We start from the raw sequence: 72,089 nt of genomic DNA on the forward strand, positions 1-72,089 counted from the left end.
GTTCCCACTTCCAGCTTTGTCCAGTTCTTATTATTTTTGTTGTTCTTGTTGATCTCACTCCTCCTTTTTTTTTCCCCCCTGCTCTCCTGCACAAATGTTCCAATTCCAAAAGCTTCTAATTCCTCTGCAGAGGCTTGTTATTCAAGAACAAAACATTACGTCAAGTCCCTTTCATTCTTCAATAGATAAGTCTATTGTCTCCTTTAATGCGTAGACCTCTGTAGACAAAATAGTGTTCCATTTCTGCAGTTTCCCAGGAGATAGAAAGTTCTGGTCAAATTCCACGCCAACAATACTTGTAATGTCCCTCGGCTCCTCTAGGTGGTTTGCAATAACTAAATTCCCTTCCAGATCACGTCCACCAGTCAAAATAACTTGTTATTCCTTGTTTGTAACAATTTGTATCCAATTTGTAATAAATGTAACCGGCAAAGTCCTCGTAACAAAGTTCTCTTTTATTTTTCCGCTTTGACAGCTCTTTGACAGCTGTCAAAACCTCTATTTCTCTTCTCCCGGCGCTCTCACAAATCGCTCCCAGGGTTCCGGGGGGGGGGGTTGCTTTTTAATTCAATTCAATTCCACCTTTCTCCTCCAGCTCAGTCTTATGATTTTCCCTCGCGAAGTTAATAACTTTAGAAGAAGTCAGCGCTCTCCGTCGAATGGCATGCGGCTTCGCTCGGCAGGGGAAGCGAAGGACTCAAAGCACCCCCCCCGTCACCCGCTCCGCAGCCTTTAAAAAGGCTCCTTCGCGGGTCGGGGGGGCGCAAAAGGTGCCAGCCGAGCCACCATGTCCATGGGTTTCAGCGCCCATGGTTTTTGAGGGTCCCCGCGTCGCCGGCGCGGTAGGACCCAGCCCCTGCCGAGCAGGCTCCCTCCAGAGCTCGGAGGGAGTCCGCCATTCGGCGATGGCGCCAACCCAGAAGTCCCGCCCTAGGCTCTGTGGTTTAACCCACAGCGCCACCCGCATCCCAGGACCAGGGGATATGGAGGTTCAAAGCCCAATCTATCCATAATACTCTCTGGATAATGTACCAATCTTGGCCCAGCTTTTCTCCCTATGAGCCTAGCCTACCTCACAGGGTTGTTGTGGAGGCTAAAGGGGGGGTGGCGGTGGCAGAAAGGATTGTGCTGCCTTGGTCAGACTGCATCTGGAGTACTGTATCTAGTTCTGGGCACCACTATTATTAATTAAATTAGTATACTGCCCTATACCCACAGGTCTCACGGCAGTTATGACATAAAATCACAATATAAAAACACACCATACATAAAATTTTTAAAAAATGTTTTAATCCCAATAATTTAGCAGTTTGACACTGGAACGGACTCCTTCGGGAGGTTGTGGAGGTTTTAAAGCAGAGGTTGAATGGCCACCTGCCATGTAGGATGTAGCTGAGATTCCTGCTGTTATGTACTGAGTTGAATAGGATCCAAAAAGCAGCAGTCTGATTGGTCCTAGAACAATAGGATCCAGAATGCAGCAGTCTGATTGGTCCGCAGGTGGAAGTGAATCTGCAACCTGATTGGCCTACAGGACAATCCCGGAATTAGCCAATCACGTGGGGCCCATTGTGTAAATAATGTATATAAAGCAGACAGTTTGAGGGAACTTCCATTCCTCGCTACTATGAGCTGAATAAACAGCATGAAATCCACACTCGACTCCCGAGTATATTTCACAAGCATGGGGGGGTTGGACTAGATGACCCCGGGACCCCCTCCAACTCTCCACTTCTATGATTCTATGGAATCGTGAGCAAAGGCAGAACACAAAGCAATAAACAAATACTGCCCGCTGCTGCCGAGCAGGTGACTCAAAGCACAAATTCTTCGGAACACTGTGGCCCAGAAAACTCATGGCACGTGGGCAGCCCCCGCGAGCACCGCGATCTCCTGCACGAGGCGCCGCGCGCTACGCTCCACTTCGCCGCCCCTGCTCTCCGCCTGGCGTTAAGCTTCCCTTTGTTTCATTATTTTATCCCCAGGCGGCCACCGTAAGCGAGGAAGGCGGGGGCCTAGATTCGAGCGAACTGGCGGAAGTGAAAGAGCCGAGGCTGACGACCTAAAAGAGGAGCTCTTGCGCATGCTCGGTGACGTTTCCACGGGGCGGTGGCGGCGCTTGAGTCGCCTATCGTGGGCGGGAGCGCGGCAGCGGAGCGCGCGCTTTTTATTTTTATTCTTTTGCAATCCGGTTCTTTCTCTGCGGATCGTGGCCATGAGTCTCTGGGTGGACAAGTACCGGCCGAACTCCCTCGGCAAAGTGGACTATCACCGGGATCAGGCAGCGCAGCTTCGCAACCTGGTGAGAGAGATAGGGAGAGAGGGAGACAGGCGGCTGGCGCTCTGCACATGCTCGGGTGCCCTTCTCTTTCTTATCTCTTCACCTCTTCGGCGGCTTTTGGACACGCTGGTCCTCGGGTATTGGCGAGTGTTTTTGCTCTCCGCAATAGCTTCAAACACCCCACCCCCCTTTCTTTCCTGTTTTATTGGGTTATAGCAAGAGCCGGTGCTAGGCAGAGCTACCTATTTGCACCACCCTTCTTCTTATTATTATTTCTTCAATTTTCAAAAACAGATGTAGGAAAAAAATGAAAAGCACAAAACTTCAACTGCTAAATTTAATTTAAATTGCAAGACTAGGCAATGCGACAATATTTGGTTATCTTTCTCAAATGCTAAAGAAAGTGTTTCAGTACACAAATCCAGTGAATCTGTATGAAACTGTGCCCCTCAAAGGTCAGTACTGCGCCCCTGTGAAGTCTGTGCCCTAGGCAGCTGCCTAGTTGACCGAATGATAGCGCCAGCCTTGGCTCCAGCCAAAGAGCAGTCCTGGAATTGATTTCAGTCCTGCAGTACATGAAGTACCAATAAGAAAAAGAAAAGCATCTGAGCATGTGTAGTGAGCATATGTGCATGCCTGCTAACTGAGAATACTCTTTATGTGGCTGATGCGTGAGCTCAAGTTAAGTCAGGCTCTTGGATACATTTGGAGGGGGTAAGCTGCGATGACAAAAATGCATTGTGTATGTCCTCAGGTGCATTTATATCCAGGTACTGAACCCTGGTTTGGAAAAGCACCGTAGCTTCTCTTCCTCATGATGGTGCTCAACAGCAGGTACAAAGCAAAAATTAGGGTATTTGGGAGTACCAAATACCATACCATACAAGATTGGTTGGGACATGAGCTTTCATAGACCTGAACTGCTTCCATCTTAAGCACAAAATATGTCAGTTGGCAAGAATATTTACACATGCAGGCATACATATTTAAAGAAAAAACTCCAGTGTAAAATAGTAGGGCAGAAAATCCATGAAATTTCAGAGATGCATCCTGTGACCTTTTAATGCAAAGCCTGAATGGTAATCAAGTTTAGCGTTTGGCAGTAGGGCTAGAAAGACTTGTCTGCAGCCCTGGAGAGTTGCTGGCTCTCAGTATAGACCAGCCTTCCCCAGCTGGTGACTTCCAGTCCAGATGTTTTGGACCGCAACTCCTAGTCAGCATGACCCTGGTGGCTGGGGCTATTGGAAGTTGTACAGTGGTGCCTCGCAAGACGAAATTAATCCGTTCCATGAGGCTCTTCGTATAGCGGTTTTTTCGTCTTGCGAAGCAAGCCCATTGACAGCTTAGCGGATTAGCGCTATTAGCGGTTTAGCGGCTTTTAGCGATCAGCTGTTAAGCGGCTTATCAGCGGATTAGCTGATAAGCGGCTTAGGAAAAGGGGAAAAAACCCGGAAATTCATTTTGCGAAGCGCCTCCAAAACGGAAAATCCTTTCGTCTAGCGGGTTTTCCGTCTTACGAGGCGTTCGTCTTGCAGGGCACCACTGTAATCCAAAACATATGGAGTGGGGAGGCTGTTGTACACAGGATTGGATAGGCCAGTCGTATATCTCAGTATAAGGCAGCTTAAACTGTCTGTCTCTGTATAAGGCAGTGACTGCAGCACCATTAATTTGTGATAGTATCACACTTCCAAGACAGAGAACATGGTTACTAAGTAAATTGAACCCAGGGCAACATAAAATTCACTGCAAATTTAAGAATGCTCCAATTCCAGTGGACTTTAAGCAATAGTATGTCTTTGATTGCACAAATAATAATTTTTGGGTTGCGGTGTGTGTGGGGGGGGATTCCACTACTTGTGTGGCTCTGCATTCAAAAATTTCACAAAGCGAACATCACAATGCCACTGTGTCTTGGTTTTGGAGTTTTGGCTCTTGTGGTTTGATTTGAGCAAAAGGTTTGATTTGAGCAAAAGGCTCAATCCTCGAACATGTAATTTTAAAAAAAGGAATGGGGGGGGGCGTCTTTGTGTGTAGTTATGTTTTCCCTTCAACATTCACCATCCATTAGGGATTTGGGAATAGGGCTTCTAGGTTAAAGAATACATATTAGACAGGCTCAGGTACCAAAGCATTAACCATTGGTGATCTCCTCCCAGGACTTTCTCTAATTCTAGCTGCTGCTGTTCACGTTGGTGGCTTGTTTATGGAAAGATGATTTACCCCAGGGTAATTGTCTATGTATAAACTTAACTTGGTGCCACTGTAATACGTTGTTTGTCAGATCTGAAATGAAGTAGGAACACTTTGTGTACTCTTGACCACAAAATATGCAATTGCTCTGTTGCAAAAAGCGATTGTTTTGGGGTTAAAATAGTTCATCTGACACAGATTTCAAGGGTTGGCTCCTGTGATACAAGACAGGCCTGGTTCTGGAATGCAGTCAACCACAGATTAAATGGAGCTAGGCGCAGTGGCTAAAATATGAAAGATGTCTGTAAACCTGGCAGAATGAACCAGTGAATCCCAAAATAATTCTTTTTTGGCATCCTATGAGACTGGCAGTCTTGTATGATAGAGAGAACTCAGTTGAGTAGCTTGGGGCACTCAGGTCGTTCACATTCTAACCCTGATCCATTAGGAAACTAGAAAACTACCCTGTATGGAATCAGATGGTTGTTTCATCTAGCCCATTATTTTCTACAATGGCTGGTGGCAGCAACAGCTCCAGGACTACCTGGCTAGAGATGTCAGAGAACTGAAACCTTTACTCTGCAGACCATTTTGTGCAAAAAACAAAAGGGAAAAAAGTGCTCCGCAACTCAATTCCAGTCCTTTAGTTTGCTTCAAAAGGTGGTGTGCTTTCTTTCATTTTCCACCTGAGGCTAGATTTTGACCTATTGGAGATGCTGTGATTGTGGATTTCCTTTAACAGCAGAAGGTTGAACCAGATTACCTTTGAGGTCCTTCCAACTCTTTGATCCTAGGGCTCAATGCCCAAATAAGCCAGGGGGGGCAGCTGCTCCCCCATCAAGTAAAACAATAGAAATACTTAACTAACTGACCAATCATGTCGGTTCTGTCCCACCCTAACAAAAGTCCTGCCCCCCCCAACAAAAATCCTGGCTACACCCCTGGATAAGGGTGTCTATGGCTTGCAACAAAATTCTGCATTAGTTTATTAAAAATTGGCTTCTCAAAGTTATTTTCAAGTTTACTGTATGCACTTTCTGACTATTTTTATTTTTATTCCATTTATATCCCACCTTTCCTCCAATGATCTCAAGGGGGCACACCTCTTCTTCTCTATATTATCTTCACAACAACCTTGTGAGGTAGTTTAGGCTGAGAGTTGAAGACCCGCCCAAGATTCATGATTGAGTGGGGATTTGAACTCTGGTCTTCCAGGTCCTAGTTTGTTTCGGGATGTGTTCTCAAGCCACCTGACTCCTAGAAAACCTGATGCACCAAGGGCTTTTATCAGACTCACGCCATGCACGGTCACAGTTTCATGTCCTCTTGAACTCTCTATTTTGTGCTCATGTCTAAATCGATGGCCTTCCAAAGGAAAAGACAACATTGTGAAGGGCTGTAAAACTAGTGTGGGGAACGGTATACTAAAATATGTATCATTCTCTGTGTTTATGATGCTGACTAAGCATGATGCTGACTGAGACATTACTGTAATTCAGTTTTACTGTATTCCATTTGACAGGTTCAGTGTGGCGACTTTCCTCATCTGTTAGTGTATGGGCCTTCAGGAGCTGGAAAAAAGACCAGAATAATGTGCCTGCTGAGAGAACTGTATGGCTCCGGAGTGGAGAAGCTGAGGATTGAACATCAGAGCATAACAGTAAGAATCTGCCCTAATTTCTTATTTACAAAACGAGATAAAGATGTTGACTGTCAACATAATGCAGGAAAAGCCAGCACATTTCAACACATGCTAGTTTTTAATCTCCAGAAGTTGTCCAACCTGGATACATGAGGGCAAAAGTGCATAGACTATATTTGTCCCCTAGGCCTGAGGTTCCTCACCCCCTGACGTCCAAAGGGGTACACAGATCAGGGCAATCCAATATCTCCAGTTCTGCCCCTTTCACTCCCAACCGCTGAGTGTTTCACATGTAAGCTTGTTTACCTGAATGTATTTCCCAGCTTCCTTGCAATTGTGCACCCTGGTAATATGGGGGCTTGTTCAGGAAAACACACTTACAGGCCCCTTCAGACCTCCACCCTAACTCTGCAAAGTTTGGAAGTGGAGAAGGCATGTCTGTGGCTGTCTACACACTTGTGTCCGGGCTGGAAAAGGACCTACAGGCAATTTAAGCACCATTTCCACAGTTGGTTAAATAACCAGTGGCTGTTTCCTCCTATTATGAATTAGCACTAGATTAGGCTGTAAACATTCTGTGCTGGAGGAATTCTCCCTGGCAAATCACTGCCAAGGATTTACCGGTACTATTATCTCCCTTCAGTTGTGTGATATTTGAAATGATTTAGTCGGGCACTTAGCTTACATTTCCTGCTGTCTCAGGCTGAAGCCTGCAGTTAGTGTCAAGAAACCAGTTCGTCTTTATTGTGGGCTTCACTGACTAATTATTATTGCTTGCTCACATGCCACCAACAACTTGATGAGAAGTATTTGCAAAGTGATGTTTTCAACAAACATAATGAACTTTTTGCATAGTTAGCTGCTTGGGGAGTGAAAACAGTCCCTGGAAAATCTATTACTACAGATTTTCTTTCTATCAATTCAAAAATCTTTTTTGGGGGGAAAAGCTTGCATTTTAATCAGCAAATTGCAAAGAGAGTGGTTAGTAATCAGCAGAGTTCTTGGAGAAGACAGATATTTCCAAAGCATTGTGCAAACGGTCTCTCTTGCCATTTTTATTTCTTTTTAAATTAAATTTTCCTGCTTACCGGTAAGTTAATAAGACATTATGGGAACATGTTGTGCCTGCAAACGTCTTAATGCTGGGGAGTTTTAAGTGGAACAGTTTTAAGTAGATAGTCTTTCAAAATATCAGCTTCCCTTCCTGTCAGATGCTTTCCTATCTGAGGGCCCTTTGGCATCTAGCTATGGGCGGAACTTGACAAATGTCTTTTTCATCATCTTCAAAATGCCTGCATATAAAGTAGTGGCATGTTATTAATATAAGCACAGAAAGAGATGTGAAGGTTAGCACTTTTAAACTAAAATAGGGCAGAGCAAAATGATGCTGCAGTGTCTGTATAGCTTCATTTTGTAGTTTGATCTGAACTAGATAAGGTCTATTTAATCACTGTGGGTAAAAGGTATACTTGAAAGCCTTACTGTACACGTGAAGAATGTTTTGAGAGAAGTAGAATGAAGTTCTTATCAATATTATTAGTTCCTAAAATCGGAAGCGACGCAAGTGGTGATTCACTTCAAGAAATTGGGAAGTTGTAATCTTCTTACAGAGAAGCTGGAAGTATAATGTAAAATCTCTATAAATACCCCAAATGACTTTGCCCAAGGACAGTTGGTCATGGAACTGACCAGAAGGGCAATGACCCTGGACTTAACATATTTTCCCATGTTATTGGACGAGGTTTTTTGACTCAAAAATCACGTCAAAACACTGGGGTCGTCTAATACACGGATAGTGGCATGGGGGTGGAGAAGTGGTGCGCCGCCAGCCAGCTCGTTGGCAGGAGCGCATCTTCCCATGATGCCGCAGCGAGTGGGGAGTGATCTGGGGGGTGTTTCCTGCCCGCAGCTACTTGGGGGGGGGGGGGAAGAAGCTGCGCATTGCCAGCCAGCTCGTTGGCGGGAGTGCAAATTCCCCCGATGCTGCATTCGGCAGGCGCTCCCTGGATTGTTTCCAACCCGGCAGCACTAGAGGAGGTTGTGCTCCCAGGAGCACAACTTCCCCCGATGCCGCTGCGCACGGGAAACGATCTAGAGCAGCGGTTCTCAACCTGTGGGTCCCCAGGTGTTGTTGGACTACAACTCCCATCATCCCTGAGCTCTGGCCATGCTAGCTAGGGGTGATGGGAGTTGCAATTCAACAACATCTGGGGACCCACAGGTTGAGAAAGGCTGATCTAGAGAGTGTTTCCTGCCCACAGCTGTGTGGGGGGAGAGGCTCAACAACTTTGGGCCATCTCCCCTCATTTTCCTAAAATTGAGTCCCCCAAAATATGTAGGGTCTTATACAAGGGGGTGTCCTACAGACGGAAAAATACGGTAAGTCCTGCCCAGGATCCGGTGTGCGAAGTGTTGGTGAAACCGTTTGGAACAGTAATCATAGTGCTATTAATATATGTGTAAATGAAGAGTTGCGTAGAGAACCCAACATGGTCACATTTGACTTCAAAAGAGTGATCTTCCTCCAAATAAGGGGGTTGGTAAGAAAGAAAGCTGAAAGACAAGGACAAAAGTGTCAAATATCCCCAAAATGCTTGTGAATTGCTTAAAACCACAATACAGTGGTGCCTCGCAAGACGAAAAGAATTCGTTCCGCGAGTCTCTTCGTCTAGCGGTTTTTTCGTCTTGCGAAGCAGGCCCATTAGCGGCTTAGCGGATTAGCGCTATTAGCGGCTTAGCGGCTTTTAGCTGCTTTTAGCGGATAAGCGGCTTAGCGGCTTAGAAAAAGGGGGGGAAGGGAAAAAAAGTCGGGAAAACTCGCAAGACATTTTCGTCTTGCGAAGCAAGCCCATAGGGAAATTTGTCTTGCGAAGCACCTCCAAAACGGAAAACCCTTTCGTCTAGCGGGTTTTTCGTCTTGCGAGGCATTCATCTTGCGGGGCACCACTGTATTAGAAGCTGAACTGGGATACTGAAGATCATGAACTGGTGGTGACTGATCAGGAACAAGTCCTTGGGGTCATAGTGTCTAACTTGATTGAGATGTCACCCAGTATACAGCAGCTGTGAAAAGAGCTGGAACGCCATGCTAGGGATCATTAGGAAAGGAAGGGAAAACAAACAATATCATAAGGCTGCTATACAAATCTGTACAGTTCTGGTCACCTCAACTCCAAAAGGATATTGTAGAGTGGTAACAGGTTTTAGAAAAGGGCGATGAAAATGATTCAGAGGATGCAGCAACTTCCTTAAGAGGAGATTTGGGGTGCTTTTCAGTTTAGAGAAAAGGCAAGCCAGAGGCAACCTGATAGAAGTGCATAAGATTATTCATGAACCCAGCTTTGGACAACATGACAAGTCAGTTTCATGGCAGAGAAGGAGAAGGAACTTCTGAATAGTGTGCTTGACCATGCTGCTCATTTGCATGAAACCTTAGTTTTAAACTATGATTTAAAGCGACATGCGAACTGGGGCACATCCCATCCTTTCCAAGAGGTTAGCATTCTGCTTGAATTTGAGAGCTTTGAACCCAGGGTGTTACCCTTTTCCTTGCATGCCATTCCACCTGCCGCCATTTTCACGCTGAGTCTCTTTATTTCGTAGTTTCCCTGGTGCATTGCAGCCTGGGTGCCGTTAAGCCCTTCTAGTCCTGCAACTCAGCTCATGCTAAGCAGTTAGCAGTGGGTGGTTTTTGAAGCCTGTATTCATAACCCACTGATTTCAGCTAAGTCTTTCCGTCACTGATCTCTTTAAAATGCATTTTTTGTTTAATAATCTTTCTTTTCAGGCACCTTCTAAAAAGAAGATTGAAATTAGCACTATTGCCAGCAACTATCACCTTGAAGTTAACCCAAGGTATGTTTGCAGTAAGCTCACAAGATCCAGTAAGAGGCTGTGGGAATTTTGCAATTCTTATAATTTGCAGAGGAGTAAATTTTATAGCCCATTGCAGCAAAAACTACCGAGGTGCTAGAAGACCCTTGTTTTATTGTTGCAATTTTAAAGCTAGCTCCAGCTTTACTGTTAAAGAAACCAAAGTACAGTTGTAACTTGGATCCTGAATGCATTGTGAGTTGAACGTTTTGGCTCCTGAACGCCGCAAACCCGGAAGTGAGTGTTCTGGTTTGTGAATGTTCTTTGGAAGCTGAATGTCTGACGCAGCTTCTGATTGGCTGCACGAGCTTCCTGCAGCCAATCAGAAGCCACGCCTTGGTTTCCGAACCAACAGACTTCCGGAATGGATTCCATTCGACTTCCGAGGTATGGCTGTATATCTTTAAGGAATTGTTCACATATGCTGCCCTCCAGTCCTCTCTGTCTGGCCCTTGGGACCCTCCCCAGCCATGCACTGCACCCTCCTTGAGTATCATATTTTAATCTGAACTTATTTTCAGTGATGCAGGAAACAGTGACCGGGTGGTAATTCAGGAATTACTGAAGACATTAGCTCAGTCACAGCAACTTGAGACAAGCACCCAGCGAGATTTTAAAGGTCTGTAAATGAGCAATAAGCTTGAAGAAAATTATCTTGCAATACTTTGCACAAGATCAGCCATGTGCTTCGAATATTGTAAATTCTTTATATTCTCCAGCTTTTTTTGTCTTCTGTCACTTTTAGAGATACAAAATTTCCAGAAATATTGTAGTTCCCCAACAGAAATGCATGTATTTCAGAAATGAGGGGGGAAATTGAAATATGTGCAATACTTGTGTTCCAGATAATAGTATATATAGCTCCAATTTATTTCTGTAATTGTAATAATTGTCCAAAAGATCCATAGCTGTTGATGTTTGAATTTTTGCTCTGAGCTTCATGGTATTCAGAAAGTGGGAGGTTTGCATGTTGTTAGAAGGCGTCTAGACTCTTCTCACCTCTTGATTCTTCTGTGACTTTGTATTCTCAAAATACTCTATGGTTCCCTTCGCTTAGGAACTTAGGAAGCAGCCTTATACTTAGTGAGATCCTTGGTCCATCTAGCTCCATATTGTCTGCACTGGTTAGCAGGGGCTCTCCAGGGTTTCAGACATGCAATCTTTTGCAGCCCTACTTGCAAATGTCTCGAAGGGGACCTTCTGCATGCAGAGTAGAATGGTTTATTGCTGAGCCTGATCTGGCAGATGGAATCAGAGGCAGATAATCTGTTTGCATGTGGGTAATATTGCAGTAGCAATATGCTTGTCAGACTTCCAGGCTACATGAGAGACTTTTGGTTTTGCAACATTTGAAACTCCCCACGCCCTTGTAGAGCAGGCATCGGCAAACTCCGGCCCTCCAGATGTTTGGAGTACAGTTCCCATCATCCCTGACCACTGGTCCTGTTAGCTAGGGATGATGGGAATTGTAGTCCCAAAACATCTGGAGGGCCGGAGTTTGCCTGTGCCTGCTGTAGAGCATCCACTCTTAAGCTTATTGCGGCCAAATGCAATCTGCAGTTTACAGTGTTGATTTTTTTAATAGCAATGGTATCATCATTACTACCTGTAAAGGTTGGCTCTCTGGACTCTGAATCCAGTGATCTGAATTGCGCTTGACATAGCTTCTTCTTTTTTCTGCCTCCCTCCCAAGTCCCTTTCCTTGTGTGTCCTGTCGTTTAGATTGTAAGCCTGAGGGCAAGGACTCTTTATTTCTGATCTTTGTAAGCTGCTCTGGGAGCCTTTTCAGCTGAAGAGCTGGGTAAAAAATGCTTTAAACAAATACCTTTTGAACCTTGGATATAAAAGATTTGCAGCAGTGTGCATTGGCTCTGTAACAATATTCATTCATCGGCTTCAGCTGATCATCAGTTTTCTTTGGCTGAACTAAGCTGGCTTTTTTGTCATTATTCTTGGTGGGAAGTGGCAATGTAGTGTTATTTTTTTTGTTGTTTTTTTGGCAAAAGTAGCACCAGCTCAAGCCAGTTCCTGACTTGTCACACTTACTCATACAGAACAATAAGGAAGACATTTCATTGTACTGCGATGTCATGCATATGTAAATACTTTCTAATCACATGGACGAGGTTGAATGCAAAGTCTCTGTCTCTCTCTGCCCCTGCCCCCCCACCGCTGCTATGTAGTACCTTCCTTCCTGGTAAAGTGCTTCTCTCATGAGAAAGACCCATGTGAACATAGGAAGCTGCCATATAAGCAAGTCATACATATTGTTGGAATACAACTCCCATCAGTCCCAGCCAGCATGGCTAAGTGGTCACAGATGATGGGCGTGTTGTCCAACAACACTTGAGAATACTAGGATGGATTCCACCTAAACATTAGGAAGAACTTCCTGACAGTAAGAGCTGTTCGACAGTGGAATTTGCTGCCAAGGAGTGTGGTGGAGTCTCCTTCTTTGGAGGTCTTTAAGCAGAGGCTTGACAACCATATGTCAGGAGTGCTCTGATGGTGTTTCCTGCTTGGCAGGGGGTTGGACTCAATGGCCCTTGTGGTCTCTTCCAACTCTATGACTCTATAGTCCACACCCACTTGCAGTCGTTCTCCAGAGTTTTAAACAGGATCCTTTCTTAGCCTTACCTGGAGATGCTGGAAATAGTAAGCAGAAGATCCCGGGTTCAAAGCAAGGTCCGAGGCATCCCAGTTGCAAGAACCCCTCTTGCGTGCTGTCATGGCTAAGCCAGCCATTCCCTGGCTGTTTCAGGTGATGTGCCTTTCTCAGACTTATGGTTAGAATATTTACACAAACTGCCACCAGCGCAGGATTGCACCGTGGGGAAGTACCTCCCGGGAACTTCAGTAGAAAAGGCACAAATGGGAAGGTTTTATCTAATCCTGCCCCATTGTATCAGCAGAAGCGAAAAGCCAAGTTAAGATAGACTGTGAGAGCATGATAAAGGGTGGCTTTTGTTTTGTTTTTCAGTGGTGCTGTTGACTGAAGTGGACAAGCTTACAAAAGATGCTCAGCATGCGTTGCGCCGAACCATGGAGAAGTATATGGCTACCTGCAGATTAATTCTGTGTTGCAATTCTACATCGAAAGTCATTGCACCTATCCGGAGCAGGTGCCTTGCAGTGCGAGTGCCTGCGCCCAGCATTGAAGATGTAGGTTCAAGGCAGGGGCAGACAGACAGCCCTTCAGTGCACTTGCATTTTACTCTGTGTAATGTTGGCTGCAACAAGTTTAAATACCTGATTTGGGATTCCTTGTTCTTTATTTTCCCCTGACTCTGTCTGCCTAGTTAATCCTGTGTCTGTGTGCATGGAAGACTTCCGAATTAGGTTCCCCTTTACAGTACTTTGCATGACTGCGGTTTTCTTAAAAAATGCGGGTTGTAATTTTTATTTGTTTAGCAAGGATTGGAATGGGGCAGAAGTGTCTGTGGACTAAGAAATAGCTGGACACCTAATGGTAGGTAATAAGTCATGGGAGGGAGATGAAGTGTTGGGGGTCTTTGAAACACCATCACTTTGTCACCAATGCTTAGTTCCAAGCGTTCTCTAGTCCACACTTCTCCAAGCATTTCTCTGAAACTAGAAAATACCACTTAGAATTTGTTAAGTAGTTGCCAAAGGCACTTCTATCAACATATCTGTCTATTTCTTACAACCCTGTGAGGTCGGCTAGTAGTACTTCTGTCTCACTGCTACTGTAAAGAATACAGGGAGCAACTGCTGATGTGGTTTGTCCCTGGCTCAAGGAGGAACAGCAGGAAGGAATTTATTGCTTCGTGGAGGAATGCGCTTGGGAAGACATCACATTGCTCTTACCCAGTACCCAGGAGGGCTGGCAAATGGGGCTTGTGGCAAGGAAGAGGTGACTCAGAAGGTGGGCACAGGTCACCTGCAAGCATTATTTGCAAAACTGGCTCCTTTGTGCCTTCACGTATCCTCTTATAATATAGGGACTTCCCCTGTAGCTGGCTGCTGCAGCAATTTTGACTAGAGCGGAGATACTTGGAATTTTTGGAAAGTGAGGTACCATGCAAAACTGTTAATTGCCCTGTTGAATCTCTAGATCTGCAACGTATTGTCCGTTGTGTGTAAGAAGGAGGGTCTGGTTCTTCCTAGAGAACTTGCTCAGAGGATTGCAGAGAAGTCCGGCCGAAATCTCCGAAAGGCCCTTCTGATGTGTGAGGCGTGCAGGGTGCAACAGTAAGTCCAGAAGAATGGGTGAATACAGGAGGGAGTTTTGGTTACAAAAGGGCTGTTTGTTTGTTTGTTTGTTTGTTTGTTTTGTATTTAAGCAAGTCGTCGCTGTTGGTTGCACAGGTATCCTTTCACTCCAGACCAAGACATTTCTGAGACGGACTGGGAGGTATATCTGAGAGAGACGGCAAACGCCATTGTTGGTCAGCAGACCCCGCAGAGGTAGGTCAGTGTGGTGGGGGACAATGCCTAGCTGTAAAATGGATGGTGCTTGTAAGTTGTCTGATATTAAAATGCAGTCTAGCAGTTTAATACTATGTGTGCTAGAATGTCTAGACAGAGTGCATTTCCAGGAACTTGATAAAAACCCGGTAGGAGTTGATTGAAGTAAATTTCTTTTTTTAAAAAATAATATTTATTAAGAGTTTAAAGATTACAAAAAGAAAGAAAAAGAATTAAACAAATCAATATAATACAATACAAAAACAAAAACAAAAACACTACATGAAACATTGAATTAACAAAACAAAACAAGAACAATTAAAAACACTTCCAATATTTTCAAGCTTATCTTTCATTCACTTGTTTCATTGACTTCCTCACGCCTCCCTTTTTGTATTCCACTTCAATTAACTGTTTCAGCAATTCCTTTCCATCTTCCTCTGTTTTCTGTCCTGTAATTAATCTTAACATATTCTAACCTTGTTTTTTCCCTTTAATACATTAACAATCTATCTGTACCTAATTCTTTATAATATTTATGCCAAAGCCATATAACTTCATTCCACCATTTTTCTAAAGCTCATTAATTTTACAATATTTCTGTAAATAATCTTTAAATTTTTTCCAATCTTCTTCCACCGACTCTTCTCCCTGGTCTCGGATTCTGCCAGTCATTTCCGCCAATTCCATATAGTCCATCAACTTCATCTGCCATTCTTCCCGGGTGGGTAAATCTTGTGTCTTCCAATACTTCGCGATGAGTATTCTTGCTGCTGTTGTTGCATACATAAAGAAAGTTCTGTCCTTCTTTGGCAGCAATTGGTCGACCATGCCCAAGAGAAAGGCCTCTGGTTTCTTCAGAAAGGTATATTTAAATACCTTTTTCATTTCATTATAAATCATCTCCCAGAATGTCTTAATCCTTGGGCATGTCCACCAAAGGTGAAAGAATGTACCTTCAGTCTCATTACATTTCCAACATTTATTTTCGGGCAAATGGTAAATTTTTGCAAGCTTGACTGGTATCATGTACCACCTGTAAATCATTTTCATTAAATTCTCTCTTAGGGCATTACATGCCGTAAATTTCATACCTGTGGTCCATAACTGTTCCCAGTCAGCCATCATTATGTTATGTCCAACATCTTGTGCCCATTTAATCATAGCAGATTTCACCGTTTCATCCTGAGTGTTCCATTTTAACAGCAAGTTATACATTCTTGACAAATTCTTAATTTTGGGATCTAACAATTCTGTTTCCAATTTTGATTTTTCCACCTGGAAGCCAACTTTTTAATCCAAATTATATGCCTCCATTATTTGGTAATAATGGAGCCAATCTTGCACTTTGTTTTTTAATTTTTCAAAGCTCTGCAGTTTTACTCTGTCTCCATCTTGTTCCAAAATTTCCCAATATTTCGGCCATTTGGCCTCCATATTAAGTTTTTTCTGTGCCTTCGCTTCCATTGGTGACAACCATCTTGGGGTTTTATTTTCTATGATTGAAGTAAATTTCAGGCTGATGAGGTTAGCCTTGGTCATTAAGGTATTAAACATGCTTTTATATCAATGTGTAAATGTTTGGAGAAAAAGATTTCTGAAAGCGGATAGTTAACTGCATGCAGGAATCCTGAAACTGCTGCACAGCCTCGCAGCCAAAAGCATGTGCATGGTATGAAGAAGATCCCAGGTTCACTTCCAGTTAAAAGAAGCAGGTAGCTGGCGATGGAAAACACTGTTCTCTTCCTGAGACCCTGGAGAACCACGGCCAATCATAATACACAAAACTGGGCTTAGATGGGCAAGTGGTCTCACCTGGTCTAAAGTGGCAACCTGTGTTCCTAAACAAATAAATCTGTTGCAGGCAGTAACATACAGTATTCTGCCTCCTGGGCACCTCAAGCTATGAGACAATTATATATTAAAATCCCAGTTTCTGATGCAGTTCCTTCACAGAAATTCCTGTTGTTTGGGAGCAGATCACAGTAGCTACTAGCCACGATGGTTATGGTTTCAGTGTTTGAAATTAGCCAGGTGCATTTTGCACTCGCAACCAAGCGAAGATGCCTGGGCGACAGGATGGTGCCTGGCAGCTCTGCCATACGGAGGTGCTTGCTTGTAGAATTCTGTCAGTTAAATTTTATCTTCACAATCAGCCTGAATTTCAGGAACCCAATTGCTTTTTCTGTGCAGCCTGAGCAGGGGCGGGGAGCAACGTTACAGTTCATGGTCATAGCTTTTCTTTACCTTACCCCACCCCACTGCCCTGCTCACAGTATATTCCTACGTTATGAATGGTCCGTGTCGCCATTAAGAAAAAGGGGTCCGAATAGGCCAACACATACTTCTTTAAGTTCTCAGAGCTCTTAACCCATCATAAGGCTGTCATCTGAATTAGCCAGATGTTCACCACAGAGAAACTTCAACTGTGTATTACAGTGGTGCCTCGCAAGATGAAAAGAATCTCTTCGTCTAGCGGTTTTTTCGTCTTGCGAAGCAAGCCCATTGACGGCTTAGCGGATTAGCGCTATTAGCGGTTTAACGGCTTTTAGAGGCTTAGCGGCTTATTGGATAAGTGGATAAGCGGCTTAACGGCTTAGAAAAAGGGGGGGGGGAAGGAAAAAAAACCCCGCAGGAACTCGCAAGACATTTTCACCTTGCGAAGCAAGCCCATAGGAAATTCGTTTTGCGAAGCACCTCCAAAACGGAAAACTCTTTCGTCTAGCGAGTTTTCCGTCTTGCAAGGCATTCGTCTTGCGGGACACCACTGTATTTCCAATTTCATTGTGAGGTAAGAGTAGCAGTCATTTACTCAGATAGCTGGGCTTGGTGGAGTCTCGGGTTATTTTCCAACAAGGACGTTCCTATAGTATGTAGTGCGCAAAATGACTCACTGAGATGTCATGTTCCCATTAGCAGCCATCTTTGATATTCTAAAAACAGCTGCAATGAACTAGGCTGCTGTAAAACAAACTTGCTTGCTCAGTGCAATGAAGCATTTCCAGCTGGATCGGATGAGAGCATCTTTGTTTGTTTGTGCTGTAAAACTTTTTCTTATCAGCCAATGAAGTGCTCTGGTGTTGGCACTCGTTCGCCGCTGCCCTCTTTACAGCTGCCAGCCATTTGTCTAGCTTTAGATATATTGCATTGGCAGAAACAAAATGACATCCTGTCATGGTGAATTTGGAGCACTGAATCCTTCCTTGCTGTGAACAGATGATACCATTAGTCATGTGTTCTGCTCCTGATCTCATTAAAACTCTGAAGAGATACGGCTCTGTGTGAAGTGGGCCACATTTGCACCATACATTTCAAGCCACTATTTATATGGCTTCTTGGGAACTGTAGTTCATTAAGGAGGCTGACAGTTAGGAGACCTCTGTTCCCCTCACAGAGCTACAGTTTCTTGTAAACCCCTGGAAAGAGGAATTGATTGTTAAACTGCTCTGCTGAACTCCCAGGATTCTTTGGGAAAAGCCATGACCTTTCAAGGGCATAATAGTTCTTTAAATGTGTGGTGCAGATATATGAATGCTTTCAACACAGATTCCCCTCTGTGTGGTCCTTTTTGATGTGAGCTATTTTTTACTTGTTGCTTTAGGCGTAGAAAAAGAGGTGGCTGCCTACAATTCCATGATTGCTCTTCACAATTTTTTTTATTAAACCTGTGTGCCCTCTTATCTACCATCTTACAGCAAGCAGCCTAATTTTAGAACACATCCTGCATCTTTGGACAATAGCAGCTCTGTGGTTGTGAAATAAGTGTTTGTGCTTCATAGTGGTGGACTCCCTATTAGCTCGGTCCCAGGCTAGCATTTGCTGAAATGGAGGAGCAGGGCCTTTGAAGCTGCCTATAAGAGACTTAGGGACGCGGGTGGCACTGTGGTCTAAACCACTGAGCCTTGGGCTTGCCGATCGGAAGGTCAGCGGTTCGAATCCCCGCAGAGGGGTGAGCTCCCGTTGCTTGGTCCCAGCTCCTGCCAACCTAGCAGTTCGAAAGCACGCCAAAAAGTGCAAGTAGATTAATAAGCACCATTCCGACGGGAAGGTTAACAGCGTTTTCGTGCGTTGCTCTGGTTTCGCCAGAAGCGGCTTAGTCATGTTGGCCACATGACCCGGAAAAATTGTCTGCAGACAAATGTCGGCTCCCTTGGCCCGTAAAGCGAGATGAGCGCCGCAGTCCCAGAGTCATTCACGACTGGACTTAACTGTCAGTGATCCTTTACCTTTACCTTTTTTATAAGAGACAATTGGGGTTGAATGACGCAGGTGCCAGTGAAATCCAGGGCCAGGGGAAAGTTGTTTTTAATTCCAAGGTACCTGCCTCATCATTTCTTTTCAACACTCAGGATTTTAAAAGGTGCATATAAATAAAACGGCTCCCCACTGCCAGCAAGAGACAGTGACAACTGTCACGTTAACTACAGAGCTGCTGCCAACTGTTGTGGCTTGTAGATGGTTTCCTGTCATTTCAAGCATCCCAACAAGCATTTTGAGACTTCCTTGTGTTGGACCATGACATGCTAGAGAAGTTCCTCGTTGTTGTAAGCCTTGTTTAGAAATTGCGGAGCACTGACTATGCTGCTGTTAACAAGCTGTTCCACTTGGAAAACGCGGCTCAGGAGAATAGTGTTGCAGGTTTGCTTGCTAGCTTTGGCAGTTGGCCAGGTTTAGGCTTTCAGATTCAGGCGATTATTCAGGGTGATCAAAACAATTATATCAGGTATCTCAAAATTAGGTACGCTGGCGTCCTCAAAATTTCTCTTATAGTGTCTTCTTATAATTTCTCTTATAGTGTCTTATAAGAGGAAAAACTTGTTTTGCTACTGGAAATGTTGGCATACTTAATTAAATCACTTGGCGTTCCAGTGAATTGGCATAGGAAGCATAATACAAATAATATATTTCTTTCAAATATATTAAATATATTTCAAATATCTTTTTCTACAAGGCTGCCTTTCACCAGGCAACCTAAAATTGCCTTTGTGTCTCCACAAGAACACTTCAAGGTAGTGTAGAACCTGGCATGTTAGACATGGGGTTATATTAACAAACGCCACCACATTAGTGCTTTTTAATTTTTAACTTTTAGCTTTTAACAAAGTTAAAAGTTGAGTAAAAAGATGAAGGCAGTTCTTAGGGGAAAAAATAAGCACAAGGGAAGTTAACATGCACAGAAAAGTATTCCACCCAATGGAGCAAAAAGTATATGTTAAATATAGCCCAGCTCTCCCTGCCTAGACATAGTCCCTTAACACTATCGACTGATGTCCAGTTTCCCAAATTTTAAAAGCTCCAGTTCCTTTGTCTGCTGCCTTTATCTGCTCATGCATTCTTCTGAGTCTCTAAATATACCCTCTGGCTACATAACTCTTTTGCTTCCCGAACCACAAAAACTCAAGGAGCACAAAGGTCTTCTCTTCATTCCCAACTACAGAGATGCAGGCTTAACAGTTTAACCCCACAATGCTACATGCAATATTCGTATATATTTTTTACAAATAAACGGCATTTCCATGTGCTCTGGCACTCATCACTGGTGCAGGGAAAAGGAGCCTTGGAACCCAGCAGAGCCAGACAGCCAGAACACTCTTCTTCATGGCCTACGACTGGTAGATCTGTGCCCACAGAGCTTTAAGTGGGCATAGTCTGAGGTCCCTCACCAACAAAGTTTTTCTTTGCCTGTAGAGATGCATCCCTGATCCATCTCTAACCCCGTCCAGCCTGAAGTTCTTGGGGCTATGTGCATCCATGATTTTAAAAGCAAAAACAAATTTAGCTTGAATGTTTTGAGAACTGAATTTTCTGACTTGGCAATTTGACTGAGATTGTCATAGCTGATATGAATGAGAATGAATGAAAGAAAAAGACTTAAAAGCCGGTTAGTAAACCTTAAAACTTTGCATTACAGTGAGTTAAAACCAAGCATTAGCTTTCCAATGATTTTATTCCAACAGGCTCCTGGAAGTTCGTGGGCGACTCTATGAACTCTTAACCCATTGCATTCCTCCAGAGATTATAATAAAGGTAACTGATGTTGTGATTATTAACTGGTTTAGTAACAGAGACTAGGATTAAATGGAAGCTTGGGGTGCATGTGTTAATCATTTTTATTTTTCACCGTTCATAGTGTAGCCTGGATAGCTCAGTTGGTTAGGAGTGTGGTGCTGATAACACCAAGGTTGCAAGTTTGATCCCTGCGGCTGCATATTCCTGCATTGCAAGGGGTTGGACTAGATGATAATCAGGGTCTTTTCCAACTCTACAATTCTCTGATTCAATGATAGTGCTCTGCATCTTGTAATTCCATTCCTAATTGCTGGGGCATCTGGGACCAGGTATATATTGTATATCTCTGTAAATATGATATTAATAGTTCTGTTATTTGTATGACAATGTCCCCCCTCCTACCAAATTGGAGATTATCATTTGAATGGCTTGATTCTCACAGGGTAACTTTCTGGATTGTTGAGTGCCCATGGTACCCATATAGCATTCTAGGGAGTAGAGCCTTCAATTCTCTTACTGTTGGCTATTGCTCATTTTAGGGCCTTCTGACTGAACTTCTGAACAACTGTGATGGACAACTGAAAGGAGAGGTTGCACAGATGGCAGCTTTCTATGAGCACCGGCTGCAGCTGGGCAGCAAGGCCATTTATCACCTGGAAGCATTTGTGGCTAAGTTTATGGCCATCTATAAGAAGTTTATGGAAGACGGACTAGAAGCCATGATGTTCTGATATGTTGCTTTGAGAGCCCTCATGTTTTTTGGGATGCCGACACGTTCTGTCGAGAAAGCTGTACAAACCACAGGTCACCGGTACATTTCTGTGTTGGACAATAAAATACTAAGTGCTGAATTTGAGGTGTTCTGAAATGGTTCCATGTGGCCTTTTATGTCCAAACTGTTTTAGGAAACAAGAAGTCACATACTTGACAGCAGGGAAGTGCCAGGATCCCGGAATGCTTTTGCCTCAAGAGATAGTCCTAATTACAGTGGTACCTCGGGTTACATACGCTTCAGGTTACAGACTCCGCTAACCCAGAAATAGTACCTCAGGTTAAGAACTCTGCTTCAGGATGAGAACAGAAATCATGCTCCGGCGGCGCAGTGGCAGCGAGAGGCCCCATTAGCTAAAGTGGTACCTCAGGTTAAGAACAGTTTCAGGTTAAGAATGGACCTCCGGAATGAATTAAGTACTTAACCTGAGGTACCACTGTACTTTGGGTCTGGAACATGATTGTGAGCCTTAATCTTGGGAATTTTCAAATGTGCCATCTTGAATAGGTTTCATGATGGTGGGAGATGGAGAAATCTGTTGCAGCTTTAAGGCTCCGTCTGCACTATGCATTTGAAGCTGTATCATACCACTTTAAACAGCCATGGCTTCCCCCAAAGAATCATGGGAAGTGTTGCTTGTTAAGGGTGCTGAGAGGAGTGTGAGGAGACACCAGTTCTCCTCACAGCTACAATTCTCAGAGTGGGCTAACAATCAACTCCTTTTCCTAGGGAACCCTGGAAACTAGCTTTGAGGGGAACAGGCATCTCCTCTAACAACTCAACACCCTTAACAAACTACATTTTAAACGATTCTTTGGCAGAAGTTATGACTGTTGAAAGTGGTACAATACTGCTTTAAGTGCATAGTGCAGATGGGGGCTTGCAGCCGTAGCTTAAGCATATTTACCTAGAAGTAATGAACTGAGTTCAGTGGCACTGAGTTCAGTTGGCCAGGCATGATGGGAGTTGTAGTCAGACAACATCTAGTAGGCCACATGTTCCCCATCTAGTAACAATCTATAAGTGATCGTTAATATTTCCGAGTTGTTTAAATATTTGTCCAAGCAATATTCTAGTACTTGATATTGGCTTAAGGATCAAGAATTAAATATTGTATTCTAGTTTGGATCCTCTCTGATCCCTGGAATGGAGAGGGGGAAAGCCACTGTAATAATAATTATTATTATTATTACTATTAATATTAATATATGTATATATTCACTGAAGGCAAGGTAAACTGCTTCTAAGGAGAAGAAAAAGGAGATTGCAGTTTGTCCACTTGGTATGTATTATGCAGCCTGCTTCTAAGCATGTTTACTCAGACATAAGTACCACGGAGTTCAATGGGATTTGCTCTCAGGTGCATTGAACTGCAGCCTTAATTTCATAAAGTAATTCAAAATGTACAATTGATAGAAGATGGGTAGGAAGAAAATACAATACTGAGGCAATAGGACTTACAATGCCCTCCGAGAAAGATTTTCTTTTAACTTCTTCTTGTTAAATAGTTTCATTTCTCCAAGGATAAATAGAATAGACCTTGATAACTATCATTTTATCAGTATTGTCAAGTCTGAAATACATTAATTCACCAGAGTAGGTGCAGCGAAAATGAATGTTTAAATGGTTTCCTTCTTTAGCGAGATACAGAGTAGGAATGAAAACAATTTAAGATAATTAAAATGGGTGCTAACTGCCTCACTTTTCAGTGGTAAATCAGTTTAACAGCGCAGTCTGGAAAAAGCAACCGTGTGCACCTAACATTAGCACTGGGAAGCATTAGGATAGGTGTACAGTGTTCCAAACGAAGTCTTCTGCAGTTGAAAACTGAGCTTTTCCAGCTCGAATCTCACCTTTCTAGCCAGGTTTTGTTCATAGTGGGAAGCTTCACTGCATATGGGCCTTGATCATCTGCTACAGGGGATCCCAGCAGAATGAGGTGGCAGATCCTAAGATACTATGATGGACTGTACATAATTTCAAAATACAACTGGAGAAATATATTAAGAACATAAGAAGAACCTGCCAGATCAGGATGAAGGCCCACCTAGTGGCCAACCAGATGCCTTTGGGAAGTCTTCAGGCAAGACCTGAGCATAACAACACTGCCCACCTGGGCTTCCTGCTAATTCCAAGGCATATTATCTCTGACAGTGGAGGTGGAATATAGCCATTGTGATTAGTCTCATGCATGAATTTGTCTAATCTTTTAAGAGCATTCTTTTTGAGGCTAAAGATAATTCTGCGAGTAGAAAACCCAATAGACCGCAGAAGGGGATGAGCTGGAGTCTTTCTCCCTCCAGGAACAAGCTTTCTCCTTAACATTTCTTAAGGACTCTCCTTCCCCTCTGGGCATTCTCAAAAGGCTCGGCCCATCTCTAGATTCTGTCATCTCATTCTGCTGCTACTTAGCAATGGAGGTGGTACATATGCCTGCGCAATCCTGGCCACATTGCAAGAAGAAGAGGAGTTTGGATTTGATATCCCACTTTATCATTACCCTAAGGAGTCTCAAAGTGGCTCACAATCTCCTTTCCTCCTCCACAACAAACACTCTGTGAGGTGAGTGAGGCTGAGAGACTTCAGAGAAGTGTGACTAGCCCAAGGTCACCCAGCAGCTGCATGTGGAGGAGCGGGGAAGCGAACCCGGTTCACCAGATTACGAATCTACCGCTCTTAACCACTGCACCACACTGGCTCACAGGTGATAAGTGATTAGTGCACATTGCCCTAAGAATACAGTGGTACCTCAGGTTTAGTACTTAATTCGTTCCGGAGGTCCGTACTTAACCTGAAACTGTTCTTAACCTGAGGTACCACTTTAGCTAATGGGGCCTCCTGCCGCCGCTGCGCCGCCGGAGCACAATTTCTGTTCTCATCCTGAAGCAAAGTTCTTAACCTGAAGCACTATTTCTGGGTTAGCGGAGTCTGTAACCTGAAGCGTATGTAACCCGAGGTACCACTGTAATGCCGTGGGACAGATTTCCTCTGCTTCACACACTGTTCCCAATCCAGCAAGGGCGCCCTTCGGTCGGAGTCCACTTTGCACAAGTATTTCCCCGGCTGTATTAGGGTGATGAACTATAAACAACCCAATCTTGAGAGTGTCAGTGCCTTCCATTAATCTTTTATATTTCTGCTTGAATGCCTTGTTTAACTTGCATATCCTCCGAGAGTCTATTTCTTCTTGCTATCTCATTGTGAATAAGTAGGTTTGTTTGACAATTGTTTTAAGTAGACATTTCCTCAAATGGCCACAAGCAGTGCAAAAAAGAGGCACAAAGTCAAGCCAACTCAACAAAAAAAGCCCCACTTAGTAAAGAACAGTTCTTGGAAAGCCTAACATTGTATCCTTCATTATGTGCCATGCGCGCTTTTCAAAATATCCGGAGAAGATAGTATCAGGCACACATACAATCCTGCATTCTAAAGTTTCAGCTAGTCATCATTAAAGAATTAAAATGCTAAAGTGTGTGTCCACTGAGAACGTCCACCTAAGGTGCCAAACGGCCTTTGCACTTTTGAACATGTGACTGAGCAGTCAGTGCATGATCAATTCAATATATCAAAGGCATAGGGTTTGTTTTAGGAAACTAAATTGAATAAAAAAACCCCCCAGATGAGGCCTTTGTTAATCTATAGCCTAGATCTAATGGCCTTGGCCCAGTATACCTGAAGGAGTGTCTCCACCCCCATCATTCAACCCAGACACTGAGGTCCAGCTCCGAAAACCACCTGGTGGTTCCCTCACTGTGAGAAGTGAGGTTACGGGGAACCAGGCAGAGGAGTGTCTCCACCCCCATCATTCAACCCAGACACTGAGGTCCAGCTCCGAAAACCACCTGGTGGTTCCCTCACTGTGAGAAGTGAGGTTACGGGGAACCAGGCAGAGGAGTGTCTCCACCCCCATCATTCAACCCAGACACTGAGGTCCAGCTCCGAAAACCACCTGGTGGTTCCCTCACTGTGAGAAGTGAGGTTACGGGGAACCAGGCAGAGGGCCTTCTCGGTGGTGCTTGCCCTGTGGAACGCCCTCCCATCAGATGTCAAAGAAATAAACAACTGTCTGACATTTATAAGACACCTGAAGGCAGCCCTGTTTAGGGAAGTTTTTAATGACTGATATTTTAATGTATTTCTAATATTTTGTTGGAAGCCGCCCAGAGTGGCTGGGAAAACCCAACCAGGTGGGCGGGGTATAAATAAATATTACTATTATTCAACGGCTCTTTATTTGGAGCTTTTGCATCCTGCTCTTCAGCTGAAAATCCTGACGAAGTGGCTTCAATGCAACCAATTAAACTAGCCCTGCTCCCAGGCTCACAATCTAAATAGGGCTTCCTCAACCTCGGCCCTCCAGATGTTTTGAGACTACAATTCCCATCATCCCTGACCACTGGTCCTGCTAGCAAGGGATCATTGGAGTTGTAGGCCAAAAACCTCTGGAGGTCCGAGGTTGAGGAAGCCTGATTTAAATGGACTTGAAATTGTTTTTTAAACATACACTTTTATTGTTGGTGTTTTTTATTGTCGGATCACAACGAGATGTTTTACAACAAGCAATTCATAAATGAAATAAGTGAAACAATCGTAATCGTATTATTTAACAAATCACAGTTAATAGTTAATGAAAGGTTGTGCTGATCAGGTGCCTCCATATTGTGCCCTTCAGATGTGTGATTCAGTTTCATTTCAGCATAAAATGGTGTGTGTTTTTAAAACAGCAACAACGTGAAACTGCCTTAGACCAAGTCAGTCCTGCCTATCCCCAATACAGTGGTACCTCAGGTTAAGTACTTAATCCGTTCCGGAGGTCCATTCTTAACCTGAAACTGTTCTTAACCTGAAGCACCACTTTAGCTAATGGGGCCTCCCTCTGCTGCCGCGCCGCCGGAACACGATTTCTGTTCTCATCCTGAAGCAAAGTTCTTAACCCGAGTTACTATTTCTGCGTTAGCGGAGTCTGTAACCTGAAGCGTATGTAACCTGAAGCGTATGTAACCCGAGGTACCACTGTACTATTGATGGATGTGGCAGCCAGACGCATTTGGCAGAGGTCGTTCCCTGTCTTGCCTCCTGAACTTTTCACAGGAGAGGCCAGGGATTGGACATAGGACCTTTTGCATGCAGAGAGAAAAAGGAAGAGCAGCTTAATTATGAGTAGGAAGGCATTATCATTTCCCTCGCGGAATAGGAAATTCAAGATTATTGCAGCTCATTGATACAAAGTAATGGGTATAATTCATCTTGCTGGGTAAAGTATTCCTATATATGTCCAGACAACCCTTAATACTTTGTTTTTAGACCCTGCTAGCAATTAGCGCTGCGCAAAACTATGGCCACAATTTTCAATCAGTGACCTATAAAACCAAGCACAGAGCCGCAGCTCACTAAATAAAAGCTATGCGAGATGACAATGAAATGTGCTCAGGGTTCCGCAGAGTCTGAGCATCTCACCCTTGATCTCTAAATGTTTTTAATGAGCGTTAAGGGTGGAATCATGCAAGCGCACAACAAAAGAAGTCATATGGAACATGCCAAACAGGAGAAGCCATCAGCACTCTGTATTTAAAACATTTACCCAGTCACAGATTTTAGGTTGGTCATGCATCTCTAAAAATAATCAGGACAGGCTTTTCTGTCCTGTCAGTTTAATTGGAAAGATTTTGTCTCCAAATTAGCTGGGTCACTTGGGGCCAATATACTTCTAAGCATTCTGGCTGCTTTCCATGGTAGAAGAATTACTCTGTTAGCTATCGTACTATACATAGTTTTATCAGTGGGTTTGGGATTTTGTTTTAGTTGTTGGTGGTCTGTTAATGTTGAGCTCCTAAAAAGTGTGTGGTTCCTTCCCTTCCCAGAGTTCAATGTGCAGCTATGTTTTAACGTTTGCGATAACTTTGAAGGTACATAGGTTCAGTATTTCAGTGCAACATATTATTTCCTTTTGCTGTTTTCATGCAATGTTGGGCTATACAGGATGGCAACAAGTATTCATTAATAATAATAATATTTTTATTATTTATATGACGTCCATCTGACTGGGTTGCCCCATCCGCTCTGGGTGGCTCCCAACAAAATATTAAAAACACAATAAAACATCAACCATCAAAAACTTCCCTGAACAGGATTGCCTTCAAATGTAAAATACAGTCATACCTTGGGTTACAGCCGCTTCAGGTTGCGTTTTTTGGGGTTACGGACCGTCGAAACCCGGAAGTACCGGAACAGGTTGTTAAAGTGGGTTTTGGCAGTTATGCATGTGCAGAAGTGCTAAATTGCGCTTTGCGCATGCTGTGGGTTGCGAACGTGCATCCCACACGGATCACGTTCGCAACCCGAGCCTCCACTGTAGTTGTTTATCTGTTTGACATATGATGGGAGGGCGTTCCACAGGACAGGTGCCACCACCGCGAAGGCTTTGACTAAAACCCTTCCATGAATTTTATTGCAGCTTAATTCATTCCTAGCTGGAGAAAAAAATATATGCATTTTTATGGTGTGCACAACCAGATAAGTGATAATTTGGGGTTCTATTTAATCTTCCAACCAGTTACATGTGTTGTAAACTGGTAGCATATTGTGCTTTAATCTTTTAGCAGATTATTCTGGAGTGGTTTCATAATGGGTGTCTTCAAACTGTACCACTTTGTTTTTATATTGACCAAAATTAAACTTGGGGAAAGTGTACATGTCTGAATGGTCCTGTTAGGTCATAATGTGCTTCATCCTCCAACTTTTTCTTCCACAGGACACCCCCCCCCCCGCCTTTTCATATGGTGTTCCAACTATCACTTAACATGACGTCTGCATTGGTACCAAATATGGTTGGAGCTAACTAGGTTTTTAAAAATGAATTTGCAAACCGTGATTTCAGGCAATTCTGATCAGCTGTAACCACAGCTCTATTTGCCTCAATGCAGATGTAACACAGAACTATGAGAGAATGGGGAGTCCTCATTTGACAGAGCAGTATTCTTGATCTGTAAACCATGGTTTACACTATAAACTGTGGTTTACGCTGTAAACTTTACAGACTGAGAATTTTGCAAGGTAATTGCTTCATACCTGCTACAAAGCTGCCATAATTGAAGTAAGGCATTCCAACCCCATTCCCTCAACACCATGAAACTAGAACGTGACTTGAGGAAATAGAAATTTACAATTGACATACTGTTTTGAAATCCGTGATATTAGTGCCACGCAGGCATATGTTTTCCCCAAGCATGCAGCTGCATATTTTTATGGAGTTTCGAGTTAACAGTAGCAGGAAACAACCTGGTAGCCTTTGCATTGTTGTTTGCACCATTCCCAGGAGGACTGCAGGAGTAGCAGCCATCAGGCTTTCATTTCTTTTTCACTTCGCGCTGTACTTATGTGACACTAGTGGGGATAGGAATTACATTATTTCAGGCCTGGGCGGCCTTTCACCTGCTAGAGGCTCTGGAAAGCCAGTGCAACAGTGCGAATAGCTTTCCAATTAGGTTCACTGTCTTTCTCGGAAATGAAAAGCTACTGAGTCCGTTTACCTGGCAGGAAAGAAGTCAGAGAAGCTGCCTCTTCCTTGACAGGGTTTTAGGATGCTGCTTTTAGCCATGGCTATTTTGTGCCATTGCAGCTAAGACAGATTTATTGGATCTGCCTGGCAGGAGCTTGGGAAATCATGAGTCATTTTGGAAGCAAGTCAATTTATTAATGGCAAAGCCATAGGCCATTGTGTAGAGATCTTAACTGGGCCATTCCAGTATGTGCAGAATACAACAGATGACAAATACAAAAGTTAAAAATGAATCCGAAGTGCACTTCCTATTACTCATCTCCTGCCATAGCATGGAACTCCTGACATATTTTGTTAAAACAGGCTGGATTTGGATTGAAGAGTGTGGGGTGAAGAAGCTGACCCTTGACCTCTGTGCTGATTCCCTTCCCTGGAGCAGTTTCTGGCAGCAAAGGGGGAAATTCTGTTTCCAGAGGAAGAACTGTGAGGGGAGAGAGACTTCGTGCTGGTCATCAGGCAGTAGATTTCCCCACCTGCCTTGCCGCACCGTCCAGCTATAGAAGCCTTTCCCCAGACCATGACTTTGAGAACAATTATGCCAATAAAGGTTGAATGAATGAATGACTTTGGAAACAGCAGAAGTAGATGGGAAGAGAGAAAAGGAGGTCAGGGATTTTTTTTTTTAGAAAATAATTTTATCAGTTGTGTGTTTTTGTTTCTCAATTTGATGCTCTTAGAAGGCACGTGTTTTGTGGTATTTTATGCATTGTGACTTGCCATTATTTCTACTGATTGTAGTTCTGTAATTCTTTATTATTTGATTTTATTGTTTACTATCATGTTCCAATGGATTGTTGAATATTGCTTTATTTGATATAATTTTATTTTTAAGTTATCCTTTTATTATGGTTGTTTTTGTTTTTTTTGGATTGGACCACACATTGCTGTGTGATATTTGCTGTCTTATTTGTTGTTTCTTCAGCTTGTAAACCACCTTGTGTATAGTAATATAGAAAGGCGGTGTACAAGCTGAAAGTGAAATGAAATGGGAAAAAGCTACTTTCCCAGCACCAATATTAGTCTGCACATTTGTGCCTAATAAGCATTTGAGGTGAGGGTTTGAATTGGGGAAGTGGTGCTGAGGGAAAGGACTCACACTCCTTCTCCGTTGCTGGGATTCCATCCACAGTCCTACGAAGAAACTCGGTGTGTCTCGGCTCAAAGTTGACCTGTTGGGAGATTGAGTAATAAAAGAAAACAAGAAAATGAAAGGCTAAACATAAAAGGCACCGAGTGCTGATCAGTTTGGAAGCAAATTTCAATAGGTTCTTGCAATACTGGCCATGAGTTACAGATATGGAAAGTGAAGAGTTGCAATCTGTGTAAACTAACACCAGCTGAGAGCTATCTGTAGGTGGGAGGCAGAAAGCTTACTTCTGACGATTTTCTGCCTGAAAGTGGAGGGAAGAAAATTGCAACTCAGTGGAGAAAAATAAAATGCTTTTAAGTTTTTGATGAGGGCACATTCTTGGGGCAGGCAGAATGTACTCATGAATGTTATTTACATTTCAAAGACTACTTAATTCCAAATCATATCCCAGAAATGGATTCCCCATTGCATGTTATGAATAATGCACATGGAAGAAAAGAGCGAATGACCCACAGTGTCTCTCCCATAATTTAAATTTATTGGTATTCTTAATGGTAGATGAGAAGTTTGGGAAGTAAAACCAGTACTGGCAAACATTTGAGAATGGTGGCTAATTCACTGTCAACCCACAGGCAATTTTGCAGAAACCGATTTAATGCTCCTCATGCAGTTATCAGCACTCAAGGCCATTTTCTGGAATAATTTTGATTGGTGAGTGAAAGGTGATGCAAAAAGTTTTAAACTGAAATTACCTAGCTATTACCTTGTGGGCATTTAATGAAGGGGAAGACATGGAACCTAGTTATCCTAATTATTATCTATTTGTATCTTAGCCTAAGGAGCTGAAGAATTCTATGATGCCATTTTATACAGGATAACATTTCAAAAATGTCCTGCTGGTGTTACAGTAGTTTTGGGCAAACAGTGCAAAGTTGTAATCTCTGTTATAGGCAGACTGCTGTTTACGACTGTTAGTTGGCAGTCTAGATCAATGCAAGACCCTTTGCAACAAAAGCTTAACTACTTTGCAGATACCTGGGTTTTGTTGCCAAGTGTTCATGAGCCTGAAAAGGTCTTTGACTGCAACATTTGTGATACCTTCCACTCTACAATTCCGTGATTCTGTCCCTTCAAATTCTGTGGTTCTGGGCTAACTGCAGTGCAAGATGCAAGACTCCATGTAAAAGAGGGGAGAGGGTGCTCAATCCTGAAGTTAGCCTTGTACCTTCATGCTCAGGTGATGGAGGCTTAGGAAGGCCTTTGTTCAGTTCAGATTGGCGTGCCATTTGCATACTTCCTGAGGAGGTCAGACCTGGCCATGATAAAACGTCTGAATTAAATCAAGGTCGGATTACTTCAATAAGATCTATCTGGATCAAGGTTGTTTCTGGGTGCTTGCCCATAAGACTACATTACACCAGCCTGCAATGCTTGCTCTAGCTACCGATTTGTTTCTTGGTGCAATTAAGTGATTATAAATGGCTTTGGTTCAGCATAGATAAAGGACTGCCTTCTCTTGTTCTAGTCTGCACATTGCCTCAGTTCTGAATAGACCCTACTCTGTGCATTGTCTGGCAGTGAATCGAGAGAGAGCCTTCTTAGTTGTGGCACCCAGGTTGTGGAATATCTTCTTCAAGGAGTTTCATCTGTTTCTTCCTGTTTTCTGCCAGCTAATGGAAACCTTTCTATTCCAGCATTATCTATTCCAGCACCCCCCCTTGCTGGACAGATAATGTTATGGTTTGAGGATTATTTTAAGCTAGCATGCCAGTGTTGTGGTTTTATTGTGAGATTGTAATTTTAATTGATGTTAGATACCTGGAATGACATGTAGGCATTGGAAAGATGGGATTATGCACACATTATTGGGCATATCCTTGAGACGGCTTTATTCTTCAAACGCACTTGAGGAGACATTGCCCTTGCTTTGTTCAATTAGACTTGTCCAGCCAAAGGAAGGCGACTCTTTGAACAAGGCACACAGTAATCCTGCTCTCAGAAGTGTCTTTCCAGTCTGTTTCCGAGATGCATACGGAGCCATGAAGGTAATGCTTTTGGAGTGGATATAGAACCCAAGTTACTTCAGCCTGTGGCTTTCAAAGGCTGTTTGCTCAGAAACTGGATGAGGGCAGCCGGCAGCCCACAGCATCTGTGGATATAATTCATGATTGCAGCAGAGAGTGTTTACCTGACCTCATTTTTCATCACAGAGAACTGCCAGACACCAAGTTGAAACAGAGCTCTTTCCTAACAACCTTCTATCCCCATCAATACATACAGAAAGAAATAGCCATTTTTTTAAAAGCCTTAGAACAAAAATGGTTAAAGCACTTCTTTGCAGGAAATGGAGAATGAAGTTTTCATGTTCGTGCAGGTGCCTTGGGATTGCTCTTGTCTTCCTTGGATATTACTAGAGTTTAAAAGAAACACCGGCAAAATGCTACACTGCCACATTCTTGAGTTATTGTCCATTCATGCTTGACAGGAATGGCAAACTCAGTGGAGATTTCACAAAGATACAGAAAGCCAAGGGAAAATTTAAAGTCCCCTGAAGCACATCTTAGTTGGTTTTTCGTTTTAATTGCCCCCTTTTCGTACTTTTTAGCCTCCTGTTTTCTGACTTAGTATTATTCATTTCCTGACTGCTCCCCATCCAACTAAAATATTTCCTGCATATATTATAAACGCTGAGGCATGCTACTCAGGGTTTTTCCTATTTGGCTTTTTAAATAGATTGTGGTTATTTAGATGGTAAGATCCTTGAGACAAAGAAATTGGGGGACGGAGGTAAAGTACAGCTTTGAACTTGGGGAAGGCGCAGGGTTTGTTATGTGTTTGAAAGTCACTTACATCTACAGAGCCGGTCCTGCCATTAGGTAGAATGAGGTGACCACCTCAGATGACGGATGCTGAGGGGAGCGGCAGCATCCAGGCACAGCAATGGCTGAGCAGCAGCAACATGTTGGAGGACAGAACTGTGTGCCACAGAGCCTTCCCCGTTCCCCCTAAGATAGCCTGCTGCCCTCAGGTGTGGCAAAAGATGCTGTCCCAGTGCCAGTATTGACATTGGATTCAACTGGAAAATTCAACTTCCATTCCAGTCAGATTCTTTACATGAAATTGGAGGCAAGGGATGCCATCTTGTCTGACATTTTATTTTTATATTTTGCTGGAAGCCGCCCAGAGTGGCTGAGGAAACCCAGCCAGATGGGTGGGGTATAAACAATAGAATTATTTTTATTGTTATTTGTTTGCCTCAGGCATCAAAAAGCACTGGGCCAGACCTAGACTTACATAATCTTGCTGTAGAGCAGCACATCCAAATTGGACAGGAGTCATCCTAACAAATACAGATCCCGGGTCTTTGCTATAGGTAAAAATACCTCAAAATGAAGCTTGGATTGAGGAAACATCCCTGCCTGAAGTGACTCTTATATTCTGTGCCTTAGAAAATGCAGTCTGAAAAGAAACAGCATCTGTTTATTCAGCTACCCGGCCTGCATGTTGTTGTAATGAAACAGCCATCAATTCCAGATGCACTCAGGCCCTGGAGCAGACGCTAAGAGCCTGACATTGAAACATTATGGTCATTTTAATTAGAAATTTTACCATTAGGTATTTAAAGAGGTATGGTCTGCTAATAAAACTTCCAAATGTTTAACCACACCGTTTAATATTGTTCATACATTAAATTTAAAGGGCTGCAGGTAATATACTGAAATGTCAGGACTAGAAGAAGCAGGTGGAAATGGCATATATGTTGTTGACATCTGTCTGTCTCGGGAGACAATGGAGGAGTTCACCTTGGAGGGGGTGTGAAGTCAAACTGTTGGAAGGTTATAGAGACCGATATGGGAGAGACATGTTGTGTTGCAGCTGGGGCAGATGAAGGTGTCCAGTTGTGCTGTTGCAGATGCATCATGGCATTTCTTCTCTCTGCGCTCCTCCCAGTCACTGCTATGGATGCACAATCTGATTATCTTTCTCCAGGCACTGCGGTCGTCTGTAAGGGATTCCCACATTACAGGGTTGATGTTGCTAGCCTTCACGTCATGTTTGGAACACAGAGCTGGTCTGCCAACGGGCCTGAAGCATGTCCTTGGGGATCCTGCCATTTTCTGTTCTGTGGACAAGACCAAGCCAGCGTAGACGTCACTGAGACAGGTGTGCGAACATGCTGGGAATGTGGGCATGGGAGAGCACATCTTTGTTTGAAACTGTCCTGCCATGCGATGCCCAAATATTCCTGACGCAGCATGCGTGGAAGGCTCCTGGGTTGTGCTAGGTGTGGTTTTTAAAATAATAGCATTTTTTTTTTTGAGGCAATCCAGTTTATATGACCTAGTGCACAGCCTGGGAGTCATTCTGGACTTGCAGCTGTCCATGGAAGCGCAGGTCAGTTCTGTGTCCAGGGCAGCTGTTTACCAGCTGCATCTGGTACGCAGGCTGAGACCCTACCTGCCCGCAGACTGTCTCGCCAGAGTGGTGCGTGCTCTAGTTATCTCTCGCTTAGACTACTGCAATGGGGCTACATGGGGCTACCTTTGAAGGTGACCCAGATACTACAACTAAACCAGAATGTGGCAGCTAGACTCGTGACTGGGAGTGGCTGCCGAAACCATATAACACCAGTCCTAAAGGATCTTCATTGGCTCCTAGTACGTTTCCGACCACAATTCAAGGTGTTGGTGCTGACCTTTAAAGCCTTAAACAGCCTTGGCCCAGTATACCTGAAGGACCGTCTCCACCCCCATCGTTAAGTCCAGACACTGAGATCCAGCTCAGAGAGCCTTCTGGTGGTTCCCTCACTGCGAGAAGTGAGGTTACAGGGAACTAGGCAGAGGGCCTTCTAGGTAGTGGCACCCGCCCTGTGGAACACCCTCCCATCAGATGTCAAAGAGAAAAACAACTACCAGATTTTTAGAAGACATCTGAAGGCAGCCCTGTTTAGGGAAGCTTTTAATGTTTAATAGATTATTGTATTTTAATATTCCATTGGAAGCTGCCCAGAGTGGCTGGAGAAACCCAGCCAGATGGGCGGGGTATAAATAATAATAGTAGTAGTAGTAGTAGTAGTAGTAATAGTAATAATAATAATAATAATAATAATAATAATAATTATTATTATTATTATTATTATTATTATTATTTGAAAGCAGACTGTTTCTAGAAGATGGTTTTTAAAAATACTGTTATTTTCAGGTGTAAAAAGGCTTACCCAGGAGATTAAGACAAATAATATACACATAATGTATGACGGGGTTGCTAAGTTGTAAGTCAGAAGTAGAGCATCTTCGTTGCATTCAGTTCTCAGCATCTCCCGCTAGGACTGAGCAAAACCTCTGTCTGACATTTTGGAGAGCTATTTCCAGTCAATGCAGGAGATACTGAGTTGATGACCCAGTGGTCTGGCTTGGTATGAGACAGGCTGCTATGTCCCTACTCAACTTGTCAATATATATGGTTGTACATTGAGGTATTGAGTGCTGACTTGTGTTTCTAATCCTGTAACAGTTTGAATTATCCTGCATCCCAACTAATGACACACATTCAGCAGGATTTAGCCAAAGGGGACTGGTTCTCCACATAAGTTGAACTTGGCACATCTGTGCTGTGGCAGCAGGACCTCGCCTTGCATGTTCACAGTGATAAATTAAATTAAGGCTTTATTTTCTTTTAAGATGTGAGGTTAATACTTACCCTAGTAGATCTGAGAGCAAAATGAAATTAATTTAGCCCTGTTCATCATTCATTCCCAGCGCTTTCCCTTAAAACACAATTCAAGAAGAATTTGCCACATCTGCAAACATGCATAGTGTGATTTCTGATACGAGACACAAAGAAGGAGAGGGGGGAAAGCATTTCAAATACTGTGGCTGCTCTTGGTTTCAAAAGAGTATAATTAATTGCTTCTTCTGTTAATTTAATACTCTGACTAATCCTACTAAAAGGGATTATTTAGAGTAGGCAGATAATGTATGATTCACTTTGTGTCATTCAGCCGTTTTCAAGAAGACCAAATGGGAAGGTGTCACTGGCTTTGTCCCATTTTTTAAAACAAGTTATTTGCATACCTTAGGTGAAATATTAAATTTTACATTTTGTTGTAATAAAAGAAGTCCAAAAAGTAAAATTAAAGCCATTAAAAATATATGTATGAGAAAAGATTAAACGAACCATCAAATCACTGGCTCACAAATTCTAACTTCTCCAGGTTGCTCCAAGGTAGATGCTGAATATTTGCACTGAAGTACCAAGGAAATAATTAGTATTACATTTCAAAATATCCACTAAACTTCATGTACCATTTATGATCGCTTAAAGGACGCGGGTGGCACTGTGGGTTAAACCTAGGACTTGCCGATTAGAAGGTTGGCGGTTTGAATCCCCGCGACTGGGTGAGCTCCTGTTGCTCAGTCCCTGCTCCTGCCAACCTAGCAGTTCAAAAGCACATCAAAGTGCAAGTAGATAAATAGGTACCGCTCCGGCGGGAAGGTAAACTGTGTTTCCGTGCGCTGCTCTGGTTCGCCAGAAGCAGCTTAGTCATGCTGGCCACATGACCCGGAAGCTGTATGCCAGCTCCCTCGGCCAATAAAGCAAGATGAGCACCGCAACCCCAGAGTCATCCACGACTGGACCTAATGGTCAAGGGTCCCTTTACCTTTAAAGGACAGGTGGGGGGGCTGTGCCTGTCTGAGATTGTTGGACTCTCAAACTCATCATTGCTAACCACTGGCCATACCGACTTGGGCTGATGAGAGTTAAGAGCCCTACAAGTATCTAGAAAAGCACAGGCTTCTAGATTTCTGGCTTAAACCAACACTGGGACCTGTGGCATTTAAGGAGACTTGCTCTCAGGTAAGCATGTATAGCAACCTTCCCAGGCCTGGTTTTGGTCCAAAACCAGATGTTTTGGACCAAAATTCTCATCAGCCCAACCAGGCAATAGTCAAGGATTATGTGAGGTGTAGTTGAAAACTTTTTGCACCTCCCTTCTGTGGCTTGAGATACAAAGCAGCCTGCAGAAGACCAACCCCCAGCATGGATGCTTAGAGGTATCAAAGAAAGCTACACCATGTTTGCTATTATGATTTTTTAAAATAAAAAAATTCTATGTCTTTCAGGTTTTATAGGTGTGTGTGTATGTTTTATCATCACCCTTTATTTTGAATGCACAGTTTCACATGTGATTTGTTTGCTTTTGATTCTACTATTCTTGATTCCCACCCCCCCCCAATTTTTTTTATCATAATCATATAACTGGAAGGGACCACAAGAGTCATCTAGCCCAACCCCCTGCAATATAGGAATCTTTTGCCCAATCTTTTGTGGGGCTCAAACCCACAGCCCTGAGTCTCATGCTCTACCGACTGAGCTATCCCAGAAGCTACACTTCTCTGTAAAATCCCAGGGTTACATTAAAATCCTATAGAACAATTTAAAACAAGCTGAAGAATGTAGAAAGAATATAGTTGTGTACGTATGCTCCTGAAGGCAGGGCTTGCCAGTTTGGTCCCTGTGGAAAGCAGTCTGCTTGCCATTTCTTCCTATGGTGCCCTTGAAAGCTCTCAGAAAATATCCTCTTAAAACCCCCACAATATATGAGAGATGGTTTGCTCTCCCTGTTCAGTTCTAGTTTGTGTATGCCCAGCTGCTCCTACATTGACATGCCTACATTTCAGCGGCTTTGCTTTCGAGTTCCAGGTTTTTCAATACATAATTTTCTTTGCTTCCCTCACTTCAAAACCATGCATGCATTGTTTTACAATGTAAAACGCCAGAGGAAACTACTTGTTCAGTCACCGAGTAGCAGTCGGTTTGCTTAATGGCACGAAGCAGATGGCCAAGCCTAAGTAACCAGGTAACAGATTGTTACATGCTTGTAGGAAAAATCGTCAGATAAATGCACGCTGTTATCATGGCTATCACAAGCAGAGGTAGATTTAGGGCAGTGCGAGTGCTTCATGCACACTGAGCCTAGGGGGCGCTGCAGTAAGTAAAATGCTTTGGCTGCATTTTGATATCAAGTTAAGTCATAATTTAGTGTGGTGCAGTGAACTTAGGCGAGCTTCAGCCTTATCCCACTTCTATTTCTTCTTTTCCACTTTCCATTACCCACAGTTTAGTGTGTCATCCAAACCCTACACTGAGGTTAACATTAACTATAATTTTGTTTAAACAATTCAGCTTCCCATGTCATGGTTTCGAGCTGCTTTGCTTCAAACAAATGCTAGTTCATATTAGCCACAGTTTATCCAGTTTGGGTGACAAAATAAGCTGTGTGTTTAAAGGAAATTGGGACAGAAAGTTTTCCAGACTCCTCCTTGTGGTGACAACAGAGACAGAGTGGTGAGTACATAAGCCTGAGGCTTGCGGCAGTGCGTGTTCATGCTAAACTATGGCTTTGCATGACCTCTGAACCAGCCCTTGGAACGGCTGCTTTTGACATTTGGTGCCAGTCAGAACTGATAGCACTGCAATACTTCATGTGTTGGCCTGAATATACAATGAATACCTCCTTATATTGTTAATACATGACAAGGAAGACACCTTTAGGGCTTGTGTAATTAGAGGGAAATGACTGTTGCTTTTCTGTAGGCTGCAGTGGGAACAGCTTCTGCAAGTATTTACGCATGCCCTCTTCACTTTGCCCATGTGAGCTGCAGGGTTCTCTCAGCATTTGGCTATTCACATTAGCAGGAATAACTTCATGCTTGGGAGATTTTTCAGTGTCTTGGGACTTCCGAAAGGGAAAGAAATATTTATTGCTCTTCATAACCAAACTCAGTTCTAGGAACCTAGTGAGAAATGCCTTTGGATACATCCTGGTTGAAAGAGAGAGCAAATGCTCTACTGGGAGCCATTTTAAAAAAGAAAGCTTATATTGGAGTGTAGAAAGGGGAATTGGGCTTTGGAAGAAACTGCAAACATCTTTTCAAATCTTTGGAATTGCTTTGCTTGAAAAGAAGTAATAACAACTTGTCTACTGAAAGCAGTCCTAGGCAAGGAGAGAACAAGGTTCTAAAAAATGTTCTTAAGGTGCTTCGTCTGAATTTTCTTTCTTCCTTTCTTAGGGAGATCAACGTGGGGAAAACTCATTTTCTTACTACAAATGCAATCCTGCCAGCTAACCTGAATGAAAGAGAAATATGTTTTGTAAGGCAGAGAAACAGGTGTTTTTTTTAAAGGAAAGAAACAAACAACACCGACCCTGAGAACGCACTGTTTTATATACAAGTGGAGTGGGGAGAAATATGAAAATTGTAAAAGCGTAAAAGAAAAATACCAAATACTATGTGAGAAAATAGCTTCCTGTTTTCCTACATGAGAAAAAAATACAAATTAAAGAAAAAGGAAGAAGCAATTATAACTACTTTCCAGCATTATGGAAAGTCAAGGGAGCAATTCAAAGAGGGCTTCCCTATACTTGGAGCAGGGAGAGTACCAACATTTTTGGATCTGTAATATATTTCATAGATAAGTTTATCAAAACTATAGATGGGGAAGGAAAGGGAACAAGCATTTGACTCTCTTAATCCTGCCACTTCCAGGGAACCTTCAGATCTGATAGAAATCTACAGCATTCTTTTTTTAATTGGGTAATTAATTTTTTTGGGGGAGGGGTTGATTTGAAAGCTACACAAGGAACAGGATCAAAATCCCAGCCATGGAGATGACTGAACACTAGTGCATAAACAAACCATGAGATCTAACATGCACTTTTTATTTCTCACTGATGTCATCCTCTACAGCTTCCACTCTTACATTCTGTTAGCCCTGCAGAAATACATGTTGACATCATGTTGAAAAAAATGACCTGGAAAAAAATAATCTTACATATGGTAATAATTCACAGACGGATACATTGCACTCCCCATTGCACAGATCCTACAGGCAATGCTGGCACGCTGTCCATTTGCAACCAAATGTTAGCTCACATCTCTTCAATACCATCTCCTTCAGCCTTTCCTGGAACTAGGGACAGGTTTTTTAGGTTGCAAACCAGAAACCCCTTCCACCCACACATCAGGAAATTAGGCAGCCAAGGCTTCTCCTTGTTCCTCTCTCTCCCAGCCGGGGTGCCAAGATCCGCCGGTCCCTCCCCCAGGTTGCCCAGTCCCAGCAGGAGGGCAGAGCCGGCTGGCTGCCTCAGCGTCTCGCTGGCTCGGTCTCCTCCGAACTCACGGCGCAGAGCCACCCGCAGCAGAAAAACCCGCTACAGCACTCCAACCAACGGGTGGGCTCTTCCCCGGATTCAACTCTTGGGCCCCGGACTCTCGGCCTAGCGCCCCTGAGAGCCCGGCGCCCAGGTGCCCGGCACCCCTCTAGCACCTATGGGTAAGACGGCCCTGTCTCCCAGGCATTTAGGACAATGCTCTGTGCTGGTTAGGAAGAGCTACAGGTGACAGGGAGAAGGCACAAGATGCCTTGTCTCCCAAGGCATCCAGCAATTTATAAATACAGGGTAGATTTCTGGGTTGTGATCTAGCAAATGTAATTAATGATCTTGACCAGAGGTGACAAATCTCAGGCTTTGGGGCCTTTTGGAACTCTTTATCTGACCCCCCCAGTCTCTCCCAAAGCCACTTACCTTTTCCAGTCCACACTGTCTGCTCACTCTGAATACTTATGCTGAGTGCCTAAGTGGGGAAACCAAACCCAGCTACTCTCTCTAACATGCAGTTCACATACTATTAGCTCCTGAATTTAGAGTACATTGTTCTCTTACCACCAGTACATTCCCCCCCCCCGCCGCCCCACTTCCCTATAGATTTCAACCAATTTGGGGGAGAAAAGACACTTTTATTTCAATTTGCTTTTACAAAAAAGTTTCTGGTCAAAATCACAGCTTGCTTTAAGGTTTGTTATTGAGTTTATATGTATGAGCTCAGCAGATGTCCAGAAAAAAAATCTTTACCTGGCCCATGTCCCCCCCCCCATGAAATATTTATAATTCTCAGCATTCCATCCTTCTACAATTATACTATACTCACACAGACATTTATATTGAACGAGCACAGCATTCTGCATCCTGAGAATCTCTGCATTCATTTTTATGGCGAGCTTCTAGCTTTTCACAAAAATAAGATTTAAAGTGTGTGAGAGAGACTACCATTTGAGAGTTGGGCTAGCCCTGTTAGAGGTGGAATATTTTCAGTGCAAAGGTTACCCCGAAGTGGTTATAAGGTGGCCTATGTACATTAGTTGACTATGATACAGTGAAGGCGCTTAAGTTAGGACTTAAGTTATCTGCATCTCCCGTGATCAGCTACTTTAGGCATTGAAATGAACTCCAAGGCACTTGTAGGAGTTCAGCACACATCTAGATCAGTCCTTTGGAACTTAGGTCTCAGATGCTGTTGGACTACAACTCCCATTCCACCTAAACATTAGGAAGAACTTCCTGACAGTAAGAGCTGTTTGACAGTGGAATTTGCTGCCAAGGAGTGTGGTGGAGTCTCCTTCTCTGGAGGTCTTTAAGCAGAGGCTTGACAACCATATGTCAGGAGTGCTCTGATGGTGTTTCCTGCTTGGCAGGGGGTTGGACTCGATGGCCCTTGTGGTCTCTTCCAACTCTATGATTCTATGATTCCATCATCCCTGACCACTGGCTAAGATGACTGGGGCTAATGGGGGATGTAGTCCAACACCATCTGGAAACTCAAGGTTGAGGTGTTAAAAAGAAAATCACAAACTGATATAGAAATTTGGAAAACTGAATTTATGATCGGAAAAACCCAGTCTGAGAAACCCAGATCGACACTGTTGTACATCCCTTCTTCAGTGAAGTTTTGTTTCCCATGGCTTTTACTTATTTATTAAATTTGTTCCACTGTTGTCTCTAGTCAAAAAGAAAAACCTGCCAGAGCTGAAAAGAGAAGCATACTTAGTCGTGGTCCCTCTTTAACTCATTGCAGGGGGGGGGGGCACCTTCTGTCTCAGGCCCAAGGGATCCCAATCACAGGTGAGTGTCTTTCTCACTATAAAAAATGTGTTAGAAAATTATTTCAGTGTGGGTAGAAAATAAGCCAAAATCAATGAGTTATTTTTAAAAAAATATAAAAAATAGATGCAGATATAGATTGTGGCGGGGAAGAACAACCCAACAAATGCCAGCTTGGTTCCAGGGGTCAAAAAGCAACACACAAACATTTTGAAACGCTTCTCAGAGTAGAGACCTTTATTGAAAAATCCATGTGCTCCTGGGAGAAGGAAGCTGCTTTGATTATTAAGAGCCTTTAGTTCATTTTACATGCATCAATCCATTTTATTTGACTGAGAGTTTGATGAGATGCCTAATAGAATCTTGACTCTTCTGGGCTCTTTAATGTATGACGTTCACAGACAAATGGGGGAATAGCGGTCGCCTCGGCTATAAATCACACAGTCCAATAATCACAAATAAAGTTGGAGATGTTGTAACGGTTGGTGTATAATAGCGGCACTTAGCCAAATCTTTTCTGATGTTATAAGGAGAAAGCAGCATGATTAAGGCAGCTTCAGAAATGATGGGTAAAATACTTATGCTGTCAAAGACTGTCTTGATTCTGTTTGGCCTCCTTTTTTGTTCCCATGGCTACTGCTTCTTTCCCCATCCTCTTTGGCTCCGCCACATTATTTTGTTCTTGAGCAGCTGTGGTGTCATCATGATGACATTAAAACACACAAACACATGGTTTGTGACTGCCAATGGGATTAAATGGCAGTGTGGGCAAGGAAACCAGAGGATTTTGGAGACAAAAAGGAAGCTGGGGTGGGGGGAAGAGAGAGAACTGAATAGCTTTGAAGCGACACAAATGTGTTTGGACAGGAGGGGTTTTCAAACATGAAAATGAAAACGGGATGAGGTAAGAAGTTCTTTTGCAAACAGAAAACTCACTACCTATTGAAAGTCAAATTATCCAGTCTTACAGGGGTGGTGGAAGCCTGGGGTAGTGCTGGAATCTCTGGCCCCATTTTCAATATATTTCTTGAGTGAGGGGTGAAAGGAAGTTGTTACACAGCATGTAACAGTTGTAATAAATTTACTGGACTTTTACTCTGATGTTTGAGGGCAGGGGTCATTTATAGCGCAATCTTAACCATGTCTACTCAGAAGTAAGCCCCTCTGAGGACATGTCCAAATTCAGATGTTTTTGAGGGGGCGTTGAACTAGATGACCCTCAAGGTCCCTTCCAACTCTACAATTATATAATTCTAATTGCATACCGGGAAATTTAAGATTGTGCAGTTAAAGTGGATTTAAGTGTTCTGTCTTCCTAGTGCAACAAACCCACTTCAAAAAAGAAAGGGACTTTTTTGAGGTTAGAAAAGTGAAATGCATTGAACTGTATGGAATGAACAAATGATTAATGCGAACGCATACAAACACCCCACAAGCAAATCAGGATGAATACTCCTTGTTGCATAACGTCTTCACAAACAAATCATTACAAGCGCTCCACAAAGACTAGATGCTGTCTAAGCTCTGTGTAAGCTTTGGACAAGCAAATCAGGACGAATGCTCAATAAATAGGTTGCCTGGAGGAGCCCCAAATTCAGTGGTACTTGGGAATAGGTACGTGGGGTTAGGAACGCAGCCTCACACATTGTTTCAGTTCCTTGCCCCTTTCTCATTGATTCTCAGTGAACTGCAGCACCTGCTTTAAAAATGAATAAAGACACTGAGCCAGGGGAGGGATGAACTCACAACTACAGCGTTGCTCCCTTCCATAGAGCCATAAAGCAGTTCCATCATTGGATCACCTGTCTGTGCAATTCTAGCTGCTGGCTCTCTGGCCTTCATGAGAATGGAAGGAGAATATTGCAAAAGATCTGTGGAGGACACCAGAGGTCCACCTCATCTAGCATCTTGCTTCACATTGCCATCCAAGGAAAACTTCTTGTCTCAAATTGTGTCTTGCAAAAGAAGCTGAAATGCAGTTTCACCTGCCCGTACAATTGCCCCTGAAAGACCAATGAAATACAGAGAATAGTGGGCAAGCTGTTTCTGGCTCATGCATGCACAATGAGAATAAACAAGGTTTGACAAGAAAACCTTTTGCATCTGCATGACTGACTATGCAGATTCTGGATGCTTTCATCTGACGATATCGTATCTTCAGATCATTCATGCAGACCATGGAACTCTTCTGTCCCTCTTTGAAAAAAGCCACAGATCTGGAGTCCCAACTAGCCCTAAGAGTGGAATAAATTACAGAGGAGCATTTAACTGTGAACCTTTAAGAACAGTGCTAAAGAGACATAAGTTGTTCTCGTTTTGAAAACAATGAATAGCTTTAATTCTCATGGACCATAGTGACCAGCCTTCCAGGATTTAACATTCCCATTTTTCCCCCTTTAATGATAAGCTAAGGAAAATCATTCTTGTCCAGTATAGAAGATCTGGGAGGAAAGAACAGAGACATCTCATTTTTCCTTTCGTCTCGAAGGGCACAGGTATCCCGTCTCTGACTTAGGATGTGAACAGATGCACAAAATAACAAGCCGGAATCTTTCCATTAACTAAAATAAATGCTGGTGTGTTCATGCACATGATCATGAGCATTGCTTATTTAAATTGCAATTCATGTTTTAGCATTTGCCACGCTAGACTATTGCAGCACTCTAGATGGGGCTTTGAAAAACATCTTGAAATGCCTTGGTCCACAATGCCACATTTTTGTCGGGAGTCGGTTGCACGAAGCATACAATTTCAGTACTAACAGACATACAGGGGCTATGCATTTGATTCTGGATTCAGTTCAAGTTGCAGATTCTGACATTTAGAATTCTGAACAGCTTTGGGTATGGATGCCAAAAGGATACCTTCTCCTGAATGTTCCCTCCCATGCACTCTGTTCAGCTTCTGATGTTTTACGTATGGCTAACCCACTGACTGAGGTTTGGTAGGTGAGAAGAACGCACAGGACTTTTTCAGTTGTATAATATTCTCCCCCAGGAAGCCCAGCTAGCTTCATCTTCAGTTTTTGGCTCATCAAGATCTGTCTCTTTTAAAACACATTTGAAGGAAGTTGAGATTGCTGTTAGATTTATTTAATGTTGCATTGAGAGGGACCAGTCCCCGTCCCTCCCAGTGATGCTTATTAGAGCTTTAAATTCTTGCCAAAAAAAAGCAGGATAATATTTTTAATACATATGTAAATGAATGCCAGTGTAAGACAGCCTTCCCCAACTTGCTGCCATCCAGATGTTCTGGACTACAATCCCCATAAGGCCACACTCTGTAGTTCTAAAGATCTGGATGGCACCAATTTGGGTGAGGCTGCCAAAAGGAGCTCAAAGCCACAGCAACAGCAAACTATGCATTTATCATAATCTTTACAAATGCTTTAAAAAATAAATATCCGGGAAGAAAGAACAGCAGAAAACAACTGCCTTGGCACTGCTCCATGACCAGGAGAAGGTAATTCGGAACCAGTAAATCCAGGGGGAAATTCAGGAGGAGGGAAATTTAGCCGTTTCCCTAGAATAGTTTATCTTCTCTATAGATTAAAAACTATGATTAACACAATGCATGATTAACTCATGGCATTTAGTGCCAATTAATGTTGTGAAGGTTACTGGGATAACTTTTTTAAAGGATTAGAGAAATGAATGAGGAATAGGTTTATCCACAGCTATTATTAGACTTAACAAAAGTTGTTACGAGACTCCTATTTCCCTACCAGAGCTGGTTTGATAAGGCCATTTCCCTTTCCCAGGGAAATGGAGTTGCGGGCTGGTCACTCCTTAGGCTGACCAATCAGGTCGGCCAGGGGGAAGTGGCGGGCTCCATTTAAGCAGCCCGTGGCTGGGAACTCGCCCCTTTTCTGGTTCCCGTTCACACAGTTCTCCCTCCCACCCTCCCTCCCTCTGGTTAGGCTCTTAATCCTTTGACCCTGCTATGGACTACGGTTAGTTGCCTGTTGAAGGGGCCTGGTAGGAATATTTTCCACTTGGCAAATTGGCACCAGCCACTTGGTTTTTCACCTACCTTGTGGCAAATCGCCACAACTTTGTAAGGTTTGGCAGTTAGACATTGGAGTATTTGGTTGGAGGTGAGGTGAGGTGAGGTAGCGGCCATCACCTACTCCTCCTATTTCAAGGGTATTCCGTTAAAGGAATCTGGAGGGTGTGTGTCCTCTGTCCGAAGCCCAGATGGGGGCCAGGGTCAAGGGACGACCCTTATCGGTGACCCTGGGGGAGTTTCTAGTTGATGTGCATCAACAGGGCTCCCCCTACTGGTGGTTAACCCTTCTGAGACTTCCTGCATGCGGGCAGGAGTCAGATATGGTCCTTTTGGTTCCAGTGCCTGAGCCAATACCACTCACATTCTGTAACCAATACAGTTGTGGCTATTTTTTAGCCCATTAACCTTAAATACTGGTGTCTGGTGTCTTTATTCCAACAATGGGGGAGGGTTTGCGGCCTTGCCACGCAATCAATTCCTCTCCAAAGGGAACTCTGTGAATTGTAGCTCTGTGTTCCCTTTTCCACATCCAGACACAAGCAGCACAGAATAGATCTCTTTTGCCCTGTGGGATCAAGAAAGACAAAGAAAAGCATTCCAAAATGCTAGATTCCTAAGTGGGGGAAATATAGGAAATAGAGGAAACTGTCTTCTATTTGCTCGGCACACTGGTCTCCCTAGCTTAGTATTTGTCTACATTGTTTGGTATTAGCTGACCCAGGTTTCAGATAACGGTCTCTCCGACTCCTTCCTGGAGATGCAACACCACTGAGCTATACCCTTTCGCAAAATAAGTAATCCAGTGGTAGAGCCCATGCTTTGCACACAGAAGGCCCCTGGTTCATGTTAGGAGTTCAGCCTACACTCGAGTAGGACCCTGGCAGAGACACATGCCTGACTGGCATGTTCTCTCCCTCCTGGTCAATCGTTCAGGAGCTTCTAAAGCTTTCTTCAGCCTGAACATCACAGTGACTGATGCCAACTGACACCGGCACACTTAGGGATCCACAAAGTTTGCGCATCATGCGCGTGACAGACCTCAGCAACTCAGCATTTTGGCTGATCTACTTTATTTACATATAAACACACGGAGCACTGCAACATGGCTCCCTCTCTCTCTAGCATCAGACAGCAAAGAGAAAAAGAACAAAGGACAATAGTCCCACTTCATGGAACACAGTAACACAAACATCCTGTTTCCGTCACTACCCACTCTGTGGAGTCAAAACATATACCGTCATGTGAAAGACAACAATCCCATGACTGCAATCATGGAGCAGGAATTCTAACAGTTCAATCCTTGGCATCTCTGGTTCAAAGTAGCTGACATAGCAGATGCTGATAAATTTCCACCACCTTGGAAATTTATTGCCACTCAGAACAGATTATATGGGCCGAGATGGAATAAAGGTCTTAGTATACGACAGCTTCCTAATTGGCAATGACTACATTTGGATATGCAAACCAATGGACTGTGTGGCACGGGAAATGGTCTCGAATCCCCTTTGTACCATTTTCTTGTTCCGAACCTGTTTCTGCTTCCTGGCAGGAAGTTGTTTCTAGCTGCTTTCATTCAGTTCTGCGTTTCAGAGTTGAAACAGACATCTGAATAAAGCCAAGGCGAGGAACATGTTCCTGCAGCTGTTTCTGCTTATCACCTTTAATCTTGAATGCACTTCAGAACGTGTGCTTCCTACGGAGAAGGAGGAGGGAGGTCTATTTTTTGCTTGATCTGAATATGGAAGTAATTTGTTGCCATAGTAATATCTTTCCATCCTCAGTGTTGTGAATGCAATAGTTGCTTCAGGACGGGGGCAAAATGCAGCCATCCTTACGCTACATGGGAAGCATCATGCTCCACTAACCTTTTCAGCTGACAGCTCTATTTACCAAGTTGTTATGGAGGCCATAGTTGTACTTGAGCCACTTCTGGGCTTCTGGTACATGACCCTGGGGTTCAGGCCAGCCCTGATTCTCCCTAAAACAGGCATGTGTTTTTGCCGGTCCTCTTCTAGGCATCTCCCCACCCCCACCAAACTTTACCATGGGAGCTATAGGCAGGTTTGTCTCATGCAATCTGGGTTTTCTAGAAAAAGCTCAGCAGTGTCTTTCCTAATCCCAGTCTTCTAAAAGCTTCTCCAAAACAAGCAGAATTTGCACAGAAGCAGTAGTGTATGAAGAAAGGGGGAGAAATTCGATCCAGTTTGCATTTAAAGGTGATCCAAATTTGCACTTTCTGACACAATATGTGTTGCATTTCATCCAGGACACCTTAATTATTGGGTACCTAAGAACTACTGTAAAGAAATAAATAGCTATTTGATAATTGGTTGCCTAAGGGCTGATTTGTTATTCTAAGTAGTTCAGGGCCCAGTCACAAGACTGCTTCAGCCTGTTGAAAATGCTCCTCCTCCTCCTTCTTCACCCAAAGGTCCCAATATGGGTTACAACATTAAATTGCAGTATTAAAAGAGTGACAACTCAAATGTCAAAAGCCAGGGTTAAGAGGTGTGTCTCCAGCATTTCTCAGAAGCTGTATCATGAGTTTTTGCAGTTAGGAAGGTGATGGGGAAATGCACTAAAAAGTACAGAATAAGTGATTGACAGGAAGACCTCTGCACCAGCAAATCAAGATGAATGCTCATTGATATATATAGCCTTCCCAGCAAACAAAGGATGCTCAGTAAAAAGCAGGAATCATGTAACCTCCACATAAACTTTGTGCAACCAAATCAAGATGAATGCTCATTGATATTTAACCTCCCTGCAAACAAATTTGAATGTATGCTTAGTAAAGAACGGGCAAAATATAACTTTATGCAAGCAAATCAGGATGAATGCTCAGTAAACAAGTTGTCTAGAAGAGCCCTTAGGTCAGGCTCTATGAGCTAGACCAGGACACAAACCTTGCCTTAACCCAGTTATGTATCATCATGTTTCAATAAGACAAAAAAATAAATAAATTATGGCACTGCAAGGTTACCCTCTACCACCTCCCTACTCCCTCACCCCAAACAAACAGAGCAGGAGGCTAAACTCAAAACATTAGCTGGTTATCAATATAAAAATATCAATATAAAACTCCACCTGGTATGCAGGCTGAGACCCTACCTGCCCGCGGACTGTCTCGCCAGAGTGGTGCATGCTCTAGTTATCTCCCGCTTGGACTACTGCAATGCGCTCTACGTGGGGCTACCTTTGAAGGTGACTCGGAAACTACAACTAATCCAGAATGCGGCAGCTAGACTGGTGACTGGGGGCGGCCGCTGAGATCACATAACACCGGTCTTGAAAGACCTACATTGGCTCCCAGTACGTTTCCGAGCACAATTCAAAGTGCTGGTGTTGACCTTTAAAGCCCTAAACGGCCTCGGTCCAGTATACCTGAAGGAGTGTCTCTACCCACATCGTTCTGCCCGGACGCTGAGGTCCAGCGCCGAGGGCCTTCTGGCGGTTCCTTCATTGCGAGAAGCAAAGCTACAGGGAACCAGGCAGAGGGCCTTCTCGGTAGTGGCGCCCGCCCTGTGGAACGCCCTCCCATCAGATGTCAAAGTGATAAACAACTACCTGACATTCAGAAGACATCTTAAGGCAGCCCTGTTCAGGGAAGTTTTTAATGTGTGATATTTTAGTGTATTTTTGGTTTCTATGGAAGCCGCCCAGAGTGGCTGGGGAAACCCAGGCAGATGGGCAGGGTACAAATAATAAATTATTATTATTATTATTATTATTATTATTATTATTATTATTATAAAAGCAGTCTAAGCAATAATCCTACATAGTATAATGATTGTTTCTAGAATGCGTGCTCATTTCCCCTTGTATTTTGTCTCGCTGAAATGACAACTTCGAGCAAGCAACTGCACTGTTGGTGAAAGGAAGGGGTCTTGATTAATGGTGACAATTGTCAGGAGCTGAACAACAACCACAATTGGTTTTCTTTTTTAAAGGCATCAAGATGAAGATTGACTCCCGAAATTATGTCTCAGGGGAGTGTAGCAAAGACAGCGTCTGACTGCTGAATGTGCAAGCGCATAGTCTCTAGAATGGAATTCTTGCCTCAAGGGTAGACATGGAAGTCAATGGGGTTGCACCACTTACTGTATCTGAGAAAAGACTTCAAGGCTAATAAGTCACTGTACACTTCATGCTGGGAAAAAAATGCCTGCCATGAAAGCAGCAACGTCAAAACGCAATACACCTGGGGAAAGAACAAAACCAGCATGGCCAATTTATAACTCCAGGAGGTTGATTTTTCCACCAGTGGGGAATGATTCTTTTAACTAGCTTTGGAAGGGGAAAGGGTTAACAGGTGGTGACTGAAACTGAGTGCCCTTTCTACTTCAAAAGTCCCCCCCCCCGGCTTATGATATATTTTCACATGATTATAATATATTATCAAATTGGCAGCTGGAGACTGCCCCCAACACTGGGCTATTATGAAACTGAGCACTTCACTTTACACATTAGTATAGGATTGTTCCTGCATAGCAACACACACACTGATGGATAAATAATTTTTTACATCTGAAGGAATGGTCAAGATTGGTTGCATTCAGCGCCAAATAACAGTCACTGCCACCCTCCTCAAATTGCCTGTTATTCTTAATTATCTGGGTTTATTCTCTTTGTCCATGTTGGGCTTAAATCCAAATCAAAACCAACCACCCTGGGGTGCCTCAGGGTTCCGTCCTCTCCCCCATGCTTTTTAACATCTATATGAAGCCGCTGGGAGAGATCATCAGGCGGGTTTGGACTGGGTGTCCATCAATATGCAGATGATACCCAGCTCTACCTCTCTTTCAAATCAGAACCAGTGAAGGCGGTGAACCATTCTTCAATACAAATGTAAGAGGCTCAAGAGTCATGTCTTCCTTTGCAGCTGGTTTCTTCTTCATGGATTCTAGGAAGCAGACACATCCCCATAAAATAAAATATTGCAAAAAGATACAACAACTGCATTTCAAGCCAACGAGAATGCATTTGCTTTTAAACTCACTTCTGAACAAATCCTAATTCTAGGCAGCACCTACCAATTTCGTCGCCCTGCATATGAACTAATGTTTTAAAGAGATAAGACTTGAGAATGATGTAAAATTATGTCTGAAAAACACAGCATTTGAAAAAGTAAATATTATTTTTAGCATAAAAAAGCTTACGCTAATGCATTGCTGAGACTGAAGAAATAGGCAATTTAAAATGTATAAACTCAGCCTGAATGAAGCTGCATATATTTAGTTCAGGTACGGAAAAGAAAACAGAGCCATTAAGTATTAATGTAGTTAACTCTTGCCTGTCCAGGACAAGACAAGATTCAGTGGACAGTTATTGGTCATGGTCTTTCTTACATCCCCTTTCTAGATGTAATCTGGTTTTCCATTATCTCTGATATGCATCACGATTTAATACTCAAAACTTTACAAAGCAAGTCAGTTGCCTCAATTGTCCTTCCTGATTTCTGGAAGGGTGCCAGCCCCTACCTCCTTGCTAGATAATGGATGTTGATTCATGGTCACCAACCAGTAAGTTCACCTGCAGCTTTCCTCTACGTTTTGTGCTAATGAAAAAAATTACATTGCATAACAAGAGATAAATCACAGCTTGCTGTTCGTACTACCAATTGCTCTCATTATCTAACTATAAATTAATAAGGAGTCTTAAAAGTACCTGAACAGAAGGCATGTCTGCATGGGGTCAGCCTTGACTTTTAAACATGAGGTGTTTGGACCACTGTATACACTTGTAATAGGTTCTCAAACATAAAGGTGCTTGAACACAGAATAATTTTTGTCTGTGGGCTGTATATAGAAATGAACGGGAGTTGTACAAGAACACACTGCCTCTTAACAACAACAACAACAACAACAACAACAACAACAACAACAGCCTATAAAAACGACCATAACATTTTGTTCAGTGTTTGTTTTCTTCGCTCTTACACTCCAAAGATTATGGTGCAAATTATGTCTGCTGAGGACCTGCAAGCTAAAATTCAAAAATCAATATTGCTTTATGAAGGGGATACCATTTACTTCAACTGCTTCATATTATCCTGAATAAATAGGTGTTGGGTAAAGCATATCCCTGAAGAAAGGAAGTTACAGAGTTACACTTCCAGCTTTGTCTGTAATCAGTGGAAAGATGGCAAGAGCAGTAATGATTGCCTGTGGGAGTTCTAATTGCTCTTACAAAGCTCTTGAGAAGACATCTGTTGGATCAGACAGCTGGTTCCACATCCTCTTTCCAAAGATAACCAGGCAGATGACTTTGGGAAACCCAGAAGTAAGGCATCAGGTCAACAACCCTGCCCTATCTTTTGTGCTTAGTAGATCAGACACACCGAGGTTCATTGCCTGTGAACAAAAAGGTACCACACAACTATCATAGCATTGCACACCACTCCAATCTCTGAGCAATGTGAGATTCCTAGAGTTCCAGCGCTCACCCAGGGTTTGTGTTTCCTTTTGAAAATGAGGTACAGCATTGAAGATATCCTGCTTTATCACTACCCTAAGGAGTATCAAAGCGGCTAACGATCTCCTTTCCCTTCCTCCCCCACAACAAACACTCTGTGAGGTGAGTGAGGCTGAGAGACTTCAGAGAAGTGTGACTAGCCCAAGGTCACCCAGCAGCTGCATGTGGAGGAGCGGAGACACAAACCCGGTTCACCAGATTACGAGTCTACCGCTCTTAACCACTACACCACACTGGCTCTGTCTGTCTGGAGACTGTGGTGTCTTTATGATTTATGGTTTATTTACACATATATACAACCCAGGTGTTGGGAAGAGGCAGTACCTCAGGTGGGGGAAATGTCATCCTCCTTCTGGGGTCACTCAGCCTTCACCGGTGACTCCCAGAACCTGTCAGCATGTGGCAGCAGCCACATCCTGGGAATAGCTTTGACAGGCTGGCTAAAACAGGTGAGGGTAGTCAATGGGTCACAAACCCTTGGTGAGTTAGAGACTTCCCTTGCATGCGAAGACAGGCTCTGGCGATTGAGTGGATGAGGCCAATAGTGTGTCCAAACAAGGTGGTTTCTGTATGTGCTGTAGAGGGAAGTGAGGGGCAGATGGGGCTCATCAACCTGGGAAGATAGCCCATCTAGGAGAAGGAAAACTCTGACCCTAAACCTCCACTGCCCTGTGGGATATCTGTGTAAACAGGAAAGGCTAAGGAGTAAACCTTACACAAATCCAGAGTGGAGTTCCTAGGATGATTGGATGGTGCCTTGGACTCCTCTTTCCAGCTACTCCTGCAGCCCAGCTGGTGCCAAACATATTGTTCTGCTTTCCTTTGGAACACATCTCATACATATCATTTCCTTTGGAAATACATCATCATCATACCGGTTAAACCAAGAGTGGGGTCCTGTCATCTGGGCAGCCAGGACCTCCATCCACACTAGCCAGGCTTCCGTCCCAGGGAGGCCATTTTGGTGTTGCTAACACAAAGGGTTGACTTCACCCCCTGAGGTGTACCCCGTTTTCTGATGAAACAGATGGATGCAGGTGCATTGCAATGTACAACCTGAGTCTATGATGGAGGGGTTCACTGCACTGACACCCCTTGTTTCTCCCATTTCAAACAGAAATCAAACATTTCTCTTTTTCTCTAGCTTGCAGCTTTTCTTCTAGGTGGCATCACTACCCAGACTCTGGTTGCCACCCTGCCCTTTTCTGTTGAGAGAGGGCTCCCAGCCACCCATTCACCATCTTGCACCAAGCCCCTTAATTCCTCGTCACCTCACCAGAAAGCCATCGTGGCTATTTCCTGGAATTAGAAAGGATATAGTTTATAGTCATTGGTAGACCTGTGCTGTATAAAGGATGTCTCCAAATCTTTTGAAGCAATAAAGGGACTGTCAAATGAAAGAAGTATAGAACATGAGAGAATAAGACATCATGTATTGTTTTTACTTCAGAACATTGTGCTATTTCTTCACCTTGGCAGTTAGACCTGCTTTAACTGTGGCATTGCTTTCATTTGCATAGCGAATATGAGCATATCCACATCCGCCAGATAGATTCTTTCTTAGAACCAGTTAAACCAAAACATTATTTATAGGAGGTTGGCTTGGTGTTTGGGATGCTGATCTAAAATGTTTCCATTCCACCAATTCCCTCAAGGAACTTCTGGCTCAGCTAATGAATTTTCTTAGCTTGGATTTCCAGGCTTTCAAAGCTTATTAGAACAGACAAATCTCTTTTTATATAAGATGCAAAAGAAATTCATGCCTCAGTGCAGCGCAGTCAAAACAGGCAATGCCAATCCTCACAGCACTCAAACAGGACAGAGCTTCCTTGAAATGAATGTGGCTTTTACTGGCTGAGCACTATGAGCACCACAGCCTGAGCATTTTTAGATCCACAGATGTTTACATAAGTGACATTTCCAGCCCAAGAAAATGCCTGACTACCTCTGTGCAAAGGTGAATATTTTACAAACATGGAAGCAACCTTTAGGGAAAGTTTCTGAAGAGCATGTAGTCTGGCTTGTTCGCCTTCCTTCCCCTGTCACTTCAGATAGCCTCAAAAGGCCAACAACCCTTCCTCCCTCTTTTTTTTGTAGGTAATTCTTTGAAAGCTTCTCTCCTGCAGTGAATTTTCAGTAAAGGCACAGATGAAATATCAAGAGTTTCCAAGTCTAAGACAAAATATGGGGCTTTGACAAGTGTGTGTGTGTGTGTGTGTGTGTGTGTGTGTGTGTGTGAGAGAGAGAGATATCTCCAAAAAAAATCCACATTTTCAAAATTGGAAATTATCTGATTTTTTAAAATAAAAAATAGTGCTTCAAATTGAATGGAGATATATATTTTAAAGCATATAGGTTAATAATCAGGAGCCATTGCTCTATGGCTTATTTTTTTTCTAAGAAATTTGTGTGTGTATCTATTGGAATTTATCATAGCTCCTAGGCCTTTAATGCCTGATGCTGGGGAAGTCTACACTGAAGCTTAGAAAATATTTCACCAGAGGTGCAATTTTCTTGCAGTGAATCTTCTTTTGAAGCTTGGCTATAAGCAATTTCTTCTCAGGCTTAGAAATTGCCCATAAACTGTTATTCCTAATATGCCTAGGTTGTGAGCTGTCATATTACAAATACGCTTTACCGGCAGCTGCTTTTTATAAATTGAGGCATATAGAAGAGATACCAGACAATTCAGTGCTGTGTGGCCATATTTAATCTAAAATATTTAGAATCTGATCTCTCAAATTTAGCTCCTTTGAGAATCCAACGCCTCTCTCCTATACAAAGATGAACAACAATAATTCCTTTGATCTACCTCCCTCAGGTGTAACTTGCAGTGATTACATGGATCAGATGTGGAGTTAGCTAGCAGTAAACGTACATGTTTTCTTCATATTCATGAATTCAAAAGCATTACTCCAGCAGCAAGCCATTTCAATGCAGTTGGAGCCAACCCCTACTGGCATCTATTGTACTGGCAGTTCCAAAAAGAGCAGTGGGGTGGGTGGGGTGGGGCTGAGGTATTGACCATCCTTAATCAGGAGCTATCCAACAACTGATCTTAATGCAGACATGCCAGCACCCAACCAGGGCCAGTCCTCCCATGAGGTAGAGCGAGATAGTTGCTTCAGACAGCAATGCTATGGGACAGTTGCCCTGGAGTGCAGTAGAAGACACTCTCCTGCTGTCGGTGTCAAAGAAATATTCACCCGCCAGGCTGTTTAGCTTCTGTACATGGAATGTAGGAAGGCACTATCTTGTGCTTTATCTCAGGCAAGAAAAGGTCTTGGGTTGGCCCAACACCAAGCCGTTATTCTCCTTTAAGATAGAAACAGAATAGTACCTCTGGAGCCAGATTCAACTAAGTTGCTGTGCCAACACAAGAGGTCCTGCTTTCACAACAGAACTTTCCTTCATCTTCCTCCACCCCGTGGGCCTCTTTGTCCTCTCCAGATCTGCTCAGAAGGGTCAGAAGAACCCCCACAATGGGCATTTCTCATTTCCCCTGCCCCATTTTCACTGGGACCATTGTTGTGTCATTGGCTTTCTGTCTGGAAAGCTGGCAGGTGGTAGTGATGGTAGGAAGATGAACAACAGCAATTGGCAAGGTTGACAGTGGGGAGGGTGACTCACTGAGGGAGGACCCAATGGTGGGGGAACCAGGGCCATCTTACCCATAGGCGCTAGGTGTGTGGGGCATCTGGGCACTGGGCTTTCAAGGGCGCCAGGCCAAGAGCCCAGGACCTGAGAGTTGAGTCCGTGGAAGAGCCCTCCCATTGGTCAGAGTGCCATGGCGGGTTCTTCTGCTGTGGGCGGCTCTGCACTGCGAGTTCAGGGGTGACCAAGCCAGCGAGACGCTGAGGTGGCCGGCCAGCTCTGCTCTCCTGTGTGCCTGGGACTGGGCAACCTGGGGGGGGGGGCAGGGTGACGGGCAGATCTTTGCACCCTGGTGCTTCATATGCTTAAGACAGCCCTGGGGGGAACCAGGTTGCCCAGGGGCATTCACAACCTGGGCCTGGTAGTAAAGACACTTGCTATGTCAACTCCAACCAAGGAGAGGCTCCTGTGGTCTTTACACTCCTTGAACACAATGGAGGCTCTATAGTACTTCTAAGTCACTGAAAATCTATTGTCTGTTCACAGTCTAAGACAAATAACTACCTGGAAGAATAAGAAATTCTTATTCGAATCAACACAGCATGCTGTTTGTGCAGATGGACTTTTACTACTCAGATGTGAAAAGGTTTGCTTCTTTCCAGAAAGGAAGAAATCAGTCAGTACGGATGTGACTCAGTGAATTGGTACAGAAGTGCATCTCATATACCGACATCAACCAAGAGAGGAGAGGAATAAATAGCGAAAAAGAGGAAAAAGTAGCTGCATCCCATGAAATCTCATTTTTTTCCACCACTGCTTAACACAGTTTTAAAATGAAAAATCTGAATGAGTATACCTTGGGTCCTTGTATTGTTCCATTACATCTGAATATTTGTCTTTGGCAATAAACTTTATTGCAATTCCTTATGTATAAAATTGAGTATTAATTAATTAATGGAACTATTCCGCTCCAACAGGGAGTTGTTCAAAGCAGTTTACAAAATACAAAAATAATCAATAATACCTAATTAAAAATACAATTATTTATTATTCATTCAAGACAGTTATATACCACTTAATCATTTGCATTTCTCAGCAAACAAATCACGGAAAATGTAGCATTAAAACTTTCTCATTAAAACTGTCACTAGCTTAACATGCCTTCTGGTACAAGTAAGTCCTAGTCACTCACTTGAAGTTCAGCAAGGTGGGTTTCTGTCTAATCTCGTCTTGAGAGGGGGAGTTTTATAGGACTGAGCCCACAAAGAGAGTTTTGTGTTGTTTGGATTTATATGGTATAAAAATGTTGCTGCAAGATGCAAAAATAAACCCAAGTCCCAGTAAACTTATATTAGCTTCCAAATGCTAGTCCTGATGAACTTTATGAAATAAACCATGTTGCAAAGTTCAGTAAGAGTGTTTACTCTGACCTTTGGGATCTCTAGAGCTCAGTCCAAGAACCTATGTTTAGATGTCAATCCTAAAACACATGATGTAATAACATGCTTAGGAGGACGCAGGCATCAAGTGTTCTTTCAACAGTAATGATAATCAGAGTTGGCGCACACATATTTTTGGGGTTAGGAGAAATGGCCTCCAGGTCAAAGGCTTATAGGCAGATTGTTTCTGTCTCATTACTCCTCTTTTTAGAAATTCATTAAGAGCGTGTAACCCAATAGTGGTTGAGTATCTCTGCTATGCGACAGGTCTAGTCTACAAATGTTTGTGCCATAAGGTGTCACAAAGCCCTTTCTTGCATTGCTAAGGCAGTTAAGTGAAGGATGGGCTTTATCAGTTATTTATTCCTAAAAAAGACAGCTGCCTATCAACCCTGGGCTAGATATTTATGTGGTTGTCTGTTGTTGTTGTTTAGTCATTTAGTCGTGTCCGACTCTTCATGACCCCATGGACCAGAGCACGCCAGGCACTTCTGTCTTCCATTGCCTCCCACAGTTTGGTCAAACTCATGCTGGTAGCTCCCAGAACACTGTCCAACCATCTCGTCCTCTGTCGTCCCCTTCTCCTTGTGCCCTCCATCTTTCCCAACATCAGGGTCTTTTCCAGGGAGTCTTCTCATGAGGTGGCCAAAGTATTGGGGCCTCAGCTTCAGGATCTGCCCTTCCAGTGAGCACTCAGGGCTGATTTCCTTAAGAATGGATAGGTTTGATCTTCTTGCAGTCCATGGGACTCTCAAGTGTCTCCTCCAGCACCATAATTCAAAAGCATCAATTCTTTGGCGTGGTTGTCTAGTGGTTCCTTAAAAACTAATAGCTAGAGAGAATGTGTGCAAGATATGTGGAGCAAGTGACGTTTTACGTTTCGTTTCCCTTTGATCCCATCCATGTGTATGTACCTGCAACTGCTGACTACACTTCATACATCTGAAGAAGTGGAATCTAGTCAATAAGAGCTTATACCATAACCCAAAATGGCTAGATCTGCTACAGTCTGCCAGGTTCTCTCCACCCTATAGACTATTCAGCTTAAGGTGTATCTCCTCAGGGTGTGAGCATAAATAGGCCAAAGGTTATTCCATTATTCTAAAAGCCTTGTGTTAATTTTAAAAAACAAAAAAGCACTTGAGAGGACTGCGTTATTTTAACCTAAATGCCTCCGAGTTAAAAAACAACATACATTTCTTACTTGAAGACAGAGTTGCTATGGCAATTTGATATTTAGCAGCAGCATAATTGAAGCAATTTTTGTTCATTACTGCTTTATGAAGAAGTCACACCTGCACCTGAGTGGGCCTAAATAACTCACCACTTTCCCTTTCTGTCCCAAACTCTTTTGTTGATTGCTATTTCAGATTCTGTAGGCTCCTTTCTTTGATGAATGCCCCTCTTAATTAGCATAATTCCTGTTTTCCTAGTGAAATGTTCTGAATAGACAAAATATACTGTTTCATATAGACTAAAATGTGTGCCTGTGAACACACTTGTATACACACATCTATAATGCTGGCATAGAGACTTCTGTTAGATGCCGGCGAAAGCTTATTTTATTAGATTAAAAGTGCAGTATTCAACATTTTCCATCTCAAAATGTATACATATACATTCCACAGATGAGAAATTAGATTAAAAGTATCAAGTGGATGAAAAAGAAAGTTTCAACACACACCTCGTTTTCCATGAGGCAGCATTTGTTATACCAGTAATAGAAAAAAACACAGCAGCTTTGTTCACACAAAACACACGCTACTCACAGATTAGCATGGCATGCTAAGGCCACTCTGTTCCCTCCTCTTCTCCACCATGGTTGGTATGGCACATGCTTCTCTTTTTCAGCTAGCTGTAGTTCTTCAGTTATGTCTGACCTGTGAAATGCACTTAATGATGACTATAGTGTATCTGAACAATCCAGGGTAATTTACCACAGTCCGAAGGTGGCTTGCTTGAACTAGGAATAGTTCAAACTAACCGCAGTTCAGACATCATGACCAACCATAGTTGGCTGAAAACAGGAGGAGACCCATCTCTTTGCAGCTGCAGTTAGAAATGAGTGACTGTGCCAGTTTTGGCTTCTCTCATTTTTCCAGTCTCCGTATTTCCACATCAGTTTGTGATTTCCCCCTCCTTTAAATCCTCATGAAGATTCAACGGCATTTTAGTGCAAATTTCTCCTTCTACATACTTTGCATGTAATTTCCCCTAATAAACATCTTTGCAAAACCATTTACCTAATATGATGTGTTTTTGTTAGCTATATTTTCACTAATATGTATATTTATATGACATTATAATACAGTGGTACCTCGGTTACAGACGCTTCAGGTTACAGACGCTTCAGGTTACAGACTCCTCTAACCCAGAAATAGCACCTCGGGTTAAGAACTTTGCTTCAGGATGAGAACAGAAACTGTGCTCCGGTGGCACGGCAGCAGCAGGAGGCCCCGTTAGCTAAAGTGGTGCTTCAGGTTAAGAACATTTTCAGGTTAAGAACGGACCTCCAGAACGAATTAAGTTCTTAACCTGAGGTACCACTGTATAGGATTTCCAATTTTGGATGCTCTTTTGACTGGAGAACTGCACTGCTAAATTCAGAGAAGTGTGAATGTCAAAGGATAACTGTGTTTTGGTTTACAAATGGTTTCAGGAAGTGTGGATTAGGTAGGCTTGCACTTAGGTGTGAACTGAATCAAATTTCCTCCTTGGAGGAAAGGAGGAATACAAATGTAGTAGTAGTAGTAGTAGTAGTAGTGGTAGTAGTGGTAGTGGTAGTAATCATCATCTTCATCTTATGTAAATTCATAAGACGTGACTAGGCATGCACAAACTGGACCAGAAACTCAAATTCTGAACCAGATTTGAGTTGATATTTCCATGCTTCTTACTTTATCTAGGAAGATCTAGTCCTAGGCTTAAAGAACTATATGAGGCGTTCCATACACCCAAGACTCATTTCAAATGGCAGCCCCTCCTCTTCTTTGGAAATAAGTCCAAAATCCCACTAGACACACTAAATTAGCTCTTTGGGTCTCAACTTGAAAAACAGAGTGGGGTAAGACATCAGCCCTATACAATATCTATCAATCACATGGATTCCTACCTCCTCCAGATATCTCGTTAACAGGTTACAAATTCCATTAGTGCCACTTGACAAATCATTGCCAGAAGAGAAGCCTACCCGCAAACAATGGGTATATTATGATTTGTTCTTACAACAAATTCAATTAGGTCAAGGCACTTTTAGTTCCAGTTTTAATTTTATATATGTAGGCCTGGAGGAATAGAGGTGTGCGCAATATAGCAGATGGGAGCTCTGATGATCACGAAGACATTTAGGACTAAATACAGTTCTGATAGGAAGGCCATAATGTCAGCTATAATGATTTTTAATTAACACTTTTGGAATACATTAGACATTTTCCATCCATCCAGCAAAGATTATTTTTCCACTTGAATTCTGCTCAAGAGTCTTGCTTCAGGTCTTTCAAAATCATGATCGGGGAATAATAGCAGCCTCTGCATTTCGAAATACATGAGTGAATAGACTGAAAGACTTGCACCCAAGCAGAAATATGCAAAAGACTGAAATACTCATACAGAAATATGCTGTTTGAATGTCAAGGCTTGTGATTCTGATTGCTTTGCTGCAGTTTTGGGCCTGGGTCTGCTGGATCAGGCCAGTGGCTCATCTAGGTCAGCATCCTGTTCTCATGGTGGCCAACTAAATAGGTCAGCCAAGGATGAACACCTGGATAAGTGGAAAGCCGGGAACAGGCTATCTCCACCACCCAAATGTCCCCCTGGACTCAGGCACGGGCACAACCCCCTCTCAAGGGTTGACCAAACCATCGAGTCCCTGGATTCCTTTAATGGAATACCCTTCACATAGGGATGGCGAGAGCGTTCTCCCATCCCTATCACCTGAACCAGAGCCTATCTGCAACCGTTGTGATGATTTGCTACGCGGCAGGCAAAACCCAAATGGCAACAGCCAATCAGCCAAGTGGGGGAATTCCTACCGTGCCCCTGTCCCAGCGACAGACAACACACAACGGCATAGCAAGGTCAAAGCACAATTCACTAAAAATAGGGAGAAGTGGGCGGGTGTTCCAAATGCATGAGCTGAAAGAGGAAGCTCTGGGTCACGTGCATGGGCATAAATAGGTCCCTAGAACTGTTTGGACTGCATCCCATTAGCCAGATTGCACCCAGCTACAAGGGACCTACCAATCGGGTGTTGTGGCTGACCAGTCGTAGCCACCCACAACACAGGGTGTCAGTTTTCCAGGTCTCACTGCAATACATGCCCTCTTTAAGGGAGGACCCCATCTACCTCTAGCTGCAGCGGCAGAGCATAGCCATCATAGCTAGCGGACTTCAATAGCCCTCTCCATGAATTGGTCTAATCCTTTTAAAAAGGTAATCTAGGTTGGGGACCACCACTGCCTCTTGTAGGAGGAGCAAGTTCTATAGTTTAACTATGTGCTGCATGAAGGAGTTCTTTATTTATCCTGAATCTTCCACCGTTCAGCTTCATTCAATGTCTACAAGTTCTAGCATTATGAGATCAGGAGAAGAACTTTTCTCTATGCATTTCCTTCATGCCATGCATAACTTTATAAATTTTTATCACCTCCCCTCTTACTCGCTTTTTCTCTAAACTAAAGAGTCCCAAATGGAGCAACCTTTCTGCGAAGCTCAGTCACTCCATCCATTCATTTGCTTTTTTTTAAACCTTTTCCAACACTACAATATCCTTTTTTTGAAGTGAGGTGACCAGAAATGTCCAAATTCCAAGATCCCAAGAATTCCAAATTCCAAGATTTTCCAGAAAATGCCCTGAGATATGACACATAACCATGTTCTGCTTCAATGCAGGCCTGAGAACGTCACAAGGAGCTATTATTTCTTCTTTCCTTTCTATTGATATTATGTATTTATTTCATATAATTAAAGAATGGGGAAACAAAACAAAATAAATACAGCGAGCATGCAAGATAAGGCAAAACAGTAATTAACCGAGTCTACCAAATAACTAACAGAAACACTGAGGATAGTGGATAAGCAAGAATTAATTAGCTATTATATTTATATTTGAGAGGAATTCAGGTGGAAAACCAGGATACTGGCTGGGCCCAAAATGATTTCTAGGCTAGCCTTGAGATCCACATTTCAATCCTCAAGGCCGGTTCTTGCTGCCCTTCTTCTCCAGGTGACATTGTTATTCTGTATTTCTTTCATGCCCATCCCATCTTTCTGGAAACTTCCTTCCAATCTCAATCAGTCATCACTGTCTGTGGAGACTTGACCCTGCACTGTGCCTCTCAAAATGGAGCTCTTCTTGAACGAAATGGAAACTATTTACCGTTGACTGTTTTCCAGCAGTTTGCAAATGACCCAGGCCAATAGTGAAACAAGCTTCCCTCGGGCAGATCAACTGGTACTTAGAGGTACTTTTAGAGATGCCACTGATTACGACACATATTTTTAATGCAGTTCTGAAAAATGTGCAGGCTAAGAGACTGATCCCTTAAAAGGTTAAGCAGAGTATGGTGTAGGAATTGTTTTGCCACAGTACTTATCTCAAGAAGTCCCAGCGGAACAATGCCTGGGCACGGATCGCTAATTGCCGAACAAACCCATACAAGGGAAGATAAAATGGAAATATGTGCTACAGAACTTTTAGTAAACTCTGTCAGATTAAAATTGTCTTCTTATGTTAGTAGCAGACCTTGTGGTACACTGTTGTACACCAAGGTAATTTTAGACTTAATAGTTTTATTAAGGTGGGGGGGACTTGCTTTAGATGGTAATGCAGGTTGGGGGACTTCCTTCAGCCCAAGGGCCGCATTCTATTCTGGGAAACGTTCTGAGGGCCATGTGCCAGCAGTAGCTGTGCCAGATGCAACAGCAGGCAAGTCAATGGAGGTATGTTTTGTACTTGTACAGTAGCTTGGTTTCTGTTGGTTTCTGCTCTCTTCACTGTGCAGCGAAGTGCTTGTCACGAGACAGGTGTTTACATTCCACAGACAGCATTGCTGTTGGGTTTTTTCCCACGGGAAAGGGAGACTGGATGTGACGTACACTGGTTTCCTGTTTTTTTCACTGTTCTCAGTCAGTGTGTTTCTCTCCGTGCTTCAGAGGAGAGAGGATGCCTTCTCTGCTCCGGCAGAGGCAAGATGTTTTTCTGTAATCTACCAGCTTTGAAATGTAAATAAAGCAATTAAGAGTATGTGCACGTATTCCTCATCATTCCGCTGTGCACGGGACGCTACAAATCAACAGTTTCTATACCCCCTCTTCTATCCATTGAGCCTCATTATCAGAGGTCAAGGACACATTCCAGTCAGGAAAAAACTCTTGGGGCATGAAGGAAGGAGCAAGAGGGCAGACTGCCCCAAGTGTCCCTGTTTTCCAGGGGCAGTCCCGGATTTACAGAAGCCATCCCAATTTATTATTTGACCCCAGAACGTCCTGCTTTTCCTTAGGACGTCCCTATTTTCAATGGAGAAGTGTTGGAGGGTAAGGAGTTATCCAACCCCTGAGCCATCTGAATGCAGCCCTGAATAGGGAAGGTTTTTGTTTTAATGTTTAATGTTTTATTGCGTTTCTAGAGTAGGGTTGCCATATTTCAAACAGTGAAAATCCAGAGCTTTTTAAAAGTTTTGCCCATAGTTGTTGATTATTATTATTTGCAAAATTGCCATTTTTGAGCTATTTTAATGGAAAATTGGCAAAAATGCCACTGCCGATGTGAGCTGCCATACGTCAGGACATTTTTTTTCCACCCGATTTCTGCCTGGACACTGCTAGAGACAGCAGTATTACATGTATGTCCAGGAAATTTTGGGTGTATGGCAAACCTATTCTAAAGTGGCTGGGGCAACCAGATGGGTGACATGTAAATAGTAAAATTCTGATGGTGTTGATGTTGATGATGGTGGAATAGGATGTCCCTATATTCATTGGCGAAACATTGGAGGGTGTGGCCTCAGGAGAGTTATGACAGCCAGACAGAGAGACATGGAGGGCTGCATTTCACCCCCAGATCTGAGGTTCGCCACCCCTGTGGTACATAGCTGTCAACTTACAGATTTGAAAATAAGGGACCAGCAGCCTTGAAAATAAGGGATCCGCAGCCAAAATAAGGGACCTGAAGCCTCACCTGTTCCAGGCACTCCAGTCTTCCTGTCCTCCTGCAGTCTGGTCAAACTCATGCTGGTAGCGTCAAGAACACTGTCCAACCAACTTTGTAACCAGAGGTTCAACTGAATAAAATCTGAATCACATGCACCACAAGGCCTATGCAGCCTCAACTTAAGATGGCTCCCCGGCCTGGCTTTGCACTGCAAAGTTTGCAGCAGCATGTGCAATAAAATGGTGTCCAGCATTCAAAAAACCCCTCAGCTTGCATTAACTAGCCACACACACACAGCCTCCCCCCCTCGCCACGAGATCGCCAGTCACCCACCAGCTCCTTTCTTTTCCCCCATAAGTCAATCGAAGGAGCCTCCAAAACAAATTCAAAAGCCCCCCCTCCCACGAGATCTCCTTTCCCTTTCCCCCACCATGTGCCCCCGCTCCAGACAGACCTTTTTGCCGGCAAGGGTGAGTGGGCCGTCGATGACGTATCCATCCGATTCCAATCCAAGCACTCAGCACAGGTATGTTCAACTTCTGAGCCCCTCTGAGCCAAAGGCAGAAAGCCCAGCCAGCAGCCAAACGAAGCCTCAAGGAAAACCACTGTCACCTCTCCGCTGGGAAGCGCTGAGCAAAGGCGAGTCCCCAGGGAACGCAGCCGATTTGATCAGCACAAGGCATGCAAGCTCCACCCCCCAGTCGTTCTTAGACTTCTTATTGGGTGAGCAACACAGCCAAGCAATACAGTTGGAGCCTCCCTCCTCCCTGGCCGGCAGGGAGGGAGGGAGAGGAGCTGCTTCCTTTGAAATTTAAGGGACATCATTTAAGGGACATCCATCAATAAGGGACAGCAGTGGGACATGGCGCTGGAATAAGGGACTGTCCCTTCAAATAAGGGACGCTTGACAGCTATGCTGTGGTACTGTGTATTACCTCACTTATTTTGGAATGTAGGATCCTCCCGGTCATTCAGCTGACGGGAGCCCAAGACTTTGTCCCAAAGACTCTGCTTTGATGGTATAACAGATTGTGCACTGATGTTTCTGATTCACAAGTCCATTCTTCTCTATGGAGTCCATTTAAACATTGGGAAACAGAACACATTTTGCAAATGGACTCCAGCCTGTGTAATTCATTTGTTTCTTCCGCTCAGTCAGTTTTATTCAGATTGCATTTTGCTTTTAATTATATCCTCGTGCTCTTTTAATGTTTTAACTGTTGTTCCTCATCTTTGACTGACTGGTGAGTCATGCCGTTTCCAATTAATAATTAAAAGACACCAACTAAATCCTCGAACCATCCTTGAGAAAAGTGAGTGCTAGATCGCTCGTGTGTGTGTGTTGAAATGAGCCTGCTGATTTTCACTGTTGGCTAAGTAAACATAATCTCCCTTTTGAAAGTGGCGTGATCTTTATATTACTCTCTGAGGGGCTGAATTCATCAAGAGAAGGGCAAATAAACTGATGTATTCGTCACACTGCATGAAAAGCCAGCAATAACTGTCTGAAAAGGAGGAAAGTGAAACAGTAATTGAAACTCATCGTTCTGCAATGTCACATTCCAGACCAGGGATTATGGAATACTCACCGGACCGCTCTCTGATTCATTGCCAACCCAGCTTCCTTCCGAGTTCTTGGCTTGAGTCTCTATAAAAAAACACTATTTTGCTTTTAAGCATTCTGCTCTTCATAAAATACTTCAATGTTTTTGGGAGCACAGGGGAGTCACTATAGGGGGATCTTCCTTCACCAATATTCTCTCTTTCAAGACAAGCATCCATAATATTACTCAAGATTAGTGTGCGTGTTTTCCCCACCCCATGAGCCATTGGATGGCATTAGTCTCTGACCCCACCAATGACAGGTGAACATAGAATCATAGAATCATAGAGTTGGAAGAGACCACAAGGGCCATCGAGTCCAACCCCCTGCCAAGCAGGAAACACCATCAGAGCACTCCTGACATATGGTTGTCAAGCCTCTGCTTAAAGACCTCCAAAGAAGGAGACTCCACCACACTCCTTGGCAGCAAATTCCATGTCAAACAGCTCTGTCAGGAAGTTCTTCCTAATGTTTAGGTGGAATCTTTTTTCTTGTAGTTTGGAACCATTGCTCCGTGTCCGCTTCTCTGGAGCAGCAGAAAACAACCTTTTTCCCTCCTCTATGTGACATCCTTTTATATATTTGAACATGTCTATCATATCACCCCTTAACCTCCTCTTCTCCAGGCTAAACATGCCCAGCTCCCTTAGCCGTTCCTCATAAGGCATCATTTCCAGGCCTTTGACCATTTTGGTTGCCCTCCTCTGGACACGTTCCAGTTTGTCAGTGTCCTTCTTGAACTGTGGTGCCCAGAACTGGACACAGTACTCCAGGTGAGGTCTGACCAGAGCAGAATACAGTGGCACTATTACTTCCCTTGATCTAGATGCTATACTCCTATTGATGCAGCCCAGAATTGCATTGGCTTTTTTAGCTGCCGCGTCACACTGTTGGCTCATGTCAAGTTTGTGGTCAAACACAAAGACTCCTAGATCCTTTTCACATGTACTGCTCTCAAGCCAGGTGTCACCCATCTTGTATTTGTGCCTCTCATTTTTTTGCCCAAGTGCAATACTTTACATTTCTCCCTGTTAAAATTCATCTTGTTTATTTTGGCTCAGTTCTCTAATCTGTCACGGTTGTTTTGAAGTGTGATCCTGTCCTCTGGGGTGTTAGCCACCCCTCCCAGTTTGGTGTCATCTGCAAATTTGATCAGGATGCCCTTGAGTCCATCATCCAAGTCGTTGATAAAGATGTTGAATAAGACGGGGCCCAAGACAGAACCCTGTGGCACCCCACTAGTCACTCTTCTCCAGGATGAAGAGGAACCATTGATGAGCACCCTTTGGGTTCGGTCAGTCAGCCAGTTACAAATCCACTGAGTGGTAGCATAGTCAAGACCGCATTTTACCAGCTTCTTTACAAGAATATCATGGGGCACCTTGTCAAATGCCTTGCTGAAATCAAGGTAGGCAAAAACATTCCTCCCAACCGTTGTGAGGTGCAGCCCATCGCTTGCCAGAAGTCCATCTTCAAGAAACTGCAGTCCGTGATCTAAGAATCCAAACTGTTCCTGTTTACACCATTTGCGAAGCCAGCTGTTCACTTCCACTATTTTTCCCTCTCTCCCTGGGCCACGTCGTTCAACTGGGAGGACAGATGAGATGACAATTTGTGCATTTAATTGCTTCAATTTCCTGCCCAGAGCCTCGTAGTCTCTTTTGATCTTCTGGAGGCTATTGCTTGCAGTGTCATTGGTTCCCACATGAACCAAGAGGAAGGGGTATTTGTCAGTGGGTTTTATGATTCCTTGCAGTCGTTCAGTTACATCTTGGATCTTAGCCCTGGGGAGACAGCACACTTCCCTAGACATCTTGTCAGGCCCACAGATCACTGCTTCTGTTCCCCTCAGTAGGGAATCCCCTATCACCACTACACGCCTCCTCTTAGGTCTGGTCAGGGTTCTTCCATGAGCTGTCCGTTCCAAGGTCGCCTGCACATTCCCTGAGGACTGACTTTGCTGCTCGTCTTCATATACCTGATCGACTGTAATGAGGGAGAGATCCTCAAATGGAGTCTGCTCTTCATCTTCCATGCTAGGGGAGAGGACCTCAAAGCGATTGTGTATTTCTAAACAATCAGCGCGAACCCTGGGCCTCCCACTTCTTTGAGTCACGTTTCTCCATATATCTGGCTCCTGTGTAGATTAGAGAGAACAGATTAGAGAGAAGAAAGGCACGCTGAAGGGACAGAGCAACGGGAGCTCACCCCGTTGCGGGGATTTGAACCGCCGACCTTCTGATCGGCAAGTCCTAGGCTCTGTGGTTTAACCCACAGCACCACCTGTTCTTTGTTACTTCGCTATCTGAGAGAGTTGTGTCTGCTCCTTCTTATGCAGCACTCACAACAGAACATTGCATGCCCTTCTGGATGCAAAGCATGTGAGATCCAGCGCCGAGGGCCTTCTGGCAGTTCCCTCATTGCGATAAGTGAGGTTACAGGGAACAAGACAGAGGGCCTTCTCGATAGTGGCGCTCGCCCTGTGGAACGCCCTCCCATCAGTTGTCAAGGAAATAAGCATCTATCTTATTTTTAAAAGGCATCTGAAGGTAGCCCTGTTTAGGGAAGTTTTTAATACTTAACGCTGTATTGTTTTTAACACTCGATTGGGAGCCACCCAGAGTGGCTGGGGAAACTCAGCCAGATGGGCAGGGTATACATATATTATTATTATTATTATTATTATTATTATTATTATTATTATTATTAGCCTCGCCCTGGCCCTAAAGGACCAACCTCCACTGGATAGAGCTTGAGAATTATAAATATGAGGCGCCCTCATTGCAGGAGAATGCAGGGGGTGAAGAATGTCTTTTGAGCCCTTGTGGTAGACTCCACTATGTGCCTCATGAGTGCAACTGCATTATTCTGTAGATGCAACAGTGAAGTCCTGCTAGGGCTCTTCATGATAAGGACATGAGAAGAGCCTGCTGGATCAGGCCAAATAGTCCAGCATCCTGTTCTCACGGGGGAAAATCAGATGCCCATGAGAAGCCCATAAGAAGGACCTGAGGGCAACACAATTCTCCTCACTTTTGATTGCCATCGACTGGTATTTAGAGGCATACATAGCCATCAATATCCTACTCCTCCATTCATGAAAATTGGTTGTTGTCCTTGTCAAGTAGGGGGCTGCTTTCCCAAGTCCTCCCTCCAACACCACGACAGTCCCCAATTATCATTTCAAATAGCTATTTGTGGACTTAAAAAAAAACCCCGCCCTGTGCCACATCACTGTTTTGCTGCATTTATCATTATTAACTTTCATTTAATAAATAGCTAATTTTGTTTAACAACAACAATGCCTTCACTGCATAACCAGAGTACTAGCAAACAGGGAATATGACAGAATCAAAGCAATTCTTATACACACACACACACACAAAGGAAAGTGAATATAGTTTCCATTTTTCCTCTCCAGCCTCCAGAAAATATAAGACACTATTGCTGAACTCTCTGATTTCCCAAGTGTCCTGGGGAAAAGTAAGTTGAGCAATGTACATTTACTTGCTTGGTTTCCTCAGAAAAAAGAGGGTATAATATAAATATATCTATATACATGCACACTCTCAAAGATGACTCTGTTTGAAGAGATCTGTAATTTCCCTTTTAGAAACCTGGGAGTTTGCTTCAAAGCCGGTGACCTTTAAATGGCCTTCATGTTCCATTAAAGGATCCCGCAAGCCCTTAACAGCCTCAGGTCCCTTTCACTTTTAATTGTGCTTTATTATTCTCCATTGTTGCAGAATGTTTCAGTCAATTTAACTGGAAGAGAATCACTTCCTCTTCTCTTGATGGGTTGAGTTCAAGTTGTAAGAATGAACAATCATCCTCAACAGTTTTATTAACCTACAAATAAATCTTGTCTTCTCCTTCAGGTTCTGGTGGGGAAAAAAAGACTGTGAAAATTAATGAACGGGTTGGTTTACTATGCATTTCGGTGAAACAGGACCTGGGGCAATAGAGCCAGTGAGGTACGGTACATGTTTTAAGGCAAGATGGAGGGTTGAATGCAGAGTCCCAGGCCCAATCCCATACTAGCCCCAAGGGCTTTTGTCTGACTGCAATGTGCCCCTGAAATTGCGATAATGCTTATCTGTGTTTATATGTATAGTGGGTGGGTGGAAAAATCTCCAACTTGCATTGCTGGAATGCAGTCTGCTGTACAAAGGCAAAAGTAGCATCATTGTTCCATTCACTTTCACCTCTGGCCTTTTCTCACTTTTGCCTCTGGCCTGTGGCCCCTGGATGAGTGAATACAGTCCTCAAACTGAAACAGGTTCCTGATTTATAGTAATGCTGCACTGGAACATGTATACATTCTTTGTTTCTTGATTGTCTTTTTAAATTTGGCCATATTCTTCTGGCGCTGACACCAGCTTGTTGAGCAAAGCACCCAAAAGCATTTGTTCCATCCCTGGATTTACTAATTATACTCCAGGGGTAACGTTGTCAACCTTAGTAAGGTAAAGGTAAAGGGACCCCTGACCATTAGGTCTAGTCTTGACCGACTCTGGGGTTGCGGCGCTCATCTCACTTTATTGGCCATGGGAGCTGGTGTACAGCTTCCGGGTCATGTGGCCAGCATGACTAAGCCGCTTCTGGCGAACCAGAGCAGCGCACGGAAACGTCGTTTACCTTCCCGCCAGCGTGGTACCTATTTATCTACTTGCACTTGAGGTGCTTTTGAACTGCTAGGTTGGCAGGAGCAGGGACCGAACAATGGGAGCTCACCCCATCGCGGGGATTCGAACCGCCAACCTTCTGATCGGCAAGTCCTAGGCTCTGTGGTTTAACCCACAGCACCACCTGAATCCCTCAACGTTAGTACATATTAGATTTTGCTTCTTTCCTGTTAGAAATGTGATTATAGTAAATTTCAAATGCTTGTCTTTAAGTGCTGTGTGACATCATACCCTCCAACATTTCTCCAATGAAAATAGGAACGTTCTATTCCATAATAATAATTTTACTATTTATACCCCACTCATCTGACTGGGTTGCTCCAGCCACCCTGGGCAGCTTCCAGCATATATGAAAACATAATAAAAAATAAAACATTAAAAAAACTTCCCTATACATGACTGCCTTCAGATGGTTTGGTTGTTGAATAACTCCATACCCTCCAACATTTCTCAGATTAAAATAGGGATGTCCGCAGGGGACGCTGTTGGCACTGTGGGTTAAACCACTGTGCCACTTGGGCTTGCCGATCAAAAGGTTGGCGGTTCGAATCCCCGCAACGGAATGAGCTCCCGTTGTTCGGTCCCTGCTCCTGCCAACCTAGCAGTTCGAAAGAACGTCAAAGTTCATGTAGATAAATAGGAACTGCTCTGGCAGGACGGTAAACGGCGTTTCTGTGGGTTGCTCTGGTTTCGCCAGAAGCGGCTTAGTCATGCTGGCCACATGACCTGGAAAAACTGTCTGCAGAAGCAGACTAACACTGGCTCCCTCAGCCTTTAAAGCAAGATGTGTGCCGCAAGAGTTGTTCATGACTGGACTTAATTGTCAGGGGTCCCTTTACCTTTTAAAGCAAAAGCAGGACATTCTGGGATCAAATTAGAAACCGGGACGGCTTCTGTAAATTTGGGACTGTCCCTGGAAAATAGGGACACTTGGAGGATCTGTGACATGGTTGTGTGAGGCCTTCAAGCATGAGAACACTGTTTTCTTCCTGGGTGCTAAAATAATAACCATGCAAAATATGCTGCAGAGTAGTGTCCCAGCTGTGTTTTGATCTGTAAATTAGTAGAGGCCAAGGCCCATCCATATTGCAATACATGTTGCTGTTCTCAATCCCACTGCTACTTTCTGGCTGCCGCCACCACCCGGAGGCATGAAAGAAAGCAGACATAAACCAGGGAGTATAATTCACCTGGCAGAAATGTGCAGCGGTGCAGAAGCTTCTGGTGGGCTGTGCTGACGCGACATCATTGGCCAAGAATGGTTGTTGAAAGCCTCTGATATACAGAAGTATCCAGGGACAGTCCTGGATTTACAAAAGCTGCCCCAGTTCTGATTTGACCCCGGA

At 43.4% G+C, this 72,089-nt stretch overlaps 1 protein-coding gene and 1 long non-coding RNA gene across 3 annotated transcripts; one reads left to right on the forward strand and one right to left on the reverse strand.

Annotated features, from left to right (window-relative positions):
- Positions 1-2,085: 2,085 nt before the first annotated feature.
- Positions 2,086-21,277, forward strand: RFC3 (replication factor C subunit 3). The gene is made up of 9 exons (XM_079973941.1): positions 2,086-2,302; positions 5,997-6,134; positions 9,904-9,971; positions 10,511-10,608; positions 12,970-13,151; positions 14,065-14,201; positions 14,319-14,417; positions 20,375-20,444; positions 20,966-21,277. The coding sequence occupies exons 1-9, from the start codon at positions 2,216-2,218 to the stop codon at positions 21,155-21,157; spliced, it is 1,071 nt and encodes a 356-aa protein (XP_079830067.1). The 5' UTR covers positions 2,086-2,215; the 3' UTR covers positions 21,158-21,277.
- A 6,772-nt stretch (positions 21,278-28,049) lies between these two features.
- On the reverse strand, positions 28,050-33,291 carry LOC307215196. Of its 2 annotated transcripts, none has more exons than XR_013838370.1 (3): positions 33,230-33,291; positions 29,853-30,147; positions 28,050-29,177 (listed from the first exon to the last, which is right to left on the reverse strand). It is a non-coding gene; the product is annotated as an uncharacterized lncRNA (long non-coding RNA). The 2 variants fall into 2 exon arrangements; XR_013838371.1 differs by lacking the exon at positions 33,230-33,291 and adding an exon at positions 32,697-32,983.
- Between the last annotated feature and the right edge of the window lie 38,798 nt (positions 33,292-72,089).

Source organism: Podarcis cretensis (genome assembly GCF_951804945.1).
Source record: "Podarcis cretensis genome assembly, chromosome: 4".
In the NCBI taxonomy this organism is placed as follows: domain Eukaryota; kingdom Metazoa; phylum Chordata; class Lepidosauria; order Squamata; family Lacertidae; genus Podarcis; species Podarcis cretensis.

What these genes read in the sequence shown, in the direction of transcription:
- RFC3 (XM_079973941.1), top strand. Translation starts at nt 2,216, where the DNA reads ATGAGTCTCTGGGTGGACAAGTACCGGCCGAACTCCCTCGGCAAAGTG. An exon ending in CACCCAGCGAGATTTTAAAG is followed by an intron (nt 10,609 to 12,969) that starts GTCTGTAAATGA and finishes TTTGTTTTTCAG; the next exon opens with TGGTGCTGTTGACTGAAGTG. An exon ending in CTCCAGAGATTATAATAAAG is followed by an intron (nt 20,445 to 20,965) that starts GTAACTGATGTT and finishes TGCTCATTTTAG; the next exon opens with GGCCTTCTGACTGAACTTCT.